Source organism: Polypterus senegalus, chromosome 13 (assembly GCF_016835505.1).
Source record: "Polypterus senegalus isolate Bchr_013 chromosome 13, ASM1683550v1, whole genome shotgun sequence".
NCBI lineage: Eukaryota > Metazoa > Chordata > Cladistia > Polypteriformes > Polypteridae > Polypterus > Polypterus senegalus.
Window position 1 is genome coordinate 37,661,778 of NC_053166.1, and position 67,957 is coordinate 37,729,734.

General features: G+C 38.3%; 2 protein-coding genes across 3 annotated transcripts in view; one reads left to right on the top strand and one right to left on the bottom strand.

The window, feature by feature from the left end:
- The window catches only part of larp1 (La ribonucleoprotein 1, translational regulator), a 102,280-nt gene extending 88,024 nt beyond the window's left edge, over positions 1-14,256 (top strand). For both annotated transcript variants that reach the window (XM_039776141.1, XM_039776142.1), the window contains exons 12-19: positions 1,194-1,317; positions 1,573-1,778; positions 1,881-1,987; positions 3,493-3,650; positions 6,400-6,544; positions 6,691-6,800; positions 8,912-9,039; positions 11,914-14,256. In XM_039776141.1, coding sequence (XP_039632075.1) covers positions 1,194-1,317; positions 1,573-1,778; positions 1,881-1,987; positions 3,493-3,650; positions 6,400-6,544; positions 6,691-6,800; positions 8,912-9,039; positions 11,914-12,117 — 1,182 coding nt within the window. In that variant the 3' untranslated portion in view covers positions 12,118-14,256. The remainder of the gene's footprint in view (positions 1-1,193; positions 1,318-1,572; positions 1,779-1,880; positions 1,988-3,492; positions 3,651-6,399; positions 6,545-6,690; positions 6,801-8,911; positions 9,040-11,913) is intronic.
- A 10,766-nt stretch (positions 14,257-25,022) lies between these two features.
- faxdc2 (fatty acid hydroxylase domain containing 2) lies at positions 25,023-59,163 on the bottom strand. The gene is made up of 9 exons (XM_039774096.1): positions 59,004-59,163; positions 53,893-53,945; positions 49,349-49,440; positions 47,044-47,147; positions 36,140-36,261; positions 31,573-31,778; positions 29,901-30,006; positions 27,800-27,966; positions 25,023-27,529 (listed from the first exon to the last, which is right to left on the bottom strand). Exons 2-9 carry the CDS (start codon positions 53,941-53,943, stop codon positions 27,373-27,375), a joined length of 1,005 nt encoding a protein of 334 aa, XP_039630030.1. The 5' UTR covers positions 53,944-53,945; positions 59,004-59,163; the 3' UTR covers positions 25,023-27,372.
- Between the last annotated feature and the right edge of the window lie 8,794 nt (positions 59,164-67,957).

Below are 67,957 nucleotides of genomic sequence, written 5' to 3' on the forward strand. Positions count from 1 at the left end.
CTTGATTTGTTAAACTTTCCAAAATGCAGAAGTCTTGATTTGTTAAACTGAAAGATTGCTGCTTTGTTCTAGTCAGATTGGTGAGTTTTAAAACTAAGTGTCCATTTGTATGTTTGTAGTATAGATAATTTGATAAAACAATGAGCTTAGTCTTATCAGATTTTAAGAAGGATTCATTCATAATAAATTATCATCAAGTTTGTTTGACTCAATATCTGGAACTCTATGAGCTAGACTGCAGAGAAATTAGTAGAGGTAGTGCCTCTCCACACCTACATTGATGACTCTCCATTAAATCCATTACTGTTATAGTGATAGCTCAGTTTATTTGACTTAATTTTCAGTTTTTTATTATTGTATATTTTAGGTACCATAAATAATGTGATGCCTTGTGAAGCTGGATTTAGTAGAATTGTGTGAAAAAAATTTAAACTATTTCCTTTTGTTTATACAATTTACCATTTTTTTGTCAGTTTTTAAATTAGACATAATTATGTGATAAAATAATCTTGACTTCCAAAACACAACACTTTTTGTGTTGAAGTCTACTTGTTCTTTTTCAAGCTAGTTGATACTTAATTGTGTTCTGTAGGTTTCAAGTCTTTTCTACTATTCTGTAACATTTTAAGGCTTGTTGTTTCATTATGCCTTTAGCAATAATGACCTGACCGTTTCTGGATTAGCCAGGCCTATGAATGGGATTCAGCGGGAGTGTGTTTCCTGAATGAATCTATTATGGGATCAACCTTTGTATGTAGTGTTCACATGGCCTGCTCTCAATCAGTCTTTGAAAGCACATTAGTTACTAAAATAGGGCTTTCGAGCTTGGATGACTTGTTAGGTGTTTGGGAAAGATGTTTGTTTTTGAATCTCAGGTAATTTTCAGAAATAGTCTTTTATTTTGTCAACAGACTTGTGCGCTCTTTTTAAGAACTATTTATTTTGTGTTTGAACTATTTTATTAAACATTAAATTAGAAATAATAAAACTAAATTTGAGGGTCTGTTACTATTGGTAACAGTATAATTGTGCACCTTTTGTTAAAAACGGTATAAACAAATGTATGAATATAGCATTGACTAATAGTTTCAGAGTGGCCATTTCATGAAAGTAGTTACTTTTAAATTAAAACTGCACCAAATATTCTTTTTGTAATTTCTTTGCATTTTTATAATGGTCTTGTGTCTTTACAGCAAGAAGTTGAAAACTTCAAGAAGGTACATCTGATCAGCCGTGAACAATTTGATTGCTTAACACCAGAGCCCCCAGTAGATCCAAATCAAGAAGTGCCCCCAGGTCCACCAAGGTTACAACAAAGTGAGTTTAAATTTTAATTTTGTCCTAGCAGTTCATCAAGTTGTAAACGAGAACTAAACATTTAACAACAGATAAAATTGTAAATATGATTCTGTAAACTTGCGTTTGTAAGGTTTGTTTGCCTATTAAAATATTTCACATAATGTTGTTTAATAGATTTTGTTGTAAAACCTAATTGCTAGGCAGTGTTTAATGAAATGTATAAAATGTAAATTATTTACACTATGTCCTTTTTTCCTTTAATAATTACAATAGTACCTACGGATGATTTAGCCAATAAGTTGTTTGGTGCTCCTGAGCCATCCTCCATTGCTAGATCTTTGCCAACAACTGTGCCAGAGTCTCCAAATTATCGTAATGCCAGAACACCACGCACGCCTCGTACACCACGGTTAAAAGATCCTACTCAAACACCCCGGTTTTACCCAGTTGTTAAAGAAGGACGGCCAGTAGATGCCAAGGTAAAATTTTCTGGTTTGAATTTACTATTTCTGCTGTATTGTCACCTTTTTTTTTATGTACAGGAATGATTGTAATGGGTTTTTGGTGTCTCCCTCTTTTAGACACCAAGAAAAAGGAAAACAAGACACAGTTCCAATCCTCCAATGGAGTGCCACGTTGGCTGGGTTATGGACTCTAGAGAGCACCGACCGAGAACTGCCTCTGTTAGGTAAAAGAGAGTAGCATTTTTTTTTTCAGAATTTGTCATCTAAACTGTGAGTTTATGCTTGATACTCAGTGAACATGTAAAATTAATTGAATATGAAGTTATGGCAAGACGTTTATGGTTATTACTTAAACATAAAAATACTACAGTATTAAAAGTAATATACTCTTCATTAGATGCGTTGTATAAATGAATGTACTAGAACTTGCTATATGTACTAGAACTTGCTATTTGTACTATTGGTAAACAGACTTTAAATATATAAAATGGCTGGTTGTTGGTGTTAAATGCCGTTGCGTAAATGTTGTTTCTGATTTCCCACCCCCAGCATGTTGGCATGTACAAAATATTGGACGCTCCTGTTTGATCATGAATGGTGGTGAATATTGTTGACTAGTTGTACATGTGTATATACATATTAAAGGTAGTCTTTGCTATTGGACCTAGATTACGGTATAACAACTCCAAATTCATGAAGGAAGACTGAAGCACAGAATTTATAGCATTTTGAATATTTTTTTTTTTTAACTGTTTCCTTTTGATATACATTAGTTAACTATAGAAACTAAATTGTAATATCAGGTTGACTATCAGTATCATGAACTCACCTGGTAGTTTTAAAAAATTTATGGTTAATTACAAGGAGAAGATATCACATGATATTATCCCACAAACAACTGAGCTTGTTTTTCTTATGTTTATAGCTTCTTATGATAGTGTTATGTGAGGCACTATATATAAAATAAATGATGGTTTAAACCAGTGTTTCCCAAACTCGGTCCTTGGGACCCCCTGTGGCTGCAGGTTTTTGTTCAACTAGCTTCTGTTTTTAATTGAACCACTGGGCTAATTAAGTGAACTGATATTTCCAAAGTTCTGTGTTTAGAGAACAATATAGAAATTAGAAAACTAAGTTTGCTTAAAAAAAAAAATTAAAATGTACCAAGCAGTTATATAGGAATAATGTATTAATTTTCGTTTTAACAGTATTTTCATCTTGATTTTCATTCTACTTTTCCAGGTGTTCTAATTGTTTGTTTAATCCATCATTTACTAATTAGTGGGTCTGACTCTAAAGTAGTTGCAGCCTTTGATTATTCAATGTTTTTTGCCTGGGTGTCTGATATGCTCGTTAAGATACAATGAAGAGGGGAAAACTGCACAGAGAAAGGGCAAAGTATAATGAAATCAACAAAAGAGAGTTTTGCATTTAAATCTACAGCAAAAGCAGAAATATTTCTAAATATCTTATAAATGTAAAAATCATGCGGCTGTGCTTTTCTAAATGTTAAATAAAAGAAAAAAAACTAGCTAATTAAATGAGATCAGTGTTATCAGGTGTTGTTTCTGATTAGGAATGTGATTGGAACAAAAACCTGCAGCCACAGGGGGTCCCCAGGACTGACTGGTTTAAACGCATAAAAACAACTTGATTATATTATTGATAAACACTTTTAAAACTTTTTTAGTGTTTTTAAATGGTCTTTTTTTTTTTTTTTTTTTTTCAGCTCAAATGCCAGCCCATCGGAAGGTACACCTGCACTTGGAAACTATGGCTGCACCCCTCAGTCCTTGCCAAAGTTTCAGCATCCATCACATGAGCTTCTAAAGGAGAATGGCTTTACGCAACATGTATATCACAAATATCGCAGACGTTGCCTAAATGGTGTGTATTCTATTTACCAAACAGTTTGAAATTTGATTTGACCTATTTTTCTTTTTCTTTGCCATTATTGAGTCTTTTATTTCATTAAAATTTTGAAAGAAAAATGTCTGCATATACAAGATTTTATTTTTATGGTAAAGTTTTTTTTTCAGAAGGAAAACTACATGCAGAATTATTTAACATTTTAAAGAAAAAGTGACACAGAAATATATAGATGATCCATATTCATTTTTATAGTGCTGTTTGTCATGTTAAAGGATGAAAACTACAGACAGCTTTTCCAGGATTACTAAAAAGGGTCAGAGCAATAACAGAATATTTATAAAGAATGCTTTTATGTATCATGTTGGCTGTATGGGTCTTGATGAAAAACCTTTTTATCTCAAGTTTGCTTAATTGTTGCTGTTGCACTGAAAATTTCTAAATTAGTTCTCATGTGCACTGAATATATATTTTTAATAAATATATATATTTTTCTTCCTAGCTTATAGTATTAATACTGTCACTTTAGTAGAGTGGGTGTTTTTGTTCTCTTTTTTTACATTATCAGTTTCATGCTCTGAGGCTAGGGATCTGACTGGCAATCGGAAGGTTGCCGGTTCGAATCCCGTAAATGCCAACAGGGACTCTGCTCTGTTGGGCCGTTCAGCAAGGCCCTTAATCTGCAATTGCTGAGTGCTTAGAGTAGTGAAAAAAGTGCTATATAAATCCAAAGAATTATTAATTATTATTATGCTTTTATTAGTCATTCTTTTGGATCATAACCTTCCATTTTTTTATAGCTCTTTTTATAATTTTGATTAGGACAGACTTTAGTTTCTTTTCAGTTTTCTTATGTTGACCAGGGGTCACTGAATGGGCCGATTCCTATGGTGATTTTGAATTCTTTTCTGCTTTATTCCTTTAAAAATGTTTTACTTTAAGCTCCAGCATAACCAGACATGTAGAAGTTCTGTTATTAAAGTGTTAACTTTGGTACTTTGATAGTTAAAATATAGACCAAAACTGGTACCTATTCATCATTTATTAACAAAATTAAATTATCCAGGCTTATTATTTAGTGACTATAAAAGTACTAAAATAAAATTCCCTTATAGTTTTTAATTAATATTTATAGATAATACATATGGTATAAATGTACATGCTTCTCATAATTAAAGGCTGTCATTGTTTAATTTCTTCAGTAATGTACTTGTCTGAAACAAAGCTTAATTTAAAAGTAGTTTTCACCATTTGTTTAACAAAACATATACTCACACAATCAATTGATATTGGCATTTAAACAGTGCTTAAATGTAAATATACTTCCACTTACAGGTTTTAATAATTTTTAAATATTAATTGCACTACTGTTTTTTGGCTGTTAAAATATACATGCACTGTATTTATACAGATTCCCCCCATGTACCAGCTAGGCATTTTTTATTTCTTGAGATGTAATTATAAAGATTACCATTTTAATTATGCAATACTTTTTCTACTGTATAACACTCAAAAAAAAAAAATAAAATAAACACAATAAAAATCTTTAAAAAGACACAAATCTATTAAATGTTCACAAGATGTTTATCAAAAGACGATGCAAGGCTAACATGCTTAATTTTTACAAGTAAAATGGCCAAAATTTGCTGTTACGCTAACAAGCCTATTGTTTACCAAGTACCAATTTCAAATTCTTCTTTGTAGCTTCTTTTCCTTGTTGAAAATGTGAGCTACTGTACTTAGTACATGCTCACTCATTGTCCAAACTCAGACAAGAAGTGTCATTTTTTTCATTAAAGGACAAAATTAAAAGGTCTGAATTCATTAAAGTAGCCTTTCTTGCCATTAGCCTAATTGAACAGGTTGACTCTTCTGATTCGATTTTCTCAGCTTCTTACTCTTTAATTAAAAGGCTAATAATATTCTAATCTTCTAGACTACAATCAAGATAGGTGTGTTACTTCAGCTACCGCTTAAGAGAGCATTCTAACTAAATTACTGTAAAGGTTAGAAGCTGAAAAAATGTGACCTACCAAATTACTAATCCACCTATTCAATCTTTTATATTGAAAATCAGTTATTTTCATCTCGAGCGTCATTACTGTTGACTTGAGGCCTTGTTGCAATGTGCAATTTTTTTTTTTTTTCCCCAACTATTTTCAGTCACAGACCTTTACATAATCTAGTGAGTCAGGGCAATTGCTGCACTTTCGCGTTCACGTAATTGGACACTCCTGTCACTTACTCAGACTGCTGTGTGGCTTATTGCTACATTGTTTTTAATTGTATTTAAAGTATTTTGACTCGGGGAGACAAAAATATATCTTCTCCCAAGTATTAAGTATGCTGGTGAATGTTTGGAAATTTTAATCTATTAGTATTACAGTTAATATCCCACAACTCTTAACTGGTCTTTAAGATGTGTTGGAAAAGTATAATAATCTCCATACCTGTGTAATATATTAGGTCGACATACCTCCTATGTATCAACTGTGAAATTGGCCCTAAAAGTATCGGTAATATGTTGAAATAGCATTCTTGTTATGACACCGTTATGTTTATTAACTCCTTAGCAGTAATCTGAATAAAACCCATTGGCAGTTTTGCTTTCATCTTGTCCGTAAAGCATATATGAGGATGTTCTAAAGACATTTGGATTTCTAGACAGTTAATTTAAGAAAGTAGTAATCTTAATGTTTGCCATTTATCAAAATTTCCTGCTACTATTGGAATTGTCTTCTAAGCAAGTGTGTCTGTTCTCTTCCAGAACGAAAGAGACTGGGAATTGGTCAATCACAAGAAATGAACACATTATTTAGGTTTTGGTCCTTTTTCTTACGGGATCACTTTAACAGAAAGATGTATGAAGAATTTAGGTACCTTGCAGTTGAGGATGGAAAAGAGGGTTACAGGTAAATTAAATATAAAATATTTAGATAAAGAATTCATTAAATATATTTAATTCTAAATAATCAATTTTACTGTACATAAATCGTGCTGATGAATTTCTGTTCGAAAAAATATATTTTAATGTATTTTTTTTTTATAAATCTACAAGGTATGGATTGGAGTGTCTTTTCAGATACTACAGCTATGGTCTAGAAAGAAAATTCAGACCTGATATATTTAAAGATTTTCAGGAAGAAACTGTTAAAGATTATGAGGCTGGTAAGTTTCTTGTGTATATGTAGTTGGATTTTTTGATGCCAAGAGTGAATAATGAACAATTTAGTTTACATTTGTTTTTTTTGTTTTTTTTTTTAATTAAAAAACTTTTATCTTTCATGAGTTACAGTAGAAATAAAATATTGCTTTTGTTGTATGTTTGTGTATGTATGAATATATAACTTCACTGAGCAAATTATTTAGAGCACGATAACTGGCGAGTCCTCATTTTGCTCTCAAAACAGTTCTTTGTATCATTCTTAAGATACTGGAAATATTCTTTGAGATTCTTGTCTTGTGCATCATACAATTTCTGCAGTTTTGTCATCTGCACGTTTATTCTGCGAATCTAATATTTTGCCATATCACAAAGTATTCTGTTGGATTCAGGTCTACTGACTGGGGAAAAATATGGAAGTTGTCATCAACAACAACAACAACGTTTATTTATATAGCACATTTTCATACAAACAGTAGCTCAAAGTGCTTTACATATTAAAGAATAGAAAAATGAAAGACACAATTATAAAACAAAATAAATCAACATTAACATCGAATAAGAGTAAGGTTCAATGGCCAGGGGGGACAGAAAAAACAAAAAAACTCCAGATGGCTGGAGAAAAAATAAAATAAAATCTGTAGGGATGTTCATGAGATTAATTTAAGAAGACTTTTGCTTTGTGATATGGAGCATTATCCTCCTGGAAGTTGCCAGGAAAGATGAATAAACTGTGGCCATGAAGGGATGTCTATGGCCAGTAACAATACTCAAATAAGCTGTGTCATTCAAATGATTGATTGGTTTCAACAGGCCAAAGGGTGCCAAGAAAGCATTCTCTTCACCATTATACTGCCACTACCTCCAGCAGTCCAGAACGTTGACACGAAAAAGGTTGGTGCATGGATTTGTGTGCCACTGCAGAAATCGTGCTTCATCATATCTGGCCAGATGTGGTGAGCTTATGCCCACTTCAGCCTCGGGTTTCTGTTCATGGCTGGCAAAAGTGGAGCACAACATGTCCTTAAGGTTCAGTGTTTTGTGCATTATGACATGCTTTTCTTCACAAGTCAGTTGTACATAGTGGGTATCTGACTTACCCTTAGCCTTTTTGTCAGCTTTTACCCTTCTGACCATTCTCCTCCGACCTCTCTGTGTTTCTGTGCACTGAACTAATGCTGTGGTTTGTTTTTTTTTTTAATACAGTTTTGTTTAAGCTCTAGAGACTATTATGCTTCAAAATCCCTGGAGAATCAGCAGTTACAAAAAATACTCAAACTACCCAGTCTGGCACCAATAGTCATACCACAGTAAAAATTTCTGACAACATTAATTGAAGCTCCAGACCCACAGTATTCTTGCATGATTTTATGCATTGTGCTGTTGTGCCACCAAATGAGTGCCTGAATAGATAATTGCATGGATATGCACGTATATAGTTCTTAATAATTTGCTCCGTGAATGTGTATAATGTATGTAGGTTCAATGATATTGAGATCTGGGTTCTGTGGGGGCCATATGTTCATTTGCTTGATTCCCTATACTGGGTTTCAGTGCAGATAGATTTATGTTTTTATGCATATTTGTTTGAGGTCATTGTCATGTTGCAGAGATTAAACTTAGGACAAGTCAGACAACTCCTTGATAAATGAGAATCTGCCTCTGTTGCTTCTGGATATTCATCAGTGTATCATTCTCCTGGCATTTGGTGGACAAACTACCTTCTGTTATAGGCAAAAAGGTTACTAATCTGTCCAAAGCACCTGCTGCCATTTTTATACACCATGGTTCTTGTGTTTTTATTTTCTTCTTTCACTCTATTGTCACACTAATCAAGAAGACCTAAAATAACAATCTAAATAAACATTTTTTAATTTTCTGAAGTGCCTAAAGCATTTGCGTAGTAGTACTGATGATATATTCAGTTTATTTAGTTACATTTGGTTTATTGCTAAAGAAAAGTCAAACATTATTACAATTTTAGACATACATTGCTTTGAAAAGGATTTGTGACTTAGATTTCGGAAACATTTTGCAGATGTATTATGTTTAGTTTGGAAGCATATATTTTTAGATTTGGTTTTTAACATTTTTTTTTCTTTTGTGCTTTTTATAGGACAGTTATATGGACTTGAAAAATTTTGGGCTTATCTCAAGTACTCAAAAGCTAAAAATCTGGATATTGATACAAAATTGCAAGAGTATTTGAGTAAATTCAAGCGTCTTGAAGATTTCAGGGTAGATGTAAGTATATAACCTCTAGATGTGTTTTGTAAGTGGATGAATGTAATTTCTCTACCTCAGAGCAGTGTTATGTAAGTTTTAATATCTATGTTTTTGTTGAACTCATTTTAAAATAACAGCCATGATCCACTGTTTATTCTTTCCTCACAACTCATCCCCTACAGTCCTGGAATTAGCCTAGTTGCTCGTATCTGAACTATTTCTAGTTCTTCTATGTCTTTTTCGGTAGCCTGAAGGCCAGTACTGTGCATAGTACTGCAGTTGAGGCCTCTCCAGTGTGTTGCAAATCTTAAGCATAACCACCTTTGACTTCTGCACTTTGTGCTATATAACCTAACATTCCATTAGCCTTCTTAGTGGCTTTTGAAATACAGTCTGAACAGTGATACTGGTGACTTCTTCTATGCAGTCCTTTCAAATTTCAGACAACCTATTTTGTGTTCAAATCTGACAGTTTTACTTCATGTGTCTTAATTCTTTTACTTACATTAAATTTAATGTACCCAAGCCTGTATGCTGTCCAAATCCCTCTGTAATGATTTAATTCAATCATGCCTGTCCACCTAGCTTTGTTATCATCTGTACCATAACCTTCTGCTTCTTAGGTGCAGAATTGTCTAAAACATGTACTGTACACACTTCCCCCAGAACTCCCATTTCTTTTAGTTTGACGCCTATCCTGCTATTTTATTGTCTGTATATTTTAATTCTTCCTGACTATTCCCGATACACTTCACCATCTACCTGACTATTCTTTTACTACTAAAATTTTTTGTAATTAGAAAACTGTAGTTATATATCGTGTGCAAAACAGATTACATTTTGAGATATTGCATCTTACCAAATACACAAAGCTAGATTGGTGCACTTTTATTTAAAGAGGTCTAGAAAGAATGTCTGATCATGTTACCCTTTAAAAAGCTTTATTTCAAATCTTAGGTTACGGCAAGCCAAAGACCACACTTGTAAGGATTTCTTTGCATTCTATAGTATCTCAGATACCACAAGAAGTAAGGGAGAAGGTGATTGATGTGCTGGCATGTGTCAATGTTGCCAGCCAGTGTGAGTAAAGTCACTCCACTGTGTCTCAACAACAGGGGATATTTTACCTGATTGCAGAATGGGTGACTGTCCAGGATCTTTTTGCTCACAGTGAACCTACCAGAACAGCTATATATTGTCTTTGTCTATCTGAGAGGTCAGCGATTTTTTCAGATCTGCCTCTCAGACATAGCCTGTTCATCTGGGATCGACTCCATGCTGTGCTGGCCTTAAAGCAAGACCTATCCGAGGTCTTCTGCTTACACTGCCTAGATATCTGACCATATGGTAGGAAATTTTTTTTTTTTTTTGCACACACATGGCTGCATTCACAACTATCTGGTGAAAAGCCTAGTGTGCAAGTGATGCCTTGACTTACCAATATATACAGATATGGTCCTCTGACTGAAAGTGGTCAGCAACTTAAGGCGCTGTTGCATCACATGATTTTTCCAGAAATTTTTCAGTCACTGAATTCATTTACAAAGTTTTATTGAGTCATATGCACGGCCCCAGCTGCTCACTACAGCCATTCTGTGACTTAACCTAACAAAATCAAACATGATTGGTTTGATGTGGTCTTAAGTCTAGAGGAGGGCTAATATGCATTTTAAGGCTGACAATCAATGAGCGCTTGACCCTGAAGTACAATGAATATGATTCAGCTACAAAGAATAAGTAACCTGGTTGTTATGACTTGACAATCAGAAGAGAGCCTCATTTGTCTGTTTTACATTCCATAATAGAATAGAAAAAAGAAAGGAGTTTGAGTTGCTGCTGAACTTGCCGTATCTGGAAAGCATTCATTTAACACCTTTAGTCAGATCCTTTTGCATGAATGGGGATAAACTCCTGCAGCTGGCGATTCAGAGGCTTGTGTGATAAACGCACAAATGGTGTAAAGCAATGATAACTGCACGTCGTCATCTCACAAAATACTGAATGACTACAAAATCAAGTTCTTATTTATTATTATTATAATAGTGTGTCTATGTTTATGTAGACATCTATGACAGTGAAGTCTTGCAATCTTCAAGTCTTAAAATGCAAGTAGTTAGACTGTAGATTTCTGCATGGTTAACAATATTGGGTTCATCCCCTCCCTCATAACTGGGCAGCCTAATGTCGTCGTAAAGTATTTTCAACCTTTAATGGAACTTTTTTATTATCACACAGATACAAAAAAAAAAAAAAGTACCTGTACTAATTAGTAGGCAATGTGGCATAGTGGTTAAGGCTCTGAACCAGTGGTGTAGTTAGTAGGGGGCTTTTGATGCTTTAGCCCCAGACCTTCGTGGGAACCCCTCCACCCCATCTCATGGTGTGACAGCCCCAATCGTTGAGAGCCGTTGCCCCCCTGCCCCCCAATCCCTCTGATGTGCTCTCTGGCATGCATGGATCCTTTTGGGAACCCACCTCCCCCAGCTTTTCTACAGCATTTTAACTCAAGGGAGACCAGCCCCCAACCTACTGTTTACCCCCCACTCTTCAAATGTGCGAAACTCAACAGAAGTCACCCCTTTTCCTTGTAACATTTTTCTAGGACTGGTGATATTAGCAGGGGGTGCGATGCCTTCTAGTAAGTGCTAAAGCTAGTAATGGCCATGACACTGCGTGACCCTGAGCAAGTCACATCACCTGTCTGTGAGAAATGTAACCAACTATATCTCAAATGTTGTAAGCTGCCTTGGATAAAAGCATCAGCTGAGTAAGTAAATGTAATACTTCAGCATTGCAATTCCACATAATAAAATTCTAAAGTTTTACTTGGCTTTTTTTTAAAATCTATTTTCTGTTATAAGAGTATTGATTTTCATCTTTCTTTTTTTCCAGCCTCCGATGGGTGAAGATGGAGGTCGAAGAAGACATCCTTCTGCTGGAGATGGAAGGCGACGCTACCCATCCCAGTCCTCTAGCCGGCCGCCCAGCCAGCCAGGACAGAGCCAAGCTCAGAGTGCACAGGCAGCTTCCAGAGAGGGTGCCAAAAATCTGAATCAGAAAACTGCTGCTTCAGAGTTAAAACCAGAGCAAAACTAATGCAATGGAGGTGTGGGTTTTTAACAATTTGATTTTTTTTTCTTTTTTGCTTTTAATACAGGGGGTCCAACATTTGAAGCATAAGACATTTTTCTTTTATTGGAGAGTGATTCTTATTGTACACAAGTTTTGTTTTATTTTAACTTCATCTCTGAGAGAAGACTGACATGGACTACTAAAAGAAAGAAAGAGGCTGAATGCCTGTTTTAATTTCTCTTATAAACCCACACCTTTTTCAAAGACAATCAGTTTTGGAGAAATATGTTTTGCAGTTATTTTATCATTCGTGAAGCGCAGAGACGTTTTAATTTTTTGGACCTCCTTTATCACAGACTTATGCTGTTCATGAACCAATCAGGAGACACTAGTCATCCTCATCTAACTTTAAAACTTGTACCTTTTCAATTTGCTTTATTAAGACTCATTTAAGAGACTGCTGTTTTGAAAGGAGAGTTTTACTTGACGGGTTTGAGGCTGGAAAAAAGACAAACAGTACAAAAAAAAAAAAAAACTTAAGACATTTAAATATTATCATGATGAGCAGAATCTTTGAAAGTTGCCTTATTTTCACTTACTTGTGCTTCGTTAACACCCATCACCCTTAATGTTATAGCTGATTGTACAAAATGTAATCGCAATGAAACAATACTTCAGCCATGCTTCACTGGAAATAGATTGTCCACCAGATTGTCACCTCATCTGGCTGCTGTCTTCCAAGTATCAACTGGTCTGTTGCAAATCATTGTTGGATCCATTTGCAGCAGACTCTTCTGCCGAAGTTACTCTCAAGGAGAATGCATTGATTTATATCATTAATGAGCTCAAGACAACTGGAACTGCAGACTGAATACTTGAAACAATTGTCATAATACACCTTAAATGTTGTAGGTGCTTTTGATTGTATATATTTAACATGCTTAACAGAGTATCATGAGAAAACAGGCATAGAAATGCTGCTTCTAAGACAAAAAGCTGAATGGTTGCTACTAGCCAGTGTGACCGGTGTGTCTTAAAGGGCAGACGGACACATCTGCAAAATGCATGTTAAAAAAAAAAAAACTGTAAATCTGTCTTTGTCTATCTGGGTCATGAGCCAATCAACATGTTGCCAAGATGCCTGCTAACATACATGCATAACCAAGACATTTCCACAAACAACGAAGCACTATTTTGCCACTGTGCTCAGTGCATGAACTCTTTGCCCTGACAGACATACATCTGACTTATTCCCTCCCTCTCTTTCATATTTAATTTGGTAAGTAATCCTTTCCTTTTGAATACACCACAGGAAGCATTTTAAGTCTCTGGTATTTTGATATTGAAGTTAAAAGGATTTAATTGAAAACAAAAAAAAGAATAGTTTTGCACATTCAGCTTGTAGCCAACAGCTGAAAGACCATTTTTTTCTTAATTGTTTTTTTTTTTTAAACATTTTTCTTTCTCACAAGTTTATATTAAATTTAAATGCTAATTGCATTTTAGGCCTAATCTCCCAATCTAAAATTGTTTCAGTGTGGAACAGTTTGAGTTAAATATTTTTGATTTTAGATTTTACTTACAACAATTACCATTTATAAAGAAATTTTTGTTGTCACATTGGGTCTGAGCGGTGGTGAAGTCACAGTAAAATCCTCAAAAAAAAATGTACACATTTACAGAAGCCATTCTCTGTTACATTGATTCGATTTGGACATTGCAGGTTCCTAGTTCAAAAGTAAGGCCCTGCAACAGCTTTCCAATTTTTATAAAACTTTTCTGTCCGTTAGATATACTCCATTTTTATTTTGTCCTTTCCCATACATCAGTGCTCAGAGAAACAATTTAGTCATCCTTGTTATCCTCAGGTCTGTTACTTTTGTAATTAATATTAGTTAAATTATTAAGAGAGCCTCGGTTTTAGAGCCTGTGTGATAATTTGTTTTTCTTTTAAGCAGCTGCAGAGGTCCAGTGGATTTTTCAAATGGGCTCAAGTTTATGCACAATCCTTTAGGCCTTTTTTTTTTCACTTTGTTGATTTTCAATCTGATTTAGTTTACTTGAATGAAAGCTCAAGAGTGACTTCAATTTTAACTGTGTTTAGTTTTTATTTTTCATTCAGATGGTTTTGCTTTCTTTTAGCTTTCACTTAACAAAAAAAAAGCTGAATTCTGCAGATGTATGTAACTTTTATTCTCTTCCATTGTAAAAGGAGGATTTATGTCTCTTTTTTGGGGTCATCTGCTCTATGGGCACAACGGGAAGTTGAGTAGGTGTTGTAAGAGGTTAGAGTGTGCTGAAGCCTTTTGAATTCAATCTTATTTGTCATTTTCTTTGATTTGATGCTTTAATCCTTTTTCTTTTTCTGTTCAGCTGGTATGGCTCATTATTTTTGTGTCATAAAGGAGAAGGTTGAGGTTCTTGTTAAAATCATAAAATGACTGCTGTTTGTGCATCTTTCCAAGACCTTTGAGGTAGGCCGTTAAATGCCTGAAGACAATGCAGGACAAATTCCATAAAGCCATATAAATAGCTGTATATGATTCATGTAATGTTAATAAATCATTTCCATTGTAATATCCTGGTAGTCAGTTAAACATAATTCATGAAATAATAGAAAAATGTGTAAAATACTTGAATGAGAACTTGTATTATAACATTTATTATTCATTATACCTGCTTTGTAGGCTGATGTGATTTGCTCCTCTAGTAGTGTTATTTGTAATTTGTAGTAATTCTGCTTTTCCTTTAAATAAAAACATAAAATATACAAAAACCCTTATTTAAAAATTTGGAGAGTGGAAGATTTTCTTTTTTTTTCTTCAGTTTTTTAAAAATGTTTTTATTGACACTTTTCTCAGTGAATAGGCCTGTGTTGAGCGAGATTGGTAAACTAGGCAGGTATGTGAGGTGTCATTGCAGGCTCTTTTGAGGTTCCTTGTCATTGAGGTTTTTGATATTTGATTCTTTTCTGGTAGTCCTAGCCCTCAAAAAGTCCCTGCCAGATAGTCTAAAATGAGATTAACACATGCCAATGTTTGAAATGTATCATTTTTAACTATTTCAAGGTCAGTGTTTACATATATGTTAGATCCTTAGTAAAGGATGAAAACTGTCTATGGACCTGTCAGGTGAAAACTTACACACTTGTATTTCATTTGAGAGTATTGAGACTTTTAAACTGAAGCACACATTTTAATATTTCAAATATTTGATGCACCTGAATGTTTTTTTTTTACATACTTCTACCTCATATAGTACATCATTACATTTCTCATGAACATCCTGAATTAGGCTGTTTTTTGGTAATTCCTTCTTTTTTATATTTAAATCCACAACTGGAGACTTTGGGATGAATTCGCAGCACTCAGTGAAACTGCACGGGTGAATAGACCTTCAGACACAAGTCCAAGGCATATTCTCTTCCTGATGTTTTACCTCGCTCCTCTTTAACTTTTAGTCTTTATTCTTACATGTCTCACAGTACACTTTTTTTGTTATTACCATTTGACTTGTAGGACTAGCCAATGGATAGGCTGCTTTGGGGCTCGAATCCTGACCACTGAATGAGGCAGAGTTGGGTCTTCAGTTACATTTTCATTCACAAGAGCATTTCGCAGAAGTGGTTTATTTAACAAGATTTAATAAAAAAAATACGTTTTTGGGACATTGTGAACATAACATAACTTGATATGTGGATGATGCAACACAAGGAAAGTTCATTTTTATTTTGTTTTTTTGCTTTTGTCCAGGGTCACCATAGACGCCTGTTATGTCAGAAATGCTATGTAGGTGTTCCATAAAAATGAGATTTTTTTTTCTCTGTCATCACTACAGACTACATTGGGGTAACATGTCAAAAATGTTGAGTGTAGTATTACTTTCATAAAAATTGAAAGCAAAGACATACAGGTAACAAAGCAGAAAGACCAAATTTTCATAACCCTTTAGACCTTTAGCCAGCTGCCTGTCTACTCTTCTCTCTGGGTGTTCCAATAATATACCATCCTGCTGGGAACTGACAAACGCCCTGTCCATTAACGCTGATCACACTTGAGCCAAGTCTATAGGGCTTAACTCTTTGGTCATCCTATTTCACTTTTTCTACATAATTTTCTCATCATCATGATAATTGAGCACAAACTGAGGGCACTCAAAGGCTAACAACACTGAATGTCAAAAAGCCAAAGCTCATTGTCAGACCCATTGTCACATTATTTGACTTTTTTGGTGATTTTTTATTGTAGCCTTCATTTAAACAATCTAAGCGAGTTGGAGGTAGCTGATCACCTAATGTGACGTACCCAGTAACTGAGACTGACTAGTCTGCGACTTCATACAATATAATCAAACTGGCTTGATTTTGTTTCTAGTCAGAAAGAAGGGCTGTGTGTGCATTTGAGATTTGACAAACAATGAATGTTCATCTGGAAGTATAATGCATAGAATGCAATGACGACAAATATGGAGCACGCATGTTTTGAACCTCACATATAAAAGAGAAGATCATATGTCTTATGCTGTGAGTGCAGTACTAAGACAGAATGGGGGGAAAAAAGGCAGAGACTGCAGCTAAACGCACTTTAGGTGTTTTAACCATTTCATGCAGCGCTGGCCCCATTCGGCAGCCCAAGGACTGTGGTCCTCACAAGCAGAAGAGAAGCTTCTCTGTCTGATGTGTGTTACATACCACAACAGAACAGAAAAAGACAGACTGTGGCTAAACCCACTGTAGCACTTAACCCTACCCTTTGTACAATACCAGCTCCATCAGGCAACACGCTACTGGGTAACAGAAAAATGGGCAAGCATGACTGTAGTAGGTCAGCACTCAGTTTTTTTTACTCATCTAAGCTGACATGGTCCGGCAACCACGTTCAGCAAAACGGACATCCCCCACAACTAGAAACTGGCTTTAGTGAAATTTAAACAGAAATGCCTATAGGATGTTTACGTGAACATATGAACCAATAAGAAAGAGGTTGTGCATTCCCATGTGAATTTGAACTAATAAAGAAGCAAGGCATTCCAGAAATCTAAACACGCATTGTATTTTTTATTTTGTTTTGCTGCATTTGGATGGCATTATCCACAAGAGGGCACAACCACAGCGGTACCGGATTGGCCATCAGGAGAGATGGGCCTTTTAAAGGAGTGTATGGTAATTTGTTGCACTTTGATATTAAAAAAGAAAAATAATGCTACAAAGTATAATAACATCTGTAAAAAGTCAAATTTCCCCCTTAGGACAAATAAAAATCTATTAGTCTGTGTGTATGTATATTTATATACAGTATATGTATAAACATAAACATTATTAGGAACAGTCTATATTAAATGGCAAGGGACCTTGACCTCATTCTGTTTGTTGTCTTAATTTTTTTGTTAAAAATATTTTTGCAAGAAACCTAAAGTAAAAATATTAAAAATAAAATAGAAACGTATATGAGAATACAGTAAGTATAATTAATATTGCCTTAGTGTAAAACTGTATAACAATCTGTAATACCCAATATCTAAAGATATTTAGAAAAATGTTTTTAATTTTTTACCTCAGGAAATTTTTCACTAAAATTTCATTATAGACAACATTTTTTGTAAACACTCTTGTTCAGGACCATCTACCACGTTGACAACAACATCTGTAAAACTTCTAACTCTTGTCATACCACCAAAATAAGTACGTACATTGGTTTCGGTTAGCTCAGGGAAGCCACCTACCAAATTTCGTGAAGATGGGGTTGTAAATAAGAAAGTTCAACATGGCGGACGTTGTTGACTGTTATGACCATTACACGTAGAATTTCGAAATGAAACCTGCTACACTTTTGTAAGTAAGCTGTAAGGAATGAGCCTGCCAAATTTCCACCTTCTACCTACACGGGAAGTTGGAGAATTAGTGACGTTGGAAAGTTCAATATGGCGGCCGACAGTAGTGTCATGCCAACGAAATAAGTATGTACATCGGTTTCCGTTAAAGGTTCAATATGGCGGCCGACAGTGGCATGATAACACCGAAATAAGTACCAAATTTCAGCCTTTTACCTACATGGGAAGTTGGAGAATTAGTGACGTTGGAAAGTTCAATATGGCGGCTGACAGTGGCATCATACCACCGAAATAGGTATGTACATTGGTTTCGGTTAGCACAGGGAAGCTGCCTACCAAATTTCGTGAAGATGGGGCCATGAATAAGAAAGTCCAATATGGCGGACGTTGTTGACCGTTATACGTAGAATTTCGAAATGAAACCTGCTTAACTTTTGTAAATAAGCTGTAAGGAATGGGCCTGCCAAATCTCAGCCTTTTACCTACACGGGAAGTTGGAGAATGAGTGACGTTTGGAAAAGTCAATATAGCGGCCGACAGTGGCGTCATACCACCGAAATAAGTAAGTACATCGGTTTTGGTTAGAGCAGGGAAGCCACCTACCAAATTTTGTGAAGATGGGGTCAGCCTTCTACCTACACGGGAAGTTGGAGAATTAGTGACATTTGGAAAAGTCAATATAGCGGCCGACAGTGGCGTCATACCATCGAAATAAGTAAGTACTTCGGTTTTGGTTAGAGCAGGGAAGCCACCTACCAAATTTCGTGAAGATGGGGCCATAAATAAGAAAGTTCAACATGACGGACGTTGTCGACCGTTATGACCGTTACGTGTAGAATTTCGAAATGAAACCTGCTTACCTTTTGTAAGTAAGCTGTAAGGAATAAGCCTGCCAAATTTCAGCTTTCTACCTACATGGGAAGTTGGAGAGTGAGTGAGTGAGTGAGTCGGTGAGGGCTTTGCCTTTTATTAGTATAGATATATATTGATATATACACTGTATATGTATGTATGTGTGTATATATAGATAGATAGATAGATAGATATATGCCAGCAACACTCATGACAATGACAAAACAATTACATTGTCAATCGTGTTACGTTATTATCAAAATGTTTCCTTTTCTTTTTCATTACTTCTTACCCCTTATCAAACGGGGTCATTTTTGCTAAATCGCTTGTAATTTGACCTCTCCAAATTAGAATCATTGCTGTTATTGAACTATCTGGAGTATAAACACGTTTGGTCTCTTTGTAAAGGTAACATTCTCTAGTTTCACCTTTAGTAGTCAGAATCACTGTAGGTGGGACTGATCAAAAGTTATGCACATTAGAACTCACAGAAAAAATGAAGTTTTTTTTGTGAAAATAAAGGCCTCTATAGCTGCAGTAGGTAGGTGGGGACAGAAACACACTATGTACCAACAGAATAACTTGTTGACTACTCACATTTCAAATTTGAAAAGAATACCTGTAAAAACGACATTTTTACACCAGTTTTTATGTGGGCATGCCCAGGGGCTTTTTAGAGGGACCTATGGTTTATCCATTATCCACAGTTTGGAACGTATGGAAAAAGTGTAATAACTTTTGAATGCTTCAACCCACAGATATCAATGAGGGCTCTACTGAAAGCTTACACCTAAAGGAATCTATATCTACACTCTATTAGTTATGGAAATTCATATTCCATACTAAAAACAATAAAAAATACACATTTCAATATAAAAATAGTCAAAACCAAGTCTTATGGGCCAAAAATATATACAGGTATATATATTTTATTTTTTACTTTTTTTTTAATAAAATGCACACAAACTATATACATTTTTTACAAACTGTTACAACACAGCTCAGCGTTTTTCCATGTGCCACTGATTGTAGCAATCCCTAGCAGGCAGAAAACACAAGGGCGTGTCACATGTTGCTCTCTGCCATTAGACGTCTCCTGGACCGATTGATCACTGTCACGCCGCGTACATGCCTCTATTTCTTAATCGAGAGTGTATTTATGTTTATGTTTATCTGTACTTTTATCCATATTTAAAATGCGAAAAAACTTGGTGAAATCACAATAAAAAACCACGCACCAAGTCTGCAGACTGGCCAGCTTCGCGCAGCTCCGATCGGTTTTGTTTACAAGTTAGCATGGCAAGTTACATATCGGCGTGCTCAGCTGCTCATTGGCTGTAAGTTTGGAGTGTCACTCACAGCGTCCAATCAAACTAGTAGATTCTACCAGGGTTTGGAGTTGTGCGTCATCGTTCAGCTGTCTGTGACACTCGTTGGCTATACGAGGTGCCAGTCACCCCCCAGACCCCTCGTAATTGGCCAACTTAGGTGTCAATCAGAAGCTAACACTTCTGTGTAACATGCTTTAGCATGGTTATTGCCGACAGAAACAAATTACGTCTGATATGACCAATAGAAATGAAAAAAAATGTCGGAGATAGTCTCAAGTTAAGAAACGTTTTGTGGAGTTTTTGTTCCTTTGAGGATCTATCGTGTGTTTTGGACCTAATCGTTTTACTGGATTATATTCCCTGGAGCCTTACGGACAGAATGAGATCAATATTTCTCGGAAATATTGATGTTTGACTTGCAGAGCCTTCAAAGGTAGTCAAAGGTAGGAAAAGTCAGCTCTTAAAAGTATTTACTTCTCTGTAAAAAAGGATTTAGTGTCAGTGCTGTGGTTGTTGTGTGTCAAAATGGTTTATATCATCGGAAAGACGAGACTCTGAATTTTCATTTGATGTGTAGTATGTCGAGGTGCATGACAGAGGGGCATGCACACATGGCTGTGACATGATTGTGACGTCGTAAAATCGTCGTTATGTACCGGGAGCGGTACGTGTGCATGTTAAGGGGTTTTTAACACACTACTTCTCCGCTGCGAAGCGCGGGTATTCTGCTAGTATATATATATATATATATGTGTATATGTATTTGTGTATATGTATGTGTGTGTGTGTGTGTATGTATATAATATATATGTGTATATATATGTATATGTGTATGTATGTACAGTGGTGTGAAAAACTATTTGCCCCCTTCCTGATTTCTTATTCTTTTGCATGTTTGTCACACAAAATGTTTCTGATCATCAAACACATTTAACCATTAGTCAAATATAACACAAGTAAACACAAAATGCAGTTTTTAAATGGATTTTTTTTCTCCCTAAATAATAAAAACCATCAAACCTACGTGGCCCTGTGTGAAAAAGTAATTGCCCCCTTGTTAAAAAATAACCTAACTGTGGTGTATCACACCTGAGTTCAATTTCGTAGCCACCCCCAGGCCTGATTACTGCCACACCTGTTTCAATCAAGAAATCACTTAAATAGGAGCTGCCTGACACAGAGAAGTAGACCAAAAGCAGCTCAAAAGCTAGACATCATACCAAGATCCAAAGAAATTCAGGAACAAATGAGAACAGAAGTAATTGAGATCTATCAGTCTGGTAAAGGTTATAAAGCCATTTCTAAAGCTTTGGGACTCCAGCGAACCACAGTGAGAGCCATTATCCACAAATGGCAAAACATGGAACAGTGGTGAACCTTCCCAGGAGTGGCCGGCCGACCAAAATTACCCCAAGAGCGAGAGCGACTCATCTGAGAGGTCACAAAAGACCCCAGGACAACGTCTAAAGAACTGCAGACCTCACTTGCCTCAATTAAGGTCAGTGTTCACGACTCCACCATAAGAAAGAGACTGGGCAAAAACGGCCTGCATGGCAGATTTCCAAGACGCAAACCACTGTTAAGCAAAAAGAACATTAGGCTCGTCTCAATTTTGCTAAGAAACATCTCAATGATTGCCAAGACTTTTGGGAAAATACCTTGTGGACTGATGAGACAAAAGTTGAACTTTTTGGAAGGCAAATGTCTCGTTACATCTGGCGTAAAAATAACACAGCATTTCATATATATATATATATATATATATACACACACACACACACACACACACATATATAAGTATGTATGTATGTATATATATGTGTGTGTGTGTATTGTCAGGGATGCCAGGGGCAACGACCCGGCCGGGACGCCGTGAGGGACCGGAAGAGGGTCAAAGCCCACCCTGGATCACGTGGGGGCCACGGGTTGAGGGCATGGAAGCCCTACCCTGTAGGGGCCCGTGGTCACCGCCAGGAGGCGACCCAATGCCTTGGGGACCTGTTGCCCCAGCACTTCCGCCACACCAGGAAGTGCTGGGGGGAAGACTTTGGGAGACACCCGGGGAGCTGCTGGGAGGACAGCCGGCAATTCCGCCACGCTGGGGCGTGGCCAAGGGAGGAACGCCGGGAACACCTGGTGCTCATCCGGGAACCATATAAAAGGTGCCGTCTCCATTCATTCAGGGCTGGAGTCGGGAGGCAGAAGGACGAAGCACAGGAGAGGTGTGGAGGCGGCCCGAAGAAAGGCATTTGTGGCCAGGACTGAGTGTTTGGGGTTTTGCGCACTAATGGACTGGGTCTGAGTGACCATATCTGTAAATAGTTTGTGTAAATAAAACGTGTGGTGGTGAAAAACATGTCCGCCTGTCTGTGTCCGGGTTGGCTCCACATGTGTATATATGTATATAGTGCATCCGGAAAGTATTCAGTCATTGCAAAGGTTAAAGTAAAATAAACAGAGCAAATCATGAGAGAAAGCATGACAATATTACAAAAGCTGTTCAAGGTTTAGAGCAAGGTCAGCCGAGAAACACAGGAGACGGCTCTCTGGAAGAAGGACAAAGTCAAAGATAAAGCAGAACAAGGGCAGAGAAGAGGACTCTAAATTAAACAAAATTCAAAGGATGAATGATATGTAAAAACTGATTCATTCACAGTCACTATGTACTGTTTTATCATTTATACATAGGACAGAAGCTGATCACAAGAAAAATATGAGCCTCCATATCTGCAACAGACATTTACAGAAACTAGACATAAAGCAGTGTTTAACCAATGAACAATATATATAGTGCACTACTGGTCAAAAGTTTTAGAACACCTCAGTTTTTCTACAAATTTAATCGGTTGTAATGCAATGAATGACCAAAAATGGTGAAAAAGTAAGCAGTAAACTGCCAGAAGTGTACATTTAAAGTTTAGGTTTGCGAAAACTGAGAAGAGGGAACAACTAATAGGTTACAACCTACAGATGTTCTGCAGCAATTAAAGAAGCCATGCAAGTTGAAGCAAACAATTGGCACAGGTGTCCCAACTTCTGCTGATTATTTAAAAACTCTCTGTCTGTCTTAAAGCAGTTTCTACTGTAAAGAGGAGTCTTTGTGCTGCAGGTTTGACAGGGCGAGTAGCAGTAACAAAGCCATTCCTTAAAGGACAATCTAGGGCCTTGAAATACTGGCCGAGTACTACTGCAGATTGGACAAAGTCTCATCTTCACAGCAGAAACTGAGATTTGTTTTGTTCGACCACTGCTAAACTGTGCTTAAAACTGTTCTTGAAGCGGTTGTACTGTGAAGCACCTATTGCACGAGCTAGTAACTCTCAGAAACTTGTCTTCTGATTGGGTTGTGACTTTGGGTCTGCCAGATCTCTTCCTATCACAGTTTCTTCCAGTTTGCAATTGCCTTTGGATCGTATAAGACACCACTGGACTCACTGACACTTAGATTTTTTTTTTGTTAGTTTCTCTAAATGCAAGGCCTACACTTCTAAGGGTAATACTGTAATGCTTTTTCTCATGTCATTTGTGTATTGCTGTTTTCTTGTCAATATCACTGGAATGTACAACTTTCTACAATATTGTGCTCCAGTACACTGTACAGTACTTCAGAGGGTGAAGTAACACTAACATCTGTTCTAATATTCTAACTCTGCTTTAAGACAGACAGAGGGTTTTTAAGTAATCAACAGAAGTTGGGATATCTGTGCAAATTGCTTGCTTCAACTTGCAGGGCCTAATTTGCTTGAATTGCTGCAGAACATCTGTTGGTTGTAACCTATTAGTTGTTCCCTGAAGGCCTATTTGTAATGTTCTGAAGTTTCATTTTGCTAAACTAAAACTTTAAATTGAAACCTCTGGCAATTTACTGCAACCGTTTTCACCATTTTGGTCATTCATTGCATTTCAAGTGAGTAAATTCGAAGAGGAAATAGAAAAAACTGAGGTGTTGTAAAACTTTTGACTTACGGTAGTATACAGTGCATCCGGAAAGTATTCACAGCGCGTCACTTTTTCCACATTTTGTTATGTCACAGCCTTATTCCAAAATGGATTAAATTAATTTTTTTCCTCAGAATTCTACACACAACACCCCATAATGACAACATGAAAAAAGTTTACTTGAGGTTTTTGAAAATTTATTAAAAATATAAAAACTGAGAAATCCCATGTACATAAGTATTCACAGCCTTTGCTCAATACTTTGTCGATGCACCTTTGGCAGCAATTACAGCCTCAAGTCTTTTTGAATATGATGCCACAAGCTTGGTACACCTATCCTTGGCCAGTTTTGCCCATTCCTCTTTGCAGCACCTCTCAAGCTCCATCAGGTTGGATGGGAAGCGTCGGTGCACAGCCATTTTAAGATCTCTCCAGAGATGTTCAATCGGATTCAAGTCTGGGCTCTGGCTGGGCCACTCAAGGACATTCACAGAGTTGTCCTGAAGCCACTCCTTTGATATCTTGGCTGTGTGCTTAGGGTCGTTGTCCTGCTGAAAGATGAACCGTCGCCCCAGTCTGAGGTCAAGAGTGCCCTGGAGCAGGTTTTCATCCAGGATGTCTCTGTACATTGCTGCAGTCATCTTTCCCTTTATCCTGACTAGTCTCCCAGTTCCTACCGCTGCAAAACATCCCCACAGCATGATGCTGCCACCACCATGCTTCACTGCAGGGATGGTATTGGCCTGGTGAGGAGCGGTGCCTGGTTTACTCCAAACCTGACTCAAAGGATTCAAAGACTGGATATTGGATCTTTGAAGAAGCTGCACCTCCTGTTGCGTTACAATGCCCCCCTCTTCATTTTTAATCCAAGATAATTCAACATATTTGCAGGTGAGTAATTCCATTTTGTGAAACACACAGACCAGTGTGCAGTAAATATTGTAGCTGACATAACAAAGCGGAGGCTACAGACAGTTCTATAAAGGTCCACTTGTATTTATTTTGGCTAAAAACAATCAAGTTGTGTTAAGTGCACAATTACCTGACATTTAAGACTTACAGTATATTCTTTTCATATCCATTTTAACATGTTTACAGCTGTGTTCCCACTACTGAGAAATCTAATAAAAGGAAACTTAAGTCATACAAAAACGCTTTTTTGCCTTTAGTGTATTTACTGATACTGTGTGTGTACTTTTTTTTATATTTTATTAAGTTTAGGTTGGGTTTTATTAGGTTTTCTTTGAAGTCACTAACTTTTCTGTCACAGAGGCAGGAGCAACCCTTGACTGCACACTGTGCAAAACCGTCTTATTTGGTTAGTAGTGTACTTAATTACTGCGATTATGGTGCATTTTGATTAGAAGTTTACATGATTTATAATAATACTGTAAAAAATATTCATAATAAATGATTGCTTCGACAGTGGATACATACAGATTATAAATGTCAGTTTTCTTACACAATTATGTGATGTTGTGTGCTGTTATACCTTTAGTTATCAATCAATGAGACACAAGTACAATCAGTCAAGACATACTCCTGCTAAACGCTCTGTCACATTACACACAATTTTGTCCAGCAATTTTTAGTCATAGACTTAAGTTATATAATCAGCGAGTCAGAGGCAGTTGCGACTTTTTACTGTAAGCACCAATCGTGTAGTCCAACATCCCCAGTGACCGCTCTCTGACTTGCCACAAGACAGTGACAGCCAGTACGTATAGTTCAGCCACATGCAATAAGAAACATGGCCGTGGTGGACCTGACAGACAGAAGTGGTTGGGGGTGGCGTCTGGGTGGGCTTGAAGACAGAGATTGTAGTTGTAGCCTAACTAACCCTAAAGCAGTGCTCTGCAATTCCAGTCCTGGAGACCTACTGTGGCTGTAGGCTTTCATTCTAACCCTTTTCTTAATTAGTGAGCAGTTTTTGCTTCTAATTAACTATTTCCATTCATTTTAATTGACATTTCTTGAGACTCTGAATTCATTTTTTTCCCCCAAAAAAAAAAAAACAACAAAAAAATGCCTAAACGTGAATTTGATGTGAAATGAGTCAACTGCTGACCAACTAAGCCAGGACCTCAAACTCCAACCAAGTTCACTTCATTCAGTCTCTTAATTTGAAGCCAAATCTCGTTGCTAATAAAACCCGTTATTTTAATTGCATGGCTCTCATTCTTCCATGGCAGACATTTCCAAAACTGCTGATTTTCTTTTTTAAGAGCGCTGCCAAAATGTTTTTGTGTACATGTGCAGGTCAACATTACTGAGGCCTTCATCTTTCTTTATTTTCAGATATTGTGTGATGGACGCAGGTTGTTAGTCATGTGTTGGATCATTTTGGGTCTCATTATTGTTTGGCTGCTAATTAAGGAAAAAAGAAATTCTTAAGAGGTGTGAGTAGTGAATCAATTAAAATTAAGGCAAAGAGTTAATTAGCAGCAAAAACAGGTCACTAATTATGAGATGGGTTAGAATGAAAGCCTGCAGCCACAGTGGCCCTCCAGGACCGGAGTTGGAGACCCCTGCCCTAAAGGAAAGTGTTTGTATGGCACCGGCGCAGTCAAGCAGCACATTATTGGCTATCAGAAGATGGGTTCAGCTTGCAATATCTTGGGATTGTAAAGCTGTGCTGGGAATTCATTGCAGAGAGCTGTAATATGTCATACCCTTTTATTTCTAGTCACGCGATATGACATACTCGGCCAATAATGTCAGCTGCTGCACTTGTCAAAGGTTTGACATTTCCAAGTGACAAGAAGTCGCGTAATGTGACACTGGCTTACGGTGACCTTAACTGTTTGGCAAATGTGCCCTTTCATATCTTTACTCCATGAGAAAAATACCAAAAAACTGAAGTTTGTGACACAAACTTGAAACTAATTAGCCTGGGTGGGCCTTTCCAGAGACCTCCACAGCTAACCTCACCTTCTACTCTTAGAGCAGTACTCTAATGGAGGGGTGTCCCAATTTTGTGGAAAAATCTAAAACTTTTATTAGCTTCATTTTATGTTGATTAGATTATTGAATGAAAGATTACAATTTATTTGTTATAATTGTGTAAGTATGGTTTTAAAAATGGTCTCAGATATTTAAAGTGCCTTATTTTCCCTCCTGTGTTTCTTTCACAGTCACTCGTTTTTTTCTAACTGCTCAGCTTTCTTAAGTGGGAAGACATTGTGTAAAATAAATGAGTTCGTCAATAAGATAAAGCTCTGCCCTACTGGTAAATGGCACGCAATCAGTACTGTATATTTCGATTAAAGTGCTTTTTAAGTTGTTTTGGTCAATTTGAGATTATGTTAATTCCATTGAACACATTTCATCATTTCTTCTGCTTTGGAGGGTCAGGCACACTCTCTGTTAAAGGAGTACAATTTAGCAGCAATATATGGCGCTCATAGGCCTTTGTGGTCTTAAAGATGGCATCGGTTCCATGCAGGCGATCCAGGACCCCCAGTACTCCAAAACACTGATTGAACCTACAAAGATAAACAAAATTTAGGGAACTGACAAAGAAAGTCAAAGGAATTTACAATTTATTTCACTGGGATTCAATATTGTAAAACAGCAAAATGTGATCTCCCAATGTAGTAAAAATGTTTTATAGGCATTGTATACACAGCATATGTGAATAGACCAATCAGAATAAAAATAAGAGTTATACTGGGTACACGTAGTACTGAAAGTAAATGCACTGGAATGAATGGTTTGTTTTACTTGGTGATGTTTCAACTGTATCCACAACTTACTTTAGATGATGAAAATCATGGAATTCAGGGGATGGGAGGAATGGCAGATGGTATCCACAATGAGAGATTGTAGTTGTTAAGAGTGCCATGCAGAACCACAGCATTGTGGTGGCAACATGGGAGCCCATGAGTACTGGCCCAACAATTGGTGGCAACATATTGGAAAGCTGCAAGACGTGAAGAGAAAAATGTTAAAAGCAAAATGGTAAATCTTAAATACAAATAAGTTGGTCAATGCCAGTGCAATGCTGAACAGCATTAGTCAAAAATGTTATCAATATTCACAATATTTTCTTAAACAATAGCGGTGATCACTGTTTTTTGAAATGTAACAAGATGAGTGCAGACTTTTAATTACTTGTATTCCAACAAGTAGTGGCAACTTGCTTTCTGTATTAACTCAATGCTTTGCATACAGTGGGATGCAAAGGTTTGGGCAACCTTGTTAATAGTCATTATTTTCCTGTATAAATCGTTGGTTGTTACGATAAAAAATGTCAGTTAAATATATCATATAGGAGACACACACAGTGATATTTGAGAAGTTTATTGGATTTACAGAAAGTGTGCAATAATTATTCAAACAAAATCAGGCAGGTGCATAAATTTGGGCACCACAAAAAAGAAATGAAATCAATATTTAGTAGATCCGCCTTTTGCAGAAATTACAGCCTCTAAACGCTTCCTGTAGGTTCCAATGAGAGTCTGGATTGTGGTTGAAGGTATTTTGGACCATTCCTCTTTACAAAACATCTCTAGTTCATTCAGGTTTGATGGCTTCCGAGCATGGACAGCTCTCTTTAACTCACACCACAGATTTTCAATTATATTCAGGTCTGGGGACTGAGATGGCCATTCCAGAACGTTGTACTTGTTCCTCTGCATGAATGCCTTAGTGGATTTTGAGCAGTGTTTCGGTCGTTGTCTTGTTGAAAGATCCAGCCCGGCGCAGCTTCAGCTTTGTCACTGATTCCTGGACATTGGTCTCCAGAATCTGCTGATACTGAGTGGAATCCATGCGTCCCTCAACTTTGACAAGATTCCCAGTCCCTGCACTGGCCACACAGCCCCACAGCATGATGGAACCACCACCATATTTTACTGTAGGTAGCAGGTGTTTTTCTTGGAATGCTGTGTTCTTTTTCCTCCATGCATAACGCCCTTGTTATGCCCAAATAACTCAATTTTAGTTTCATCAGTCCACAGCACCTTATTCCAAAATGAAGCTGGCTTGTCCAAATGTGCTTGAGCAGACCTCAAGCGGCTCTGTTTGTGCTGTGGGTGGAGAAAAGGCTTCCTCTGCATCACTCTGCATACAGCATCTCCTTGTGTAAAGTGAGCCGAATGGTTGAACGATGCACAGTGACTCCATCTGCTGCAAGATGATGTTGTAGGTCTTTGGTGCTGGTCTGTGGGTTGACTCTGACTGTTCTCACCATTCGTCGCTTCTGTCTATCCGAAATCTTTCTTGGTCTGCCACTTCGAGCCTTAACTTGAACTGAGCCTGTGGTCTTCCATTTCCTCAATATGTTTCTAACTGTGGAAACAGACAGCTTAAATCTCTGGGACAGCTTTCTGTATCCTTCCCCTAAACCATGATGGTGAACAATCTTTGTCTTCAGGTCATTTGAGAGTTGTTTTGTGACCCCATGTTGCTACTCTTCAGAGAAAATTAAAGGAGGAGGGAAACTTACAACTGGCCCCCTTAAATACTCTTTCTCATTATAGGATTCACCTGTGTATGTAGGTCAGGGGTCACTGAGCTTACCAAGCCAATTTGAGTTCCAATAATTAGTTCTAAAAGTTTTGGAATCAATAAAATGACAACGGTGCCCAAATTTATGCACCTGCCTGATTTTGTTTGAACAATTATTGCACACTTTCTGTAAATCCAATAAACTTCATTTCACTTCTCAAATATCACTGTGTGTGTCTCCTATATGATATATTTAACTGACATTTTTTATCGTAACAACCAACGATTTGTACAGGAAAATAATGACTATTAACAAGGTTGCCCAAACTTTTGCATCCCACTGTATATAAGCAGATATATACCTGAAATTTGGGATCTGAACACTAAAAACATAATGGTACTTACTATATGCTCAAGAGGATGGGCGTACAAGGAGACTACCCCAATTGGTGCTGTCCATTCATGGTGAACTTTGTGAACGTACCTGTAGATAGCTGGGTGGTGGAACAGCCTGGTGGCAGGTAAGAAACATACATTCAGTTATTTATTACCATGCATAGGAAAGAAAGCTGTGAATATACAGCAGCATTTATGTGTGCATATATCTTAGACATATTCTGTAAATAACAACCTGGGATTAAGCAGTAAGATTCAATTTTATCTTCTATTTCACGCTCGGGCAAAACACTTGAGAGAGTGAGGTATTGACTGGTGCTGTAACGGCCAAAGCATAACCCGCTGCATCCCTTGTTCCATGCATTAACTTTGGTAGAGTTGGTATGCTATAAATATAGGTTACATGTTTTTAGGAAAGTATAATTCTTTATTTCAATTTTTAGTGAATAGTGTAATAATAATGTTAAACTAAAGAACACATTGTACATGAGGAGTTTAGATGTTCTCTCTGTTTCTGCATGGACTTTACTCACACATCCTAAAGAGTTTATCTGATTGCTGTTTCCACACAGGCGTGTATTCCAGCACTTTAGGGGTCCATGGCATCTGGAGTTTTAAAAATAAAAACAGTACAGTTGGGCTCTGTGGTTGAAGGTGAATGCATCAATAAAGAAAAGTGATTCCAGAGAGACCAATAAGGGGATTGGCAGAAACGGTTTGGTTGTGCCAATCTCCTCACTGACAATCTGCGGAGTACCATTAGGGCACCTGAGCCCATAATAGTAGAAAAGGAGCAGGAGTAGGTTAGACGGGGGATCAAAAGAAACCATATATGAAGAAAGGAGAAATTGGGAGTGTGGGTTAGTGAAGTGGTGAAGGGAATGACGTACCAGGGATGGACAGTCTCCCATTGAGCACTATTATGAAGGAGCAGGGAGTCATCGGGGGACTCTTAGGGATCCTGCACATGCCAGTGAGGGGTGCATGGAAGATGGAGGTCCAAGCTCCGAGTGTACTAACGAACACCAAAGGATGGTGGTCTGGATGAGAGAGAGAGAGAAGGGCAGCAGCTGCTTTGCACAAATATTTCTAACACAACTTTCCAATCATGTTCCTACATTCTTGTGTTCATGTGAATGTACTGAAGTAACTGCTGTGGTTTTATGAGATGATGGCCTGTGATTAGGTAAAAGGGTTGTTTTCTTTATATGTGCTGGGATAGACTTATAACTGATTCATATTAACCGGTGATATGAAGTCAACATTGCATTACAGTTTCATTTTAATCGTTTTCTGTATTTATATGCATACCAGTATTCTTCTTGAATAGAAAGTGTAAATATTACAGACTAATTTGATGCATTGTCTTTAAGGTTACCAGTGTTAAATCAGGCTTCAGTTCTTTGCATAACTGATAAAATGTAAGTTGGGATAATGAATAATAAACAGTACTACAGTATTGAAATATACAAATACTACAGGCCATCAGAGTTCAAATTTGAAGTTTCAGAAATTTAACAATCATCCTTACACACATAGACACACACAAAGAAATAGAACTGTCTAAAAGATTACTATGCAGTGCTGTTTTAAGATGGCTTAAATGTAATAAGCAAAAGGTTTCACAAGCAGATATGAAAGACAAAGATTTTCTTTTCATATTTGGCCAAAATGGTTTTACCTGTGCGAATAGTAAAACAGAACTTCCTCAATCAATCCAAAAACGAAGAATTCCAGCAACACCCAGTGGAATGTGGGCAGCTCAGGGCCGCAGGGATTGCCACGCCATTTCATCACAGGGTACATAACTATCACCATGGGCACAGAAAGGAAAACCTGATTGAACAAAACTTTTTTGACAGCCTGGCGCAGCTTTGCAGGATCCACCTGTGTTGGGGAGGACACATTAGTATCATTGATCCATTAACAGAGCTATAACAAAAAAACAATGTCTTTACTAAAGCAAGGTGTAAGCGGCCTCTATCAACTGCATTGTTCTGGATGTAACTTTAGCTAACTGTATAGAATTCATTTAAACTTTAATCAACAATCAAGATTAAGGGTCAAACCTTGTGCATAGCTTTGAATGTTGCTTTCTCCATCAATCAAGGGACAATAGAAGTTTAAACTAAACTGGCCATAACTGAATGCAGCTAATGACACCAGATGCAGGTAAATAGTAACAGTCCTCACACTTTTCTTGCACATATATATGATTGTTCAATCATTTCTTTACGCATTACATACGATTTATTTTTTCAGCTTGGCTATGGTATCTTTGTGCTTTTTCTGTGATTGTCCTTGTGCTATAAACAAGAAACCTCTATGCAAACACCTAAAATACTACTTTAGGTGAACATATTTTGTCATTGTTTTCCCTTTTTTTACTCGACAGATAATCTCCATTTGCCACCCTACTAATTGTCAATTAGCAATCCTTGTCATCATCCCAATTATTCCGAGGCAGACAACTGTCTCTCAATCAAAGAGCAACTTAAGTATAAAATGTCAGGCACAGAGGTTACTACCTTGCATTCACCAGCACCTGCACCTCAAACAATATACGGAGGATTTTCAAACCAAGCTGCTACAACAACCATCCTGTAAGTACTGGTAAGAAGTACACTCGGTTTGAACATGGATTCATTCTTTGTCTGTTGATTCTTTTTATGAATCCAATCATTCTGATCAGCATTAGAGCCGCAAAAATAGTTTACTTATGTATTAAATGTAATTTACATACTACCTGTAGAAATCCTCTTGTATAATTTTAAAGAAAGTAAATTTATTCTCCGTGACAGGTCTAGTTTTCAGGCTCTTGTTACATTCCGTCAAAAATATGAGCACTGGCAGCTTATTCAGATCATTACTATCCTAACTTTTTCATGTTTGGACAGAAGTTCAGTTTTGGCTAGGAAGCCTTCTGTGTAAGATGCATGCTTTACTTATGTTTGCAGAGGTTTCTGCAACACATTTCAGTTTCATCTCAAAATTAAAAAAAAAAAATGGGAGTCAGATCTGTGCAGTATAACGGATATGGATGAAACATATCTGTCTATTTATTCTGTCTCTAACCTGCTTAACCAATGACTCGATTAAACCATTGGCTATCCTGCCAGAATTAAGTGTAAGGAGCGAAAACCTACTTTAAACAGGGCACACACTCAGGCATACTCCCACATTCTACCAGTTGGCCTTTACAAGACCCAAATGTTGAGAATGAATGTAGCTTCCACAGAAACCGAACATGATATTTGAACCCTGGAGCTGTGAGCTAAATGAGGTAGGTTGTTAGATTACTTGAAATCCTTATTTTTCTAGTAGTTAAACAGGGGGAAAGGTAAAGTTTTTAAATTGAGTACAGGGTACATAATGTTTTCAGAAACAGCACGTTAGATTTATTGCTACTTGCACTTTGACTGATTATAATCAGCTGTATAAATGAAGATAAAAAGTAATCCAAAGGGCCTGGGCCATTGCATTATGTACTGATTTTCAGGAATAACGTGACAGTTCTTTATCTGTGTAATTCATTCTATCAGCATCAAGTGTACAACCTGTTTAAAATAAAGAAGTTGCATTTTCTTATCTCACAAAAACAGGTATTCATAGAGATCTTGTTCTCCTGTTCTGTGACAATGTAAATATAAATGCTTTGTTCCTTTCACTTTCAGTCACTTGTTACCTACTGGTTGTATTACATTATAACAAATAGCCAGTCATAGACTTAAAGAAGCAAGATGCAGACCACATATTCATCTACACTGGAAAGGATGTTGGGAACTGAGTCCGCAGAAGGACTTGGCAATGTGGACTTCAATTGATATAGCAATTATTTTGACCAAATATGTCATATTTGATATTTCTTGATATATTCCCAAAATAACTTAAAGATTGAAGATCAGAACCATATAGACATGTCTATACATGCTGTCTGTACAGAATTCAAAACCTGGCATATTTTGTCACAATAATAATATGAAATGTTACCAAAGGAAAATTTAAAAGTTTCATGAATAGCTCTATGTCAAAGAAACAATGTGTGCAAATATAACATGTTTTTCCAGCTATTTTTGCTTTATATCTCCTTTACATATATTTGAATTTCCTATGTATTGCGTGCAACTGTATCTGCCAGTCAGTACACCCTGCTCCACTATCTTTTTATATAAGGAAAAACAAAGCTCTTGATTCATTGCCACACTAATTACAGAGCATAGTACATGTACATACAGTGCTTCCGGAAAGTATTCACAGCGCATCACTTTTTCCACGTTTTTTTATGTTACAGCCTTATTCCAAAATGTGTTAAATTCATTTTTTTCCTCAGAATTCTACATATAACACCCCGTAATGACAACGTGAAAAAAGTTTACTTGAGGTTTTGCAAATTTATTAAAATAAAAAACTGAGAAATCACATGTACATAAATATTCACAGCCTTTGCTCAATACTTTGTCGATGCACCTTTGGCAGCAATTACAGCCTCAAGTCCTTTTGAATATGATGCCACAAGCTTGGCACACCTATCCTTGGCCAGTTTCGCACATTCCTCTTTGCAGCACCTCTCAAGCACCTTCAGGTTGGATGGGAAGCGTCGGTGCACAGCCATTTTAAGATCTCTCCAGAGATGTTCAATCAGATTCAAGTCTGGGCCACTCAAGGACATTCACAGAGTTGTCCTGAAGCCACTCCTTTGATATCTTGGCTGTGTGCTTAGGGTCGTTGTACTGCTGAAAGATAAACCGTCACCCCAGTTTGAGGTCAAGAGTGCTCTGGAGCAGGTTTTCATCCAGGATGTCTCTGTACATTGCTGCAGTCATCTTTCCCTTTATCCTGACTAGTCTCCCAGTTCCTGCCGCTGAAAAACATCCCCCACAGCATGATGCTGCCACCACCATGCTTCACTGTAGGGATGGTGATGAGCAGTGCCTGGTTTCCTCCAAACGTGACGCCTGGCATTCACACCAAAGCGTTCAATCTTTGTCTCATTAGACCAGAGAATTTTGTTTTTCATGGTCTGAGAGTCCTTCAGGTGCCTTTTGGCAAACTCCAGGCGGGCTGCCATGTGCCTTTTACTAAGGAGTGGCTTCCATCTGGTCACGCTACCATACAGGCCTGATTGGTGGATTGCTGCAGAGATGGTTGTCCTTCTGGAAGGTTCTCCTCTCTCCACAGAGCACCTCTGGAGCTCTGACACAGTGACCATCGGGTTCTTGGTGACCTCCCTGACTAAGACCCTTCTCCCCTGATCGCTCAGTTTAGATGGCCGGCCAGCTCTAGGAAGAGTCCTGGTGGTTTCGAACTTCTTCCACTTATGGATGATGGAGGCCACTGTGCTCACTGGGACCTTCAAAGCAGCAGAAATCTTTCTGTAACCTTCCCCAGATTTGTGCCTCGAGACAATCCTGTCTCGGAGGTCTACAGACAATTCCTTTGACTTCATGCTTGGTTTGTGCTCTGACGTGAACTGTCAACTGTGGGACCTTATACAGACAGGTGTGTGCCTTTGTAAATCATGTCCAATAAACTGAATTTACCACAGGTGGACTCCAATTAGCTGCAGAAACATCTCAAGGATGATCGGGGAAACAGGATGCACCGGAGCTAAATTTTGAGCTTCATGGCAAAGGTTGTGAATACTTATGTACATGTGCTTTCTCAATTTTTTTATTTTTAATAAATTTGCAAAAATCTAAAGTAAACTTTTTTCACATTGTCATTATGGGGTGTTGTGTGTAGAATTCTGAGGAAAAAAATTAATCTAATCCATTTTGAAATAAGGCTATAACATAACAAAAAATGGAAAAAGTGATGCGCTGTGAATACTTTCCGGATGCATTGTGTATATATATTATACATAGAGCATTTTATGATTTACATCATTTGCAATGGTTTAAAACTATTTTTTTTTTTGCATATCCATGCTTTTCCTTGTCTGTAACAGACTGCTAACTACTGCACCGACACTTAATTAAAACAATGTAAATGTAAAATTACTTGTTTTGATCACTCTAATTACAGAATGCCATTTATAAACAGGATGAGTGATTTACAAAAAGGCAAATGGAGTATACCCCTGATCTTTTTAGTGGCCATTTCTAAAGTGAAGCACCCTCTTTGGCACTTGATAGTATTTATTTTCATTTCTTATTTGGGTGTTTTAAAATATTTTAACAACGCCTACCAGTTGTGTATTAAAGACCTACATCAACATAAATTTTTATGGCAGCCCCAGTTTTACATACCGGATTATTTTTATCCACTTGAATCCGGTATCGTGTGATAAATGCTGGTTTTCCAGTTGCATCCGCAAACATCAATATTCCATTAAAAGCCCAGAAGACAGCAGTAGGAATAATCATTGTACCTTGAAAAGAGAAAAAATATATAATACAAGTAAAGGAAATTAACTGAACAATATCTGTCCTGTATTCAAAAAACTTCTATTTCACATACTATATAGACATGGGTACACACTGCTGTACAATCCTGGCCTGAGCACAATCTATTGTGGAGTTTGCATGCCCTGTCTGTTTTTCCTTTTTTCTCCTCCAGCACATTTGTGTGTGTTTGGCTGGTGACTCTGAAGCCCAGTATACCCCGTAATAAACTGGCACACTGTCCTATGTTATTTCCTGGCTTATGCACTGTGTTGCCTGGGAAAAGGGGACTGAACATCCTTAGCCACACATTGGTCAGAGTAGCTTGGGAAATAGATTGATGGATATTGCTTTTTCATTTATACTCTTTGTGCTGGGTGGCACGGTGGCACAGTGGTAGCACTGCTGCCTCGCAGTTAGGAGACCTGGGTTTGCTTCCTGGGTCTCCCTGCATGGAGTTGGAGCATGTCCTCCCCGTGTCTGTTCTGGTTTCCTCCCACAGTCCAAAGACATGCAGGTTAGGTGCATTGGTGATCCTAAATTGTGCTTTGTGTGTGTGTGTGTGCGCGCGCGCCCTGCTCGTGGTTTGTTCCTGCCTTGTGCCCTGTGTTGGCTGGGATTGGCTAAAGAAGACCCCTGTGACCCTGTGTTAGGATATAGCGGGTTGGAAAATGACTGACTCTTTGTGATGTTTATATATTCTCCCCATTTGTTTTATCCAGTACTTAAGCTTGAGTGCAGACAGATGAAGTTACTTACACAGACTTACACACATACAGAAGGTCAGTGGTGGGAATCAATCTGCAGGCTTTTCATTTCCTGTACAGTTACTTAATTTATAAGCAATTCTGTCTATATATACTGTAAAGTTCAAGGCAAACATTGTAATAAACCACACAATCTGAAAAATGCTTTCAACAGTCTTACTTAAAGGATGAGGAATGCAAGTAAACATACACAAGATAGAAGAACCGCGTGTTAAGTGTTAATCAGCAATATAGGGTCACAGGGTATAAGGCTTATGTAGGCAGCAACAGATATAAGGCAGAAAGCAACCACGGACTGGACACTACTCTATTGTGACGCACAATCATTCCCACTGGGACATCTTAAATGTCATCAGCTCACCTGATCTGCTTGCAGTCTGTATGAGGAAACTGCAGTACGAAGAAAAACATTTCACAGGCAATATGGTGTAGTGGCTAAGGCTTTTGTAATAATAATAATAATAATACATTTTATTTATAATGCACTTTATATTTGAAACAAATCTCAAAGTGCTACAAAATTAATTCAACCCGAAAGCTCTGATAAAAAGATAAGTTTTAAGACCAGATTTAAAAGCATCAACAGTCTGTGGCGTCCTCAGATACTCAGGGAGAGCATTCCACAGTCTGGGTGCAGCTGAGCAAAAAGCTCGACCTCCCATGGTATGAAGTCTAGTCTTAGGAGTTTTCAAAAGATGTACTGATGCAGAGCGAAGGTTGCATGGGGGCGTATGTAAGGAAATAAGTTCTTTGAGGTAGGGAGGGGCATCCCAATAAATACACTGGTGGGTAAGAAGGGCAACCTTGTAATCAATTCTAAATGAAACAGGGAGCCAGTGAAGAGATTTAAGAATGGGTGTAAAATGATCGTATTTACGCCCTCATCAGGATCCTAGCAGCACTGTTCTGAATATACTGCAGCTTTTGAAAGGTTCTTCCAGTAGTCCCAATGAGAAGTGCATTGCAGAAGTCCAGCCTGGAGGAGACAAACGCATGGACTAACTTTTCTGCATCAGCAAACATGAGTGCTGGACGCAGTTTTGCTATATTCCTAAGGTGAAAATAAGACGTTTTACACAGATGTTTGACATGAGCGTCATACGTCAAATGTGAGTCCATTTTAACCCCAAGGTTTATAACGGATGTTGACACTGGGATATCCTGACCAGAAAAGGTAATACTGGTGATGTTAGATGACCTAACCTGGTGTGGGGTGCCTACTAAAATAGCTTCAGTCTTAGAGCTGTTCAGCTGCAGGAAATTTTGCTTCATCCATGACTTTATCTCCTCCAAACGGTCAAAGTGGATGATGGCAGAGTAGACGAGGAGGTTGAATTTATCCTGAGGTAGAGCTGAGTATCATCTGCATAGCAATGAAATAAAATACCATGCTGGCTGATGATACAGCCCAGGGGAAGCATATACAATATAAACAAAATGGGACCGAGCCCTGAGGAACACCACAGGTGGCACTGTGTATAGCGGATTTAGCCTCTCCCAGGGCAACATGCTCCGTTCTTTCAGTAAGATAAGATGAGAACCAGTTGTAAACAGAGTCAGAGAGTCCAACAGTGTGTCGTAATCTGTGAAGCAGAATGTTGTGATCAACAGTATCAAAGGCCGATGACAAGTCCAACAAGATGAGAAGCGATGGAAAACCAGCATCAGCCGACGTCAGCAGGTCATTCGTGACTCTAACCAGAGCTGTTTCGATGCTGTGGCAGGGGTGGAAACCAGACTGGAATTTCTCAAACAAATTATTTTGTTTTAGATTAGACTGAAGCTGTGCAGCAATTACTTTTTCCAGTACTTTTGAAAGGAACGGGAGGTTAGAAATGGGCCTGTAGTTTGCAAGTACTTCTGGATCCAAAGTGGATTTTTTTTAAAGTGGTCTGATGATAGCAGATTTCAATGTAGCGGGAACATATCCAGTCTGGAGAGAGTGATTTATTATCCTGGTAATCAGGGCACTTATAGCACAAAGGTTGGATTTAACCAAAACTGTAGGAAAAGGGTCCAGAGCACAATTTGATGGTTTCATCTTTCTGACAATGACCTCAACCTCTTGCTGTGTAACTTTAGAGAAGCAGCTGAAAGGTTGCAAATTCCCTGGCTGTGGGTCATCCATCAAGACGGGTAGTGCAGAGGAACTCGATAGAGACGAGCGGATGGTATCCACTTTTTTCCTGAAGAAAGTAATGATGTTATTGCATTTCTCCTCTGTAGCTTCCACATGAGATTGAAATTGTGGTTTCAATAGGCGATTAATGGTAGAGAAAAGTTGCTTTGAATTTCCAGAGCTATTGTTAATGATATTCGAATAAAACTGTGACCTTGCAGCTCTCAATGCTCTTGCATAGGCCTTCTGATGTTCTCTGTGAACTTGCTTATGAACAGTGAGTCCTGAGGCCTGTAGACGTCGCTCAAGAACACACCCAGTTGTCTTCATCTTCCGCAGCTCACATGTATACCAGGGGGCTGAACGTGAGAAGCAGACAGTTCTATATCTGACAGGGGCATGGAAGTCAAGTAGACTACTGAGGGATTGGTTGTAGAAGTCAACTGACTCAGTGACTGAGGAACATTCAACAGAGGAGAGATTCTGAAGATCTCTGCTCAGAGTATCTGGGTTGATCTTTTTCAAATTTCTGTAACATATTTGTGAACTTCAAATCCTGAGGTTGTGGGTTCAAATCTCACTACTGACACTGTGTGTGACTATGATCAAATCACCTGATCTGCCTGTGCTCCAATTGGAAAAACCAAACAGAAATCTAACCAACTGTATCGTAAACATTGCAAGTCACCTTGGATAAAGGCATCAGCCAAATAAGTATATGCAAACTCAGGGAAAACATTTACACGCCAGGCATAGTATTTGAATCCATAACTCTGAAGACTATTGACCTCTCTACAACTGTGCTGTCCTTTAAATATTAATATGTAAACAAACATGATTACTTGGATGAATAATTAAAGGGTCACCTCTGTTTGTGAATTAATATTACTTGAGGGAAAGGAAATAACACAGAAATTGTAATGGTCATAACTAGTTAAATGCCAGCTTTTACCAATTGTTATTTCTAAAGCTTCAAGGGTTTTTGTTCTAATATAAAGCTACAAATGCAAACAAATTCAATCATTACAAAGGTTAAAGTAAAATAAACATAGAGGAAATCATGAGAGAAAGCATGACAATATTACAAAAGCTGTTCAAGGTTTAGAGCAAGGTCAGCCGAGAAACACAGGAGACGGCTCTCTGGAAGAAGAACAAAGTCAAAGATAAAGCAGAACAAGGGCAGAGAAGAGGACTCTAAATTAAACAAAATTCAAAGGATGAATGATATGTAAAAACTGATTCATTCACAGTCACTATGTACTGTTTTATCATTTATACATAGTGCAGAAGCTGATCACAAGAAAAATATGAGCCTCCATATCTGCAACAGACATTTACAGAAACTAGACATAAAGCAGTGTTTAACCAATGAACAATATATATAGTGCACTACTGGTCAAAAGTTTTAGAACACCTCAGTTTTTCTACAAATTTAATCGGTTGTAATGCAATGAATGACCAAAAATGGTGAAAAAGTAAGCAGTAAACTGCCAGAAGTGTACATTTAAAGTTTAGGTTTGCGAAAACTGAGAAGAGGGAACAACTAATAGGTTACAACCTACAGATGTTCTGCAGCAATTAAAGAAGCCATGCAAGTTGAAGCAAACAATTGGCACAGGTGTCCCAACTTCTGCTGATTATTTAAAAACTCTCTGTCTGTCTTAAAGCAGTTTCTACTGTAAAGAGGAGTCTTTGTGCTGCAGGTTTGACAGGGCGAGTGGCAGTAACAAAGCCATTCCTTAAAGGACAATCTAAGGCCTTGAAATACTGGCCGAGCACTACTGCAGATTGGACAAAGTCTCATCTTCACAGCAGAAATTGAGATTTGCTTTGTTCGACCACTGCTAAACTGTGCTTAAAACTGTTCTTGAAGCGGTTGTACTGTGAAGCACCTATTGCACAAGCTAGTAACTCTCAGAAACTTGTCTTCTGATTGGGTTGTGACTTTGGGTCTGCCAGATCTCTTCCTATCACAGTTTCTTCCAGTTTGCAATTGCCTTTGGATCGTATAAGACACCACTGGACTCACTGACACTTAGATTTTTTTTTTTGCCAGTTTCTCTAAATGCAAGGCCTACACTTCTAAGGGTAATAATGCTTTTTCTCATGTCATTTGTGTATTGCTGTTTTCTTATCATTATCACTGGAATTTACAACTTTCTACAATATTGTGCTCCACTACACTGTACCTCAGAGGGTGAAGTAACACTAATATCTGTTCTAATATTCTAACTCTGCTTTAAGACAGACAGAGGGTTTTTAAGTAATCAACAGAAGTTGGGATATCTGTGCAAGTTGCTTGCTTCAACTTGCAAGGCTTAATTTGTTTGAATTGCTGCAGAACATCTGTTGGTTGTAACCTATTAGTTGTTCCCTGAAGGCCTATTTGTAATGTTCTGAAGTTTCATTTTGCTAAACTAAAACTTTAAATTGAAACCTCTGGCAATTTACTGCAACCGTTTTCACCAGTTAGGTAATTCATGCATTTCAAGTGAGTAAATTCGAAGAGGAAATAGAAAAAACTGAGGTGTTCTAAAACTTTTGACTTATGGTAGTATACAGTATGCGTGTGTGTGTGTACAGCCATGGCCGAAATTATTGTCATCCCTGGAATTTTCCCAGAAAATGCACCATTTCTCCCAGAACATTGTTGCAATTACAAATGTTTTGGTATACACATGTTTATTTCCTTTATGTGCATTGGAACAACACAAAAAAACGAAGAAAAAAAGCCAAATCTGACATCATGTCACAGAGAACTCCAAAAATGGGCCAGACAAAATTATTTGTGCCTTTTCAAAATTGTGGGTAAATCATTTTATTTCAAGCATATGATGCTCGTTTGAACTCACCTGTGGCAAGAAACAGGTGCTGGCAATATAGCAATCACACCTGAAGCCAGTTAAAATGGAGACTCAATCTTTGAGTGTGCCACACTAACCATGGAGAACAGAAAGAAGAGCAGGGAATTGTCTGAGGACTTGAGAACAAAAATTGTGGGAAAATATCAACAATCTCAAGGCTACAAGTCCATCTCCAGAGATCTTCATGTTCCTTTGTCCACTGTGCGCAATCAAGAAGTTCACAACACATGGCACTGTAGCTAATCTCCCTGGATGTGGACGGAAGAGAAAAATTGATAAAAGACTGCAACTGATAGTCCGAATGGTGGATAAACAGCCCCAATCAACTTCAAAACATATTCAAGCTGTTCTGCAGACTCAGGGTGCAACAGTGTCAGCTTGAGCTAACCGTCGACATCTGTACGAAATGAAACGCTATGGCAGGAGAGCCAGGAGGACCCTACTGCTGACACAGAAACATAAAAAAAGCCAGACTGGAGTTTGCCAAAATGTACTTAAGGAAGCCAAAATCCTTCTGGTCAAACGTCTTGTGGACAGATGAGACCAAGGTAGAGCTTTTTGGTAAAGCTCATCATTCTACTATTTACAGAAAATGGAATGAGGCCTACGAAGAAAAGAACACAGTACCTACAATCAAACATGGTGGAGGTTTTGCTGCCTCTGGCACTGGATGACTTGACTGTGTGCAAGGCATCATGAAATCTGAAGGCTACCAAAAGATATTGGGGTGCAATGTAGGGCCCAGTGTCAGAAACCTGGGTCTGTGTCAGAGGTCATGGGTGTTCCAGCAGGACAATGACTCCAAACATACCTCTAAAAGCACCCAGAAATGGTTGAAGACAAAGCGTTGGAGAGTTCTGAAGTGGCCAGCAATTAATCCGGATCTAAATCCGATTGAACACTTATGGAGAGATCTCAAAATTGCTGTTGGGAGAGGGCACCCTTCAAATCTGAGAGACCTTGAGCAGTTTACAAAGAAAAGTGGTCGGAAATTCCAGTTGAGAGGTGTCACAAGCTTGTTGATGGTCATAGGAAATGCTTGATTTCAGTTATTTTTTCCAAAGGGTGTGCAACCAAATATTAAGTTGAGGGTGCCAAGAATTTTGTCCAACCCGGTTTTTGAGTTTTGTGTGAAATTATGTCAGATTTGGCTTTTTCTCTCTGTTTAAGTTGTTTCATTGCACATAAAGGAAATAAACATGTGTATACCAAAACATTTGTAATTGCAACAATTTGCTGGGAGAAATTGTGCATTTTCTGGGAAAATTCCAGGGGTGCTGATAATTTTAGCCATGACTGTATATATATACTGTGTTTATAATTATATATTCATAACATTCGTAGCCTGAAACACAATCCGATTGTGTGGGTGGTTACCTACCAGGTGACGCATGTGGTTGGTCTGCAAGTCGGCAAACGTCTGCCACACCCGCTCAGTCGCAAGAAGCAGATCATAGAATGTTATATAGTTTTACTGTCAAGTAATGCAAAGAGTACGTGACACGTGTTTCTTCTTTATTTGGGATCATGAGGCGTACACACTCCACTGTATCCCCTCATGGGGATTGAACCGCAGACGTCGGTGACCAATTACATGCATTACCTGGTAGGTCACCACCCATACAATCTGATCGTGTAATGTAATTACTCTGATCTCCAGGCTGTCAAATAAATGAACTACACGGCGAGGTTCGATCCCCGCGAGTGGATACAGTGGAGTGTGTACGCCTGACAAGCCCAAATAAGGGGGAAACACGTGTCAGGAAACTCTTTGCATTATTTTAAAGTAAAACTATATAACATATATAGTACTATTAGCTGAAACACTGAATAAGCTCAGAAGGTTCATCCATTTGTCTTTGTATATAAATAGCCAGAGGGCACAGTGGTCAAGGACTGGACTTTAAATCCCAAAGGCCACTAGTTCAATTCCCACCTCATATGTACTGCATGATACTGAGTAGGATACTTAACCTTGCTTGTGCTCCAACTGAAGAACTGAAATATGTCATTTCAATTTTTAGCCCACTACTGTAGAAAATAAATTAACTCACAGTCCCATTCCATATACTGAAATCATATATTAAAAAAGAAATATTTTAGTCTGCAGCATATTAAGATGTATCATTTCATGTCAGAATGTGGTAAGTGCCACTTCTCTTTCCATAGAAAAATCTGTATACTTTTGGCTAATTGGCACCTTAAAATCATTAAACATAATAATTATAGCAAGTGAGGTTAGTCAAGTTATTTATTTATTTATGTATTTATGTATTCATTGTTAATCACTGTATTCTGCAGGCACCGGCCTATTGCCCCAACCCCATGTTTATTTGTATCACCACAATAGTTTGGAATTTGCACCTGCTGTGTGGCTCGCGTGTCCACTTTGTCAGCAGCAGCTGAGGTTGGAAAGAGGCAGGTGAGTTGTCAGCTTTTATGACTTGTCATTTAGAATTTAGTTCACTCTTAACAGTACATACAGTAAGTATACAGCATACTGAAATGCATACAGTGTAAACTGAAATACACCATATAGCAAAACATATATAATCTTTGCCCTTATGTGCTTAAAAATGTGGTACACTTTTTAGAGCAGCTTCTCATTTCATACCTTATGTAAAGAATTATTTATGCTCTAAACAGTACTTCATAAGCTTTTCCCTCATCTATTTACGGGAAAGACTTTACACTGTCTTCATGATAGTGCATGTTTCTGAAAATGTTTTTGTTCTTGCTTAAATGTCCTGCTTTACTTTTGCTGTCTTGTTATCCTGAGTTTTTGTTTTAGGTATGCAATTTTTATTCTCTTTATAATTAAATATATTTAATTTATTTTAATTAATTGACTATTATTTAAATATATTGCTTTTGCTCATTGCTTATTCTTAATTGTAGCATTTTGTGGAAAAAAAAACAAATTTGTTGCTTTTTATCAAAAAGCAAAAATCATCTTTTCTTGAAAAACATTTTGTTACTTTTTGCTTTTAAAAATACAATGTTTCAATATAGAATTCATACATTTATAAAACTTTACATTGTCAGTATTCCCAATACATTTGGTAACACACCAAAAGAAGTATTTTCTCTAAAACAGGTGGGCTGGCGTAACTAAATTCGCCCCTGATGTGTGTGTTCTTGTGTGTTCACCCTGCAATGGCACAAGGCAGGAACAAACCTGAAGGGTGTCAGACCCTCGTAGGGAGAATACACACATCAAACACACACACCAAACACACACTAGGCCAATTTAGTGTTGCCAATTCACCTAACCTGCATGTCTTTGAACAGTGGGAGGAAACCAGTGCACCTGGAAGAAACCCACGCAGACACGGGGAGAACATGCAAACTCCACGCAGGGAGGACCTGGAAAGCGAACCCGGGTCTCCTAACTGCGAGGCAGCAGCGCTACCCACTGTGCCGCCCCTGATCTGAAAACATTGGTTTAGAAAATGAATATGGGAGGGTATATAGAATTCTGTGATAGACCTCTTCAATTGTGTAATGGTACTTTATCTCTAAATTTGCACAGGGCTTTGGCATGGCATTCACTAAAAAGCATGCAAAATAAAGGTAAAAATAAAATAAAGAAATAAAACAAGTCAATAGCACAAATTATAATTGCCAAAAATGCGTACAATTTATAAAAGAAAAATGGCAAACTAAACAAATAATATGAATCAATTAAAAAATCATAATAACACTGGCCTGGGCAGTCACACTAAATAATAGCTCAATGACATGGATTTAGCCTTCCTTCACTGTTAGCTTACTTGATACTAAAACTATTACCGTACCTGATTTACGAGAGATTGTGCCTATTAAAGAAGGTCCTTCATTCACTTACAACTTATTGAAAGCCTTCGTTTTTGTTGTGTACTCAGCACGTCATTTTTGATTATGCTTTGTCTTAATAGGACATTTATTAAATGTTTAACAGTTGCTCAATGCCTGAGTGATTGTAATATGTATGTTAAGCCTAGGAACTCCTTGACATTACAACTTGGAGTTGGCAGGTGCCACAATACTTTAAAAAAATACAATTTCGCAATCTCAGCATTTAGTAAACCAGCTGTTATCATGTTATGCAAGGTCACTAAGCCGTAGGTAAAATAAAAATTGTGTTTTGTGGCAGTTGCAAGTACGTGTTTCTTGTGTAAGTGTAATGTTTCAAAGATGTTATTATGTTAAATGGTGTTACGACAGCAGGGATTGCAGTGGGGAAAGGGTGTTACACTATTTCAGGATTCAAGAATACAAATTTTACGCGAGTTAGGATTCCTCATAAAGGTATGTTTTTATAAATTATAGCTGAAAATGTACACAGGTAGTAATTTTACAGGTAGTAATACCCTGTCTTTGACTCCTATAGTTGTTTTTCGTATTCCTGAAAATATATGCTTTGAGTGGAACATGCTAAACAGCAAATGGCTGAATTCAAAGCAGGACCCAATTGGTAACTTGCTTCACTACTACTCAGATGAGCAGAATGACTCAAGTCACAATATAATAGCAGCTGACACTGTCTAACCATCAACTAGGAAGGACAAATGTGTGATGCAAAAAGTTGTACAAGCACAATGCCTTTGAAAAGCTAATACTTTACAGTTAGTAGTGTGAATTTATAAAATGCCGAGAATAAATGATTGTGTTTCAAAAAACCTGCTTAATGCCACCCTTGGTATTATTAATGCAATTTACATATAGCCACAAACGAATGTCCACAAATACGGACATGTTTCTCATTGATGATGGTGCAATTGTGTTCTTAGGAACTGTTTCTTACCTGACAGGTAAGATGCAGGCACCACCAGTAATGCATCTGCTCCCTCAAGTGGCAGCTCCTAAATGGCTACAAAAGCTTGAGTGTATTACTAAACATGTGGTGAGCTAAAAGTCCTTTCAGTGTTTAAAGAGGTGTTTCCCAGAGCTCTCTCTTTTTTCATTTTGCTCCTGTGCATAATGAACCAGAATTATTTCTATGGCAAACACTCTCCTCTTTGAGCTTATAGATCTTACCTAAAAAAAACAGGACCCATTCATTTCCACCAAAATAGCTGTACAGCATACCCCACAGAGTCTGCCAGAAATCACCTGATGCTCCCCAAAATCTCTGAAAGTGCCTGGACAACAACAACAACAACAAAAAAAGAAAAAATAAGAAAACAAAGATGTATGCTGTTGTGCCACTGTATATCTGTAACAGGGCCACCAGTTATCTTGCACAACACATTTGGATGTTTTTACTAAAATAAAACTTGGGAAAACTGCAATTACTTTAACACACAAAATATTACCACATGACCCATCCACCTCGTTCTTTTAGGCCGCTTTAAGTGCAAGGACTTCTAACACAAATACTGTACAGCTTAAAAAGTATCCATGTACAGTATCTGTGTTCTGACCTACTTATCTAAGTCAGTTACAAAGGGTATATATTGGCAATTATAGATTTAAAAAAAAATAACAATAGTACTATAGGTAAATAGTACTATAGGTAGATGTTAAAGGCTTTAAGACTGGAAAAATAATTTTAAAAGCATATACAGTATTTTTTGGATTTGATTTTGAAAGATAATTATATAAACTCAGAATTACAACTACACTTCCATACTTGCACGTTATACCTACCCAGAAAAAATACACTCATTTTGTTGGTAAGACTAAAGCTTTTAGGCTAAATTTAGTTGTTCATTCCGTAACTATCCAAATTTACCCTCTCAATAAATTATGTACAGAGTACTGTTCTGCTATTGTGCCAGAGAGTGCCATGGCAGCCAGGGCTGGCCTCCAGGAATTCAGATCTATAGAACGGAGAAAATCAGAACATTTGTCTAAGATTTTTTTTGGCACATGGCTTGTGCTTCAGCACACAATGAATAAGTAAACTATTAAAAAATGAAAAAATGCCTAAACAATCAACTTCCTTGGTGTCAATTGCATGGCTGCATATGTTCTTTTAACTTGTCTTTCCTTTAAATTCTATCTACACTTCCTTCCTTCCTTGCCGATAGCCAAACCTGTTGTCTTACTGGTTGTTTACTTGTCATGGACTTTTATGCGCCTTAAAGGGTGGAATGTGATATTAGCTGGGTTCCCATGACCGCAACTTAAAGCTGCCATACAGTATTAATTCCTTATGTCTGGAGAGGTTACAGCAGATGATCTAAGAAAGCCACTGCATGGAGTCTACTAACCTAAAGCCTGTAGAATTAAAACATCCATTGTGAACCGGAAACTGTGCAAGGAATACATTTGGGGCAGAACAAAATTTCTCAACACAATGATCAAATTCAATAATTATTTATATGGCACACTTACCATTATCCTGTCTCCGGGTATGGTATTCATTAATACATAAAATGAAGATAAATTAAAACACAAAAGCGTCCAGAACATACATGCAAAAACACACACACGGTATACATTATCATTCAGGTATGTGTCATAAAGTTTCTTTCACAAAATGACCTTGAATTTAAATGTATTTTTAATTATTCCATAAGCTACCTGTTCTAAAGAAGTATTCTGATACAACTTCCAAGTTTAAACTGGTTTTGCTCAATTAAAGTATGAAATGGTAATCAGTTAGTTCAACTAAACAAATCACTTAAATCACATGGATACAACTACAGTACCCTTCTTTTTGCTTTCACTTTTCTGTCTGGGTTCACAAACCTCAAGAAATATGCTGGTACCAGATGGTATCTTTTTTTTTTGCTGAGATCACTATAGTTTGCAATGTTATTTCTTTTGTGTGGTGACTTGACATTTTTCCAAAATGAGAGAGCATAGTACAGGCTGCAATCAACTAGTATCACATCCTAATGGTAGTTTATGCTAAGCACCTATTGCTGCCAGTATAGGTTCCAGCTCTTTCAGTCTTACTATTGGATAATAAAGGTTTGGTAACCAGATAGATGGTAAAATACATTAAATTAATGTCAATCATGCTCAGAGTCTGGACCCTAATGAACTAATCTAATTCACTAATCCCTACATAAAAGAAACAAGGCTACCATTCACTAGCAATTACCTCCTATGTGGACCAGCAACATCCACTACATCCACATCCACTATCCCCTTTTCCTTCTGGAACCCTCTTGGCTGGCCATGCTACTTTCAATTCTCCTTAGGTTATATTCTGCAACTCTACAAATGAATAGAACGTGTCATCTAACTACAATTACTACTTTCACAATTTAAGACACAAAGCCTTAATAGTTAATTTGTTTTTAAATTACTTTTCTGATAAAACATACAATGAAAAATTTTCCATTCAAACAGGTGTTGACAGGAAAGTGGTCATCTACGTCCCCCTTACCATGTTACAGAGTTCCTAAATGCTGCGAAGAAGAACAATCCTGAACCCAGAACAAATGTTGCTTTCTTCACAGAGTCCCACAAATGTCCATCCTTGAAAATGAAGAGAAGAAGGCAATGAGCACCTGAAAAATTACATACAGTCACTTGGAATCCCACCCCTTAATGCATCTATAGGGTTCAAGTACTTTTTTTTTTTAGAAAACTCACAGCCACCTGCATGATGTTTATTAATCTGGATTTTAATCCTTTATTTGTGAAGAATATTTCTGCACACCATTAACTGAAAATCACATTTAAAGCAGTTCACTTGCTGCTTAAAAAAACACATAAGAGTCAACAATCAGAACCAAGTCACTTTTAGCTGCACTCTAAAGTTTGTCTTAGCAGCTTATATTGATACATACAGTCGACTCAAATGCATCCAGTACAGACTCCTTATCTTTCTCTGACCCCTTTTTTCGTCCTGGCTCCCCCTTATATGCCTCCATGGGTGCAGCATCTCAATCACACATTGCAGAAAGCCTATAAAGCAATTGAGACAGACTGCATCCTCATGTGCAGGTGCGTCTTGCCCCAATTACGTCACCAACCTCCCGCAGCTGTGTGAGCATGCACACCCAAAGAGATCGAGCCCGCCTATTATTTACTTATTTATATAAAACCAGCTCCAGCTTGGTAAGTTGTGGACCAGCTATTTCATAGGCACTACAGTACTTCTCATGTGGTCATCCAGATTTTAACTTTCCTTTTTCTTGTCATCATAACCTGAAGTTGGGGAAAACGAAAATGAGAAATATGAGTGAGAAATACAGGAAAGCTGACACTAAGATGGATGGATGAGGTATAGAGGGACTTAGCATTCAGAGAATGCTAGTTATTTGGGAAATGGAAAGCTGTAGTAACAGAAAAATAAAGCTGTTAAGTCATCTGGGTACACAGGCTTTACACAGGCGTTAGTACTAAAGAGGAACAGCATTTTGTTTCCATAATTGCAAAAATGAACAACTGGCTCTACTAAAAGTTATACACTGATTTAGTCGGTGCCTTTATGGTTTGTGCTACTATTAAATTCCTTAATAGAAAATCTGCTTTGAATGCTATTTATTTGACAAAAAAGTTTGTAAAGCTCAGTGAATATGGTGAGCATACTGATTTCAGTTATGTTGCTCTAATCATGTTGCTCTTTTTTTTTCTCAGTAGGATCTTTTGTTCTTTGTTCTTCCCCAAGTTGGCCCCTAGCTCTTTTTGTTCCCTGCTGAGGCCACGGCCTTTATCCTTCTAACTTGAACAGCCCACTTTTAGTCATTGCCAAGTTGCTGTTTATTCACTCTGTGACTACTTACTCATTCCATGGAATAAATGCCTGATAAGCACTAACATTTATGCTGTAACATGAGTATGTCAACACATAAAAGAAAATGTTCGTTTATTGTTTTATTTAATAGTTAAGAGAAATATGCTGAAACCCTCATTCTAAAGTGCTGAAATCAATTCAGGAAGAAAGGAGATATTTTAGCCTTGCATCAACTTATAAATTAACTTTAAAAACCTTTAGTCTGCCCAAGAAGATCATGGGCAAATCAAACACACTGTAGGGTCTCTTTTTATTTTAGATTCATGTAAGGATACTTGCATGTTTTTTCATTTTTTTTTTTAAATTTTGTTCATTTTATTGTAATCATTCCATACAAATAGATCAACTTTCATAAAAAAAATAGGATGAAAACAAATTAACCCCCACCCCTAATTTCTAAATCTGAATACTGTCAACAATATGTTCACACTAGAAACCTGCAAGCAGGTTTAATTAAGGATATTGCATATCACATGATACACTGACATATTTCAATAAATGTAATTTACAAAATGTAGTCCTATGACAGCAAATAATAAAATATGTTGCATTACTATGTGTCCTCAAAACATACAATGACCAATGACAATGGATCCATAGCAATGACAGGTTGCACTGGTCTTATAACAAAGAGAAACTTTATGAGAAATGACAGAATAGGCTCTTTTTTGAGATTTCATTCCTTTATTTTGGGTAATGACATTCTTCACATCTTCTACACCTCTGTGAGGGCCAGTGCGATTTTCTACTCTGTGATGTGCTGTGTTGGCAACATCACTTTATGAGAAACCCACTGAATCAGCAAGCTAATTAAAAGGGCAGTTTTCCAGTAATGGAAAACGCTCTGGGACCCCTGGAGATCATAGCAAAGGGGAGAAGTAAAACAAATTATGAACAATACTGCACGTCCTGTCTCTGACGCACAAACACGGAGTACTTTCAGGCCACGAATCAGTTAGCTGTAATGTGTCAATATACGCTACTGGAGCTCCTTCATACCAACAGCAATACATCTGCATAATGCCTCACCTGTGTCTGTGACTGCCAAGTCAGAGGACTTTCTTTCTTTTCATTTTGTTTTCCTTTTCAGTCATTCTGGTGTGTGTTCAGGCTATAGTGTGTGTATATCTATCTATCTATCTATCTATCTATCTATCTATCTATCTATCTATCTATCTAAGAGGTTTATGTTAATCTGCAAGCTTTTGAATACAAGTGATCGGCAATAAAATATTTTATATAGGAATTTGGAATTCCTTTATAATGGTCCTCATAATTGATCTTTTACTGTCTGCTTGTACGTGAACAAATAACTGCCATTCATAATGTTCTTGGATTCAGCTGGTGGCATACACTCCATGGACAATTTGTTCTTTTAGAACTATAGACTTTTCTGAAACCATTTTTGCCACCAGTGGCTATGGTGAAGAAAGGAATAAAACACTAATGAAAGGATACACTTAGCAGGTCATTCTAAAGCTTGTTTGCACCCACTAATACAGCTATAGGAAGCCGATGGGGAAACACCACTACAAAACAACAAGTCTGACAATCATCTATGACCTGCTCAAATGTAGGATGCAGTCTTCTTAAGCACAACAAGAAGAGTGGAGGTGAAGCTTTTTTTTATAATAATTGTGGTGCATGCAGAATTACATTTTAAAGACCATGAAAGCTGTTTATAATTCTTTTAACATTATTTCTTTTTAAAAGTACATCCAATCAGGTAGAAAACATTTTCAGAAATGATATACTAATCTGGTTAAAACAGCATTTTTTTTTCTCTTTTCATTGATCATAAGCTTTAATATAACCATTCTCTCACACTTGAAATCACATAGTTTCTCCTGATGTCTGATGTTCTCCTGATGACTAATTCCTTTTCTGCTGTCTTACATAGTCTTTGGCTTTAATTAGTTTATTTCTATGACAAATTTAAATGTATAGCAATTCCACTCTATATGTACTGTGATAAGGACAATTAGGGTCATAGACAAAAGCATGAATTGATTATTCTAATCTCTGGATACAATTGTATATTGCATAAGTTAATATTTAAATTTCTTTTCAGGTGTTGTATTAAGCTACTCGTCTTATTTACAATATTACTGCCACATCTTTACCACACTATTGCATTTAATTGCAGTTTACTTTGATAACTTTCAGGCTCTGCCTGAAATGGAAGTACATCACAGCTCCTGTGATATTAGTGATTTTATTTTTTAGTATCTGCTTTAAGTAGAATTATTTTTACACTTCAAGCTTCAATTTCCAAGGTTGAAGTCACTTGTTACTTTCTGGGTCCCTTAGAGACTTCGTTAAAAATCTTTTAGAAACCTTGTGGGCTGCTTTTAATGAGACTGAGTTTTTGATGAACTGCCAGTAATTTGAAATCATCTTCACTTGTAAATTATCCCTTACACTGAGCATAATTGAAATTTAAATTCTTTTATATGGCTGTTTGCTACATTATCTGTCTTCTTGTTCTTATAAGTGGTATTTTGTTGTCTAAAGAAAAAAATGAAAAGTCTCTGTAGATGCTTCACTATTTTACCTTCAAACTTTTGGACCTGACAACATCAAAATGTTTTGTGATAAGTGATTCTGTTTTCAAACATTTTTATTACAGTGTAGGCCATTAAAGACTGATAGTTTATTGGCTGTAGAGTGATGGTGACAATCAGATTAGTCAAAAGAGATATATGTGGCTCAGTCCGTTTTTATGTTATAGATATTAATTAAATGAACCATTAACCAGTTTACAATCATGTCACACATAATTCAAAATACACAGCAATTCATTCAAAGGGGATGGACCTCTTAAATGTTGCCATTTCAAGAAACAGCAAATATAACTTCAGATGGAATGATCAGAAGAAACATATTATGATATGTAAATAAAAAAAAAACTTTGCTCAAGTTAAACAAAATTCTGATACTCAATTGGCCCACTGCATTTTCTTATTGCTGATTTTCAACCAGACAAAAGTTTTTGTAATCGTTCTAGGTTTCATGCATGACAATTACAGGTGCAAATTGCCAAAAACTTACCAACTTTCTAATACACACTATAAATAGCAGAATTATGAGTTCTCTGCCAGACTTCAACCTCATCAAGCTACTTGAACTACAAATAGGGCACAACTATTTACAATTAGGAACAGTAAAGTGAAGATTTAAGTGCTTACCACTCTGTGCAACTGTGCAGGCTGAGATACTGCTGTAGCTTCTTTCCGCATATCTGGGTAGGGAGAAACAAATAGGATTAGATAAGAATGGCAAATGTTGAATGTTGAAAATTAAAACGGTTTAGAAAGATATGGGAGTTCATAAAATCCGGGTCCATACTTGTACAGTGTAGACAAATGTGACACATTTCATACAATTAAAAGAAACATTAATCATAAGCAGAAGATGCTTACAAGAAAAAAAAAAAACCTCTGATGATCACTTAGAGATTATGTTGACATCATCCATAAGCTGTGATGAATCAATTAAAAACATTGAGTTAATTGTAAAACCATTCAGGCTCCTAAGGCACTGCAGCTTATCCCAGCAGCAGTGAGCACAAGGCAGAAATTAACACTTGGTGATGTTCCAGTTCCAGTCCATCCATCACTGGAAACACTCATACACACATCTAAATGGACAAAACCTGTTAAACACAAATCAAAGAATGCTACACTTAAAGCAAATAATGTGCTAGCATATGGAGCACTGCCAACAGTCTAGCAGGCTGAAAAACTAAAACAAGTATCTTTAAAATTATCATGGGCATAAATTAAGTAAATCTGGCAGAATTCTTTCAATTTCGTAGTCAATTAGCCCTTTTTACACTTATGGTACTTTTTTTTTTGGAAGTCGTTGTTGAAAGGTGAATTCTCTACTGGTTATCATAAACAGTGGAAGAATAAAGAAACAGCTTCTGTAGTGACCCTTTGTGTTCAAATTCTAAACAAAAACATCCTTACCCGAGTTTCAAAAGTTTTCCCACTGATGAAAAGAGAAGAAAATGGAAACAAACGATCAAAAGAGACAAAGGACTACATTTTTTATATGCAATGGGAGAGCTTATACTTGCGGCCGCCAATTTAAATATGATTAATACATAAAGTTTTCACAAAACCTTAAGATTGATGCTTTTTCATTTTTAACTGGAACAACTGTGGTGTTGTACTAACACGGAAATTGATTTCTGATAGAGCAAATGATTATCTCAGAGTTAATGTTTATGAGTCTGCAATGATGGAAAAGAGCAGAGCAGGTCCCTTCTCAATGAAACATGAGTATGCAATGGCACCTGCTCCTGGTCCTTATTCATATATATATAGATCTATATATCTATATCTATATAGATATTGATATATATATATATATATCAATGTAACTGCAATGACTAATGTAAATGGACAATAAGTTTAATGCTATATGGCTGCAAATTTCATGTTAGGAACTTAATATCTCCAAAAAAAAATCTTTACAGTCTGGAGTTATGGTTGAAGTTTGAAGAAGCACACAGTGCAGCTCAGAAACAAAAGAGTTATACAATAGACTTTAACCAAATTGCAGTGTATGCCTTACCTAAAGAAAGCATATTACAGAGCGGAGAACACAGCAGTCAGTAAACCCCTGGCTGTACACACAATGTCTGAAGGCACATGTTGTGACATTTCATGATGTGTTTAAAGTACACACTCCACAATCATTGCTTCTATAAATAAAATTGTTCCTGATGTTTACCACCTTTGACCATTTTCTTTAAATTTTTAACTTCAACTTAGTTTACTTAGTATTTTCATGCTCTGTTACACAATCCATGGGACTATATATACAGTATATTAAAAAGCATACACTCCTTCTTTTAAGCCAGTAATGATTATTTTACAATAGTGGCATTACCAACCATATATTTAAAAAGATGGAACTGCTGATACAACTGGAACTGCAAGCTAGTTTATCTAAACTTATCCATTACTATTTCATGTCATAGTAGTTTTCTTCAGCTAATGTTTCACAGTGTAAAGAAATTCATGTCCATTCAATATGCTTCTAGAAACTGATTGTACAAATCTTCTTAAGCCACTTTTATACAAATACTAATGAATAAGAACAACATTATAAACTGCTGATTCTGATATTTTTCCAATAATAGCAGAACCTCTAAAGAGATGTCACTTGAGCACTGAAAACAAATGTAAATGACAGCTGTTTGTCTACATAACCACACTGAATATGAGAAAAATTACTATGGTACTAGCTCCCCTTTTGCTTTTTATAATCACACTGAGTTTTTATTTTTTTTCTCAGTTTTTAAACCCTGCACTAGATCTCTGTTTTGGGACAAAATCTTGAATGTTCTCATATATTATGTGTGCCATTATTGGTTAAAGTTTTAGAGTCTATAAATGTTTGCACTTTGTAATCAGCCCAGTACACTGGTTACTCCATTTCTCTCTATTATAAAAAAAAAATCTTAGAAGGCTTGGAAGGAGACGAGACGTGATTTTCTCGGAGACACTTTAACATTCCGTGAGACAAGGCAGTGAAACAAAAGGACAGCTGCTGTGCAGGCTTTTAAACATTCGAAGAGCTGCGCGACATGCAGACCATGGCAGCAGCAGCAGCAAGCCAGTAGCTGATTGAACAAAGAGGTAAAAAAAAAATAAAAAACCTATTTGTTTCCCATTGTATCACCGTTTAACAGGGGCTTTCCAAGGAGCGACCGCATCTCCTTAGCGTGCATTCAGCCCCACTCTTCACAACGTGAGCATCAGAGATGCAGAGTGGCTGGCGCGTAGCGTGCCCCGTAGGGGTGGGCGAGCAAAGCGAGCAGGGGGCAAATCCCCCTAGTTTACAAAGAACACAATTAAATTAACTGGTAAAAAATGGCAGAAATAGATAATAAGATATATAATGCTTCTGTTATTTGCTTTTCATCAGAATGTCAACAAAGGCTGAAACCTTTTATCACCATGGCATCAATAAGTTCAACACAAATTCAAGCCGCAGAATTTCACTAATGTGTGAAGAACACATAATGGAAACAAAACAGAAATCAGCATTAGCCTGGTACATCTTTACTGTTATCATTCTGCAACAGTACTTGCTTTGTTGCTCATATTAATACTTTAAAACACCATGTCGTATTACATGTAGCACAATATGACAGGCCACTTTAACTGTTCCTTTGCTGCAACAGCATTCACAAATATGTTAACACTGCCAATTATTAAAGTAGCAATTAAGAGTATTTACATATGAAGCAATACGAAACAAGAGGGCTAACACAAGAGTAAAGTGAACATATGTCACAGTCCTTGGCAGTAACATGCTTTTCGTTAAATGTAGACATACGGTAAGAGAGGAATATAATTGCAGGTGCTAGCTGTTGCTTGGTATCTATGATGTTTAAAATGACTAAAATTATTTGAAGATTCTTAAAAAGTAGTGACAATTTGTATTTGTTAAAGCAACAGGGTGAGGGGCAGAAGGTTTGCATCTTAGATAAATTATGGGAGAAATGTTGAACAACAGCTGATATGGATCTCTGTTTTGACATCAGGGTGTTAGAGTAGAGATCTCGTCACATACTGGACTTACTAAAATAACTATTAGTCATAAACTTTTTAGCAATATCATGGGAGCAAGGCAGGAACCAAGTTTGGACACACATAACTTTAGTTCCAAAACAGCATTCATGTTATTTGTAAAAAGGGCCCCTAGTACATCTTTAGCTATGATAACCACCATCCAATTTGTGTAGGTCTTTCATGTAAGTCATCAGTTATATTTTGTTACTATCATCTATCTATCCATTTTCTATCCTCTTCATCTAGTGTAGGGTTTTGGGGTATGACCCTACCCTGGCAGAACCAGCAAGAAGCACTATGGGAACATTTATTGGGGTTCTCAAACGCTGGGCTGAAGGGTCTTCTACCAGTCCACAAACAAGTAAAGGGTTACTATTTTATTATGTACACTATGCTATCAAACTACCTATTTAAATTATACGCAGCTCATCTGCATGTTAAATTGTTCAGAAATCATACAGCTTTAGAACGTCATCACTCAAGCACAATCTCTATGCAGCGGGCCACCGTGGTGCATACAGGTGTTGAGTGCTAAAGGATCCTTGCTCTTTTAAATCTATCTTTTAGGGAGTTCATGCTCACTGTTTTCACACAATTCTTAATACCGCTTTGGCAGGCTTGCTGGTCGTCTAGGCTCCCTGGCATGAGGGAATGGCAGCTAATACTGCAGGTGACTTGTCCCTAGTCTGATGCAACGTGCAACAATACAACTTACAGAATTTGTACAGTGTAATGACAGTCAATTACAGGGCTTTTCATTTCAGTGTTGGCTACTGTTCATAGCGCATAGTTCTCTTAAAATGAGTGAGAAACACCAAAATTTATTAGGGCCGTCAGTGTCCAGAAAAAAGGTCCATTGAGGAGAATATCAAACAAAATGTAAAGAAAAAAGCTTCATTTACTCAAAAATATGCCGGGTATTGCATAAAATCTGTATTTTCAGGAATGAAAGTTAATTTGGCAACTAGATGTAAGCAACGTATGAAGGATGCATCAAAGATACAAGCCTATTTGCCCCACAGAATTTAGTACTTAGGTAAATTACAATGGTTTTACCTTTAATATCGTTTTATCATGTTTTAAATTGTGCATTTAAATATTGTCCACGCATTGTCCAATCCGTAGAAAATCTGGGAATCCCTGGATTAAAACATTATGACTCCACCATTTCATTTTTTACAGACAGCACCTCTGTTTTAAAACAACTTGCCGATCCCCTATGTACTCTTAAATTAGCAGATGCCAGTCGTAAGCTGACTGTCTGAAATGTCACCCAGTTTTTTGTTTCCACCCTACGAAACTACTTTATTCTTCTCTCTGCCTGTTGGCTTTCATCATGTCTGCACCATTTCGCTAGCGAATGTGTTTGCGCACACTCTCTTCCTCTGTTCCTCTTCTGCTCGGGTTGGCAAGAATGACAAATTTCTATTTACGAAGAAAGTGCTTGAGTTCGAAATAAAACTTACGACAACTGTTTGGAAGAAACGATTACCTAGCCTTTAAGATGAGCCAACTGTTTTGTTTTTTTTTCTTTTTGAGCCACTTTCGTATCTTTTAAAAGGTTGCCAAGCCTGTCAAGGAAAAAGTGGCATTTTCCAAAGTCCCAGTAATGCCCTAATTTGTTTTAAGTTCGTGACATTAAACTTTAAAGTAAGCATGGGAGTCCATGAGTCCTGCAAGAAAAAAAAAAGAAGAAGAAGGCGCCTTACTTGCAAAAGCTGTGTCCTCCTCGGCGGATCCAACACTGTGTAGTCCGTCACTGTGAGGAAAACTGCACTCGCTTTGTACCAGGGACGTGACGTCACGCGGCCAGCACCTCGGTGTCGCGTGATTGCAGAGCGGCCGGAACGCGCGTTTAATGTGTGTGCCCTTCAGCAGTGGGTGGCCTCAGTTTATCTGTTTGAAAAGATAAGTAGGTACATCATGCAGAGGGTGTGTCGTGCACTGCAGGTTCAGCACTCCGTAGTTTCTTAACATGTTAATAAAAACGGACTCAAAACTACATCTTCACATGTAGCGACATGTAGCTTTCTCAGTGTTATGAACGCTAAAGGCTTATCCATATTCTCATCATTGCGATGTAAATGTGACATGTTTCTGTCTTTATCACATCGTTAATCTTGATTGTGCCATTGTACACGAAATATGTTGTTCAATTCGACCTATACTGTACCGTTAATTAATACGTATTGTGTTTTGTTCTGACTATTAAAGGCATTATAGTTGGTGGCAGAATTGGCACTCCAACCACCATAGAAAACCTCACATTGGTTCCATTCCATTTGAACTTGTGTGGTGCTGAGGTGTCACCCGTTGCATGGCTGCACTCAGGTCCTAACCTGTGTTGGTTTGTCATGTGGTGTGTGCAATACGATGTATCAGCGCATGCTCCTTACTCCTCTCTCTCTATATATATGGTTCTAGTTACACTGTAGCTGAAATTTATTACAGGAGGTTCTCTGTTAAGCTTTCCATCTGTCCATTTCCAAACTCGCTTATCTGTTATGAAGAGAGCAGACACTGAAGTTCTCCCAGCTGGTGTTTAAGTCCCACCTTCTGAATTTGTCAAGGAGAGCAGTAAACAGGATGGCTTCATACCTGGCATAGGGTACAACCACATAACTTTTTTTCTGTCTTTGTTTAAGCAGTAGGACTGATTTACTTTAGAAGACAAAATAGCCATATGCCACTTAAATTCTCTGATTCAGAAAAAAAATTGTGTAATCTGCAGTCTCTTGCCAATTTAACGGAAGGTTGCAAAACTGCGAGGTCTACAGAAGTGCCCAGTTTGTGAATTCTGACCACAGACTTGTTGTTGCTACTCTCAGGATCCAGCTTTGGTCCAGTAGGTTACCACCTACTAGGAAAATGAGCCTGGACTTGGCCAGACTCCAAGACCCGGCTGTGTCTAATGAGTTTGCACGCAGTTTGTGTAAGGAACTTTCAGATTTGGGTACAACTGCTGATGCTAATGTGATGTGGGAGACCTTCCGTGTCAAGAACCTGAAGGTTGCTGAGGGTTGTGTTGGTGTTACCAGTGTTCCCAGAAGGAGGTGTTTCATCTCGCAGAGCACCTTGGATATCATCGAGAGGAGTTGCTGCGCACGGCTCAATGGCAACTCTGGTCTGTACCGGGAACTGAGAAGGACGGCTACGAGGGCTCTGAGGGCGGATAAAGAGACATTTGTTAGAGGAATCTGTGCGCAAGTGACACACCATCTGTGGGCTAGCGTCCCACGTCCTGCTTACAAAGGAATCGAAGCATTATGCACATCTGAATCTGTTCCTCAGAGAGTCGTAGTCAGGGAGGCTGATGGAACGGTCCTTACGGATGACACTGCAGTTGTGATCCGCTGGGCTGGCTACTTTGAGCAGTTGTTCAAAGCTGATTCTCAGGGTAGGACTTTGGATATTTCTGTGTCCACGGTCCTTGAGGCTGATCCTCCAATTAGCTGTGAACCACCCAATCTCACTGAGATTGCACAGGTGGTGAACCAGCTGAGGGGAGGAAAGGCTGCAGGGATCTGTGGTATCTGGGGTGAACTTCTCCAGGCTGGTGGTAAGGCTGTCCTCTTGGCATTGCAAGCAATCTTTGCTTCCATTTGGGAGACTGGCATCATCCCAACTGACTGGAAAACGGGACTTGTCGTCCCTATCTGGAAAGGGAAGGGCGATTGCCTAGATTGCAGCAACTACAGGGGGATAACACTGCTCACAGTGCCGGGTAAGGTCCTTGCTAGGGTTGTCCTCGATAGGATCTGTGATCACTTGCTCACCTACCAGCGACCGGAACAGTCTGGTTTTACGCCTAAGAAGTCTACCATCGACAATATCCTGGCACTCCGGGTTCTCATGGAGCGCAAACGTGAATATCGGCAGAGTTTCTTTGCAGCCTTTGTCGATTTTTGCAAAGTGTTCAACTCAGTTGATTGAGCTGCCCTGTGGGACATCCTGAGGGTTCGCGGGATCCCCTCTAGGTTGTTAGATATCATGGCCAGCCTGAACACTGGTACTGTGAGTGCTGTGCAGAGTGGAGGCAGGACCTCTGCATTTTTCCCAGTTGATTCTGGGGTTCGTCAGGGGTGTGTTCTTGCTCCTACTCTGTGCAATGCTTGTATGGACTGGGTGTTGGGCAAGGTTGTGGGGTCCAGCGGCTGTGGGGCATCTATTGGTGAAGAAAGATTCACGGATCTTGACTTTGCTGACGATGCTGTGATCTTTGTGGAGTCAATGGAGGCTCTGATTGGGGTGCTTGAGAGACTAAGTGAGGAGTCTGAGTGTCTGGGCTTGTGAGTGTCCTGGATAAAAACCAAGATCCAGGCCTTTAATGACCTCTTGGGCACAGCCAACAGCAGTGTGTCTGTTTGCGGAGAGTTTCAACCTTGTTGAGAAGTTTACTTACCTTGGCAGTGACATTCATGTCTCTGGTGACTCTTCCTATGAAGTCAGTAGACGGATTGGGAGAGCATGGGGGGTCATGAGGTCACTGGAAAGAGGCGTGTGGCGCTCCCGATATCTATGCAAAAGGACAAAGGTCCAAGTCTTTAGAATCCTGGTGCTTCCTGTCTTGCTATATGGTTGCAAGACATGGATGCTATCCAGTGACCTGAGATGAAGACTGGACTCCTTTCGTACTGTGTCTCTCTGAGAATCCTTGGGTACCGTTGGTTTGACTTTGTGTCAAATGAGCGGTGGCTCATGGAGTCCCGAATGAGGCACATTACCTGCATTGTGAGGGAGCATCAGTTACAGCACTACGGCCATGTGGCGCGTTTCCCTGAGGGTGGCTCATAAGATCCTCATTGTAGGGGACCAGAGTGGCTGGACCAGGTCAAGGAGTTGCCCATGTAACATCTGGCTGTGGCAGATAGAGGGTCATTTCCGGAGGGTGGGACTGGACCGTGTGTCTGCCTGGGGGGTTGAAACTGGGATCCCGAGCTGTTTCGTTGTGTAGTGGGTGCAGCAACGCACTGTACCAGTGCATGCTCCCCAACTTGACTTGACTTGTTTTATCTATTAGATTTGAATGCGGGGGAAGAGAGAGAAAGAGAGATCTTTTATAACATTTATCAGTCAAAGCAGTAGGTAATTTAAAAAGAAAAAAAAACTGTGAGGGAAATTTTGTCAATGTGGACAACAGTCCAAAAACTGAAGGAACTGTTCTGGAAATGATCTCAGAAAATAACAGCCCACTCTTATTCTTTGTATCCAGATTGTCAGGAAAACTGCCCACTGACAATACTGGTTTCGAGAATATTTTAGCATAGATTCTGTTAGCAGAGGTCAATAATAATGAAATAAAATTGTGTTCTGTTGTTGTACAATGTTATGTTATGTTATGTTATGTTGCTGGGTCCTGGGTATGACATTAAACTGCATTCGGTCCTGCAAGCGGTCCTCCAACTTGCAAGGAACTCATCGGGGTTGGTGGCAGGATTGGCAATCCAGCCACTGCAAAAAAACCTTCATGCAGCTCTGAGATGATAGAAAGGACTCCTTTCTGCTCTGCGGGAGTAGTTGTGCTGCAGCTGCCCATAGGAAGGCTGTTCTCATTAAGAAAGACCCATCCCCGGAAGAGTCAAAATCATTGAAAAGCCAATGGGATCAGGCCTGTCAGGGATCAGAAGTGGTTTAGTGCTGGGGTGTCGCCTGCTGCATGGCAGCACTCGGGTCCCAATTTGAGGTGGCCCATCCAGCAAGGCACATGGAACGTCTTGTCTCTCCGGCCTGATGATCACCTTACTCTGCTGTCGGAGGAGCTACATAAACTCCACATTTCAGTGGCAGCACTCTCTGAGGTGCGCAGATATCTCTCTAGGTGAGTAGACCTTTTATTGGTCCGGTTGCTCTGATGGCTGTCATACTCGGGGAGTTGCTGTTGCTGTAGAGGATCAGCTCCTTCAGATGGTGTCCGATGTCACCCCTTTTAACGAGTATGTTATGAGACTCAGATTACGGCACTCTCTGGTTGCTTTGTCTGTTGTCTTAGTGTATGCTATGATCGCGATGAGTGATGTCTCGGTGAGGGAAACATTTGTTCGCAACTTCGCTTGGTGGTTGATGGGTGCCCGCGAGGTGACACTCCTCTAGTCATGGGCGACTTCAATGCATCCACTGACACTGACAGAGCTGGCTATGAGGACTGTCTTGGTCCCCATGGGTCTGGCAATGTGGTGAAAGTGTCCCCATTTTCCTTGACTTTGCAAAAAGTCAGAGCTTGTGAATTGCTGGATCCTGGTTCCAGTGATCTGAGCCGCATTGTTAGACCTGGTAATCCAGTACAGCTGGTGTGGTGAAGGAGCTCGATCACATCCTCATGGGCAGATGCTGAAGGTTCTTACAAAACTGCAGGTTCTACATAAGTGCCCAGTTTCTGAATTCTGATCACAAACTTCTTATTGCTACTCTGAAGATCCAGCTTGTCCAGTAGGTTACCACCTACTAGGAAAATGAGGCTGGACCCGGCCAGACTTCAAGATCAGGTTGTTTCTGAAGAGTTTGCATGCAGTTTGTGTGAGGAACCTATGGACTTGGATGTGACTGCCAATCCTAATGTGATGTAGGAAACCTTCCATGACAAGACCCTGAAGGTTGCTGAGGGTTGTGTTTCTGTTACTGGTGTTCCCAGAAGGAGGTGTTTCATCTTGCAGGGCACTCTGGATATCATCGAAAGGAGTCACAGCGCACAGCTTGATGGCAACTATGCTCTGTACCAGGAACTGAGAAGGACAGCTGCGAGGACTCTGAGGGCAGATAATGAGGTATTTGTTAGATGAATCTGTGAGCAAGTGAAACACCATCTATGGTCTAGTGACCTACGTCCTGCCTACATAGGAATCACAGCATTGTGCACATCCAAATCTGTTCCTCAGAGAGTCGCAGTCAGGGTGGCTGATGTAATGGTCCTTACGGATGAAACTGCAATTGTGATCCAGTTATGGGCTGGCTACTTTGAGTAGCTGTTTAAAGCTGAACCTCCGGCTAGGATGTTGGATATCTCTGGGTCCATGGTTCTTGAAGCTGATCCTCCAAATCTCAGAGATTGCACAGGCGGTGAACCAGCTGAGGGTATGGAAGGTTGTAGGGATCTGTGGTATCCGGGGTGGACTTCTCCAGGCTGGTGGTAAGGCTGTCCTCCTGGCATTGCAAGCAATCTTTGCTTCCATTTGGGAGACTGGCATCATCCCAACTGACTGTAAAATGGGAGTTATTGTCCCTATCTGGAAAGGTAAGGGTGATCACCTGGATTGCAGTACCTATAGGTGGATAACACTGTTCTTGGTGCCGGGTAAGGTCCTTGCTAGCCTCGTCCTCAATAGGATACGTGATCACTTGCTCCAGTGACCGGAGCAGTCTGATTTTATGTCTAAGAAGTCTTCCATTGACCGCATCCTGGCACTGAGGGTTTGCATGGAACACAAACACGAATATTGGATATACTGAGACTTCTCAGGTTCGCCTTAAGGATGCTGGATATCATGGCCAGCCTGTACACAGGTACTGTGAGTGCTGTGCGGAGGGGAGGCAGAACATCTGTGTTTTTCCCAGTTGATTCTGGGGTTCATCAGAGGTGTGTTCTTTCTCCTACTCTGTTCACTGCTTGTATGGACTGGATGTTGGGCAAGGTTGTGGGATGCAGCGGCTGTGGGACTTTTGTTGAAGAAAGATTCACTGATCTTGACTTTGCTGACAATGCTGTGATCTTCACAGAGTCAATGGAGGCTCTGATCAGGGATGTGGAGAGACTGAGTGAGGAGTCTGAGTGTCTGTGCTTGTGAATGTCCTGTGTAAAAAAACAAGATCCAGGCCTTTAATGACCTCTTAGGGCTTGTTTATACTTCACACTCAGAACGTGTACGTGCCCACATCATGGCTGCCACACGTTCCCAGTGTTCATTTGACGTGCCCTCTGAGCAGTTCCTCAGAAATTAAGGTGACGCGTGCATGAGTTGCAGTACCAGCAAAAAGTTGGGGGGCATAGTGTGCTAAAAGTTGGAATGTGATGTCAGAGTCTCTGTTTACTATCTACATGTGACAGTAAGCCGCTTTGTGGATCCTACGAGATTTTAATGAATGGTTCGATGTGGTGAAGCAAAATGTCAACATACAGATGCATTTGTGGTGCTTTTATATTCAAGTGTTTCATACTCCAGATCGTAATGACACGATACATTTTAAAAGTCTCACATACCGTCTTCTGTGCCGTCTTTTTTTCTGTGCCTTCCTCCTGACCAGACAGCAGCGGCAAACAGCAATAGATCACCACACAGAACACATTAAATGTATGATATTCCAACTCTCTGCACATTTAGAATCCTAAGATTTATTTATGATATCACTTTCATGATGAAATGATTTAAGTATGAATGTTACATTTTACAGATAAATGGTTAATTTCATTTAAATAATGAATACTGTTAATAATTACACACAATGGGGTGACACGGTGGCAGAGTGGTAGCACTGCTGTCTCGCAGGGAGTCAGGTATTCTCTGCCTGGAGTGTACGTTTTCCTGCTGGGTTTCCACAGTGTGCTCCTGTTTCCATCCAAAGATATGCAGATTTGGTTACACTAAAATGACGCCAGCGTATATGTGTGTGCTTGTATTTACCTTGTGATGAGCTGATGCCCATCCAGGGATTGTTTCAGCCTTGTGCCCAATGCTTGCTGGAATAGACACATCCCTGTATTGACAGATTTAATCATTAATCATCTTTTTCGGAGATATTACGATAAGGTGTCATCGGAATTTAATGGATGTTTCAGGCAATTCACAACACAGCGGTGCCGAACCAGTTCTCACCATAATGATATCTCGCACTGGCTTTTGGTCTCGTCCGTTGCGAGAGATGGACGTCTGAAGCAGAGCTCCGCTAGCAGCGGTGTTGTTTTTCATATTATCTTCTTATTATCCTGAGATATCCTGTATTTTTCCAACCTGAGGGCACTACTACAGTATATGCAAGCATATATAAACATGGCCAACAAGATATATAGATAGATACTTTATTAATCCCAAGGGGAAATTCACATAATCCAGCAGCAGTATATAGATACAAAAAACAATATTAAATTAAATAGTAATAGGCGAGTCTCGGAGTGTAAAAATCCATGTCAAGTAGTAAAAATAATAAAAAGTGTCCAGGGAGCGATTCCACATAAAAGAAAGTGGTAGAAGTGATCAGTGAATTGAGAAAAAAATAGAAAAAAAGGTAAGAAAGGGGTTCAGAAAGAAACGAAAACCAAAGCTACATCCAAGCTCAGATCGGCAACAAGTTCAAGCTCAAGATACGCCGTTTCAGAGACTGACCTGGATCAGATGGGCGAAAGCCCAGACTCCTTGGGACCACGGTCCGCTATGTTGTCTCCAGCTGAGAGCGAAATGGGGAGCGAATGTACGAGTGCGAGTGACGCAGGTCACGATAGCTCGCCAATTGGAGATGATCATCTGAAACTGGAAAAGGCCTTGCAGTCCGCGCTTTCAACTACTCCACGCGAGCTGGGAACACCGGCTGTAATAGAGCCCACCGCCTCACCTACGGTGCACAAAAGCAGAAATGATCTGTCTGGACTGAAGGTGATGATCGTTGTGCTCAAGCAAGAGATAAAGAAAAGTGAGAAGGCAAATGGGAAGGCAAGGGAAAAGGCAAATGAGAAGCTAAATGAGAAGCTGCGACAGGAGCGGCAGCAGGATAATAAAGACTTGGAGAAACGCATATGTATTCGCTTTGAGGCAGTCTTTAAAGATATGCTGGGTAAAATTAAATTAGAAATGTAGAAAGCATTTTAAGATGGAGAAGCTTTTATCTGTGGTACCTCTGCAAAAGAACCACCTCTTTCAACCTTTGCAAACATACGCAGTTTTTAATATCTAGAAAAAAATTTGGGATTAACTTGCTTAGAGATCTTTATATAGACAATGTCTTTGCATCCTATGAACAATTTCAATCCAAATTTAACATTCCAGCTACACATTTCTTTCACTATCTTCAAATTAGGAACTTTGTTAAACAGAACCTGCTCGATTTTCCTCATCTTGTATCCTCGTCCATGCTGGAAAAAATATTGCTCAATTTCAAGGACTCAGACACCATCTCTGCAATATATAAAATTATTTTACAGTCCCACCCTTTCAAAGAATCAAGAGGACACAGGGAAAAAGATCTCTCAATTAATATATCAGAAAAGGAGTGGAAAATAGCAATGCAGAGAATTCACTCGAGCTCCATATGTGCAAAGCATACACTTATTCAACTCAAAATTATTTATCGAGCACATCTGTCTCGACTAAACTCTCCAAAATGTTTCCAGGGCAAGATCCAACCTGTGAACTCTGCAATCAAGCCCCAGCCTCACTAGGTCACATGTTTTGGCCCTGCAACAAATTAACATCATTCTGGACCAAAATTTTTAATTACCTTTCAGACAGCCTTGGTCTCACAATCCCTCCTAACCCATTAACAGCTGTGTTTGGGGTTCTTCAAGAGGGGTTTAAAGTGGAGAAGGACAGACAAATTGTAATTGCATTCACTACACTCTTGGCACACAGACTTATTTTGCTAAACTGGAAGAATCCTAACTCTCCTCTTTTAAGTCAGTGGGAAACTGATGTTTTATACTATTTGAAATTGGAAAAAATCAAATACTCAGTTAGAGGATCTG

What these genes read in the sequence shown, in the direction of transcription:
- faxdc2 (XM_039774096.1), bottom strand. Translation starts at nt 53,943, where the DNA reads ATGCGGAAAGAAGCTACAGCAGTATCTCAGCCTGCACAGTTGCACAGA. An exon ending in CTGCACAGTTGCACAGAGTG is followed by an intron (nt 49,441 to 53,892) that starts GTAAGCACTTAA and finishes TTCATTTTCAAG; the next exon opens with GATGGACATTTGTGGGACTC. An exon ending in CTGTTTTACTATTCGCACAG is followed by an intron (nt 30,007 to 31,572) that starts GTAAAACCATTT and finishes ACCTGCCACCAG; the next exon opens with GCTGTTCCACCACCCAGCTA.